Raw genomic sequence first — 72089 nt, forward strand, 5'->3', positions numbered from 1 at the left:
GATAGGTGACGTCACACAACCAAGATGGCGTCGGTAGGCGTGGTGAAAGTTGAATTGGTGGAGGGCAGACAGGAAATGGACATAAACGGGGGGAGGAGCGTTTTAATTGGACGTAAGATACGCGAAAGGGGTGTTATAATTAAGCGAGCGAAATGAGATAAGGGAAAGGTGCGTTTTAATTGGACGTAAGATAGGTGAAGGAGGCTGGACTAAGGGAAAGGGGGAGTGAGATGACTCGAACGGGGGGCGGGACGTAGACATTAGTGATGATAAAATATAAAAATAGGCGGGACGTAGACATTAGTGATGATAAAATATAAAAATAGCTGGAATAGATAACATTTGACCTTGTTGTTGTTACGACTATAATTTATGGTTTATTTTTTTTTTTTTAAATAAAAAATTAATTGGAATAGATAAGATTTGTTGCCTGTTCAAACTTGTTTGAAGCGTCGTCTTTGTTCTAATTTTACACATGCTTTGAGATTAGATAATAATTCTTGTTACGACTATAATTAAAGACATATTTTTTAATAAAAACTAATTAGAACGACTAGGAAGTCGGTTGGTATGAATATTCTTTGATCTTGTCTATTTTTTAGGAGAGGGGACACTATAAAAAGTGAAGTTCCCAACTACTGCAGTACTTCTTTTGGAATTAATCCCTTTGGGTTTAGCTAGTTTTTCTGAAGCATACATATTTTACATTGTATTATCACATCTATATATATTTATTATTCAGAACTTAGTATATAATTTTATTTTTAAAAAATTTATTTCATTTATTAGTGGACACCAGTATTGAACGTTTGGTAACGTATAATTTTATTTGAAATTTTTGTTTTAACGGTAAGTGTATACTTTATTTTTAAAAAAAATATCATTATTGTTTAATTAAATATAATTATTTCGAAAGATGGACGCTCACCAACAACAGGTTATGCAGATGGTAAATGCTGCACCCCCAGGTGGTAGCACGGTTATGACGAAGAAAGTGGAGAGAGCGTTGAGGCTCATCAAGACGGTAGAGGAAGCCGAGCGTTGGATAGCAATAAATAAACAAAATTTACGTTTGTTTAAGCGTTTGCTTGCTTTAAAGAAAGAGAATCCTCTACGTCTGGAAGCGAATATTGGACTATGTAAATCATACCAGCGGCAACTTCACCAACGGCGTTTGGATTTAATGAAACAAGGTGGTGGGGTGGTTAAACGTCATAATAGACATTTAATCTGGAAATTAATCGAAACTCACCACCAAGGCCGAGTGAAGACTGGTATGATTACCAATTTGGATTATAAAGATCCAAATATATTTTTCAACCGGGCATTTCCAATGTTTCGAAGACACGTTCGGCGTGAATTAGTGAAGCATCCACTCAAGGTAAATAAAATTTAGGATTTATAATTAAAATATAGTCTAATGAGATCGTAAATTTTATTTCAGGTGTATATTGTGTTCACAGGCAATTTTATAAAGCCCATCCCAAAAGAGGAGGATGTGAAAACATTTATAACGCCAGCGAAGGAAATGTATCTGACTACGGACATGCAGGAGTGGTACATTGATCATGTCAAAAACTACTTGATGAAAAAATTAGAAGAATTTCAGGAACGTGATAGCGGTTGGGCTCTTGACATGATCATAAATATTCGAGTCCACATGAATAAGTACTCTCCGATCACAGCTGGAACATTTTGTGAACTACCGCCTGCAGTTAGCTGTAGAAAAGCTGTGATTAATGTCCAGAATGATGACCAACATTGCTTTTTATGGTCGATAATGTCAGCTCTTCACCCGGTTGAAAAGGATCCACAACGCTTGAAGAAGTACCCGCATTATAGTCATTATTTGAAATATGATGGATTAAAGTTTCCTATGTCTCTGGATCAAGTTAATAAATTTGAAAAGATGAACCCGCATCTATCGATTAACGTGTACGGCTACAATATTACTTTTGTTCGTGGTTTAGAAATTTTTCCCGTACGCGTTAGTTCGAATACTGCGGGACAGAAAATTCACCTTCTAGCTGTGTAGAATGGGAACAGTCACCACTTTTGCTGGATAAAAAATTTGTCAAAGTTGGCTCGATCGTGTGTAAAGAGTGATGGACATAAAATATATTTATGCGATCGATGTCTGAACTATTTTTCAACGGACGATAAACTCCAACAGCATTCAGTAAATTGTGGTGAAAAAGAAGCGGTGCGGGTACGAATGCCTAAAACTGATGACGAGCGGTACGTTGAGTTCAAAAATTTCAATAGTAAGGAACGTGTTGAGTATATGGTGTACGCTGACTTTGAGGCGCTATTGGTACCACAAGACCATGAAAACATGGAAATGGATCATGGGTCTTACACACAAAATATTCAAAAACATATACCCTACAGTGTGGGGTATTATGTACATTGTACCCATGATCCGAATCAATCATTCTACAAGGCATACCGTGGTGCTGATTGTGTCAAGTGGTTTGTTCGTGAACTGGGACAAGTAGCGAACACATTAGAGGAAAAAATAAAACACGTTGAACCAATGCGTCCGCTCACCGTCGAACAAGAACTGGATTTTATATCAGCAGAGAAGTGTCACATTTGTGAAAAAGATTTCGTATCCAATTCCATACGTGTTCGCGACCATTCACATCGCACAGGTAATGCAAATTAATTATTATTTTTATAAAAAATTTCATCTAATTTTATATTAATCTATCTTAGGTATCTACCGAGGAGCAGCCCACCAACTTTGTAATCTACAATATCAAGATTCAAGGGTGATACCTGTTGTGATGCATAATTTAAGTGGATACGATTCACATTTTATAATTGAACCTCTGCGGACGGTAATCGACGGTCATGTTGATGTGTTGCCCATCAACAAGGAAAAGCACATCAGTTTCACCAAGCATGTCTCGGACATTCAATTAAGATTCATCGATTCCTTCCGATTTCTCGCAGACAAGTTAGAAAATCTGGCCTCATATTTAGATAATAACAAAAAATCTATTTTACATAAAGAGGTAAATGATAAAAAAAAAAAAATATTTTTTTAATACAGGGTTGTAATTTGTTTTTCTTTTATAGGTCGGTAATGATGAACAATTTCAATTGTTAACGAGAAAAGGTGTATTTCCATATGAATACATGAGTAGTTGGGAACGTCTCCAAGAGACACAATTACCACCAAAGGAGGCGTTCTACAGTGTGCTAACAGATGAACACATAACGGATGAGGATTATGACCATGCTATACAAGTATGGAACACATTCAATTTACATACACTTGGTGAATATTCAGACTTGTATATGAAAACTGATGTGTTACTACTTGCGGATATTTTTGAAAATTTCCGTGAGACTTGTATGCATAGTTATAGCATCGATCCCAGCCACTATTACACACTCCCTGGCTATACATGGAACGCCATGTTGAAATACACCAATATCAAATTGGAATTGTTTACGGATATCGATGACTTGCTGTTTATCGAGAAAGGAATCAGAGGCGGTGTAAGTCAATGCTCTAATCGCTATGCAAAGGCAAACAACAAGTACATGGAAGAGGGGTATGATAAGACTCAAGAAGATGTCTACCTTATGTATTATGATGTGGTGAACCTATATGGTGCAGCAATGTGTCAACCACTTCCTACCGGAAATTTTAAGTGGGTCGACACACCAAACATCAAGGATGTTGCAGATGATTCACCAGTCGGGTACATATTAGAGGTTGATCTTGAAATACCCCAGGATCTCCATGATTACTTCAGCGATTTACCGCCATGTCCGGAGACAACGAAACCACCAGGATCAAAACAAAAATATCTGCTGTCAACCCTGTACAACAAGACCAACTATGTCGTGCACTACAGGAATTTAAAACTGTATACACAACTCGGTGTGAGGGTAACAAAATACCACCGTGTGTTACAATTTGATCAATCTGCATGGTTGAAACCATATATTGAGTTCAATACCGAAATGCGCAAGAGAGCTTCAAATGATTTTGAAAAGTCTCTCTACAAACTCATGATTAATGCCATCTTCGGTAAGACCATGGAGAATTTGAGGAAACATCGGGTTGTGTACGTACGAAAAAATTGGGATGGAAAACATGGTGTGAAGAAATTAATTGCCAAACCCAATTTTCACAGTATGATGGTGCTCGACAATGATGTCAGTATTGTGGAGATGAAAAAGAGCTGTATATATTATAAAATACCGATTTACGTAGGGTTCGTTATTTTGGACGATTCGAAAAGAAAACCAATCCAATTCCATTACAGCTATATGTACCCTCGGTATGGTATAGAAAATGTACAGCTTTTATATACCGACACCGACAGTCTGCTATATAAAATACGCAATATTGATGTCTATGAGGTCATGAAGCAGGATATTGATCGTTTTGATACGGCTGACTATGCACCCGACAACGTCTATGGTATGCCGCTACGTAATAAGAAAGTCAAGGGCTTAATGTCCGATGAAAATAATGGTGATGTTATGTTGGAATTTATCGGGTTACGTAGCAAAATGTATGCCATTCGGGTGCAAAATAAAAAAGAGACTAAACGATCCAAGGGTCTCAAGAAGTCAGCTATCCGAAAACTTACTTTTGAGGACTATAAACGGTGTTTGCTTGAGAACCGTAACTTTTACTATGTTCAGCAAAGCATTCAGTCTAAGCGACACCGGTTGACTACCATCAAACAGCAGAAAGTGGGCTTATCACCATTTGATCAGAAACGATACATTACTCACAATTCATATGAAACAAAACCATGGGGTCACTACAGCATTAATTGTTGAGTGTGTAAGTATTTTTTATATTTTTATGTTTTTAATATTTATCTAATTTTTTGCTGTTGTTTCAGAAATGTGTCCTGCTGTTGTCCTCAAAGTAATAAAAGTGGTAATCAAAAACAAAAAAAGTAGTGCGCAAGAACAATTTACAGACAAAATAAAATGGGTGGGGTTAAAACAATTCATAGTGTAGATTATTATAGAAAAACAATTTAGTGTGCAAAACAAAATGCAAGACTTTGGTAGTCATAATAGTGAAAACAACAACTGTATTGTTAATATGATTAAAGAAAATTGTAGTTTAAGTACTATAAACAATGTGTTAACAAAGTATTTTAAAACATTGGTTAATATGGCAATTAAATGTGGTCGACCGGAAACTTTAAACTTCCTTATTGATAAGGTAGAACAAATGGGCTTAGAAGTGAAATTTTCACCATCGTCAGACGATGAAGACAAACAAATTTGGAACTGGATTTTAAAAAATATCCACTCTGGACAAACAGATGGAATTATAGGACTATCAATTTTTGAACAATCTTACTACAGTGTATTTACATTCGACGAGTTGTCAGACTATGTTCAAGTGAAAGAAATCATTGAAAATTATCTTATGAAGAAAGATGATGATGATGATGATGATGATGATGATGATGACAATGGACATTTTTCAGAATAATAATAATAATAATAATAATAATAATGTATTTTTTTATTAATTTATTTAAATATTATAATACAACTCTGTTTTTTTTTTTTTTTTTTAATATGTTATAGATAAAATTTCAAACAATAAATAGTTTTACATTCTTATCTAATTTATTTTTTATCTTATTAAAAATACATTTCCTTTTTTAAAACACACTAATATGTTCACAAAAGCGGTCCACTATAACAAAAATTTTTTTTTGTTACAAGTATGTTCACAAAAACGTTCCACTATAAAAGAAGAATTTTTTCATCAATATATGAATCGTGGGAAGAGTCGAACCCCAACCACCGGACTTTAACTTTGGATCCACGTTTAGCTAAGACCTTTTCCACTAAATAAATGTTTGGATCGTGAACTTTTTGTAGTTCTTCGGCATAGAAACCACCCTTTATATCGTCGTTGTTGTAGTCCTTCAGTAAATACGTTCTTGGATTTGTAAGTTTCACCTCGCGAATGGTGAATATTTCTGGTGTCCATGATGGATGGAAACCACGCGCAAACGTTGTTCTAAATTTACTTATCCTTACATGATCACCAACTGTAAATAGAGATGGACCCACCATCTTAATATGATTGTATGAATCATTTAAAACGCGCTTTTCGTTTTGTTTATTGACTTGTGATGGCTTCATCCTTATCGTTCGATGGTATGAATTATTATACTGTTTAATCAGTTCCGGTAAAACTTTAATCCATTTATAATTACCATACAAACTAAAATGTTTGTACATCATCGATTTCAGCGTCCGTATAAATCTTTCCACAATACACGCCTTTTTAGTTGAGTATACAGAATAATGGTTTATGTTGTACTCTTTCATCAATCTCTTAAATTTTTCATTATAAAATTCCGTACCATTATCAGTTTGAAGGTTTTCCGGTTTTCGGTCTCTTATAATCTGTTCCATAGCATTAGTGACATCCACCGCACTCTTGGACTTTAGTGGAATAGCCCAGCTATATTTGGAAAAGCAATCGATGACCACCAAAATATACTTAAAGTTAGCATTTTGTCTTGCATAGGGAATCATTTCTACCAAGTCACCTTGAAATAAGTCATTGAGTCCCTTTATGATTACACGCCTTCTTTGATAATTACGTCGAGCTGGTTTATGTAACTCATTCACAACAATTCGTCTTTTATCCATCTATTAATTTATATTTTATACCAATGTCAACATGTAGTAACATAGAGTTATGTGCAGACATGAGACTTTTAGGTACACCAAATGTTAAATAATCGTTTGATCTTAATGTATTAAGTTTATTTTTATCAATAATTGTATCGTTTTTGAAGACTTCACAGTATTTCGGTTTAATATTTAAATAATGTATCACTCCAGAGATCGGAAATCTAAATAAGTAAACCCTCATATCATTTTCTAATATATACCATGCAAAATCAGTGGTTGGGTCTTGATTGAATTGTGTTGGTATTGTATTTCGTATTGATATTTGAAAATAACCATTTAATTTTTTCAGACTCTCGTTAAATATTTCAGCAGTTTTATTGATTTCACCACTAACATGATTTATAAGGGTGTATAAGTCCACAGCATCAGTTGAAAATTCTGGACTTGCTACATTACTTATTTTTTTATTTTTTGCGTCAAAATATGATTCTTCATCATCATCATCATCATTTAATGACAAACATTTTTCTGTAAGACTTTCCAAGTTCACAACATCTTGCTTATTTATAGGTTTCCCGACATTCACAATTCGTCTCTGTTTCGCATCAAAGCAATTATTTCCACCTTTACATCGAAGTATTGATTCATTATGTGATGTATATAAATCTTGATAATTTTTAAAGAGAGGACGTCCAAATTTATCAATACCGTTCATAGTGAGTTCTCAATAGGTAATGATGTAATTTTAATAATTACATATAATAAATTTAAATACTAAACAGGTCTGTTTAATACTGGTTTGACATGTTTTAATACTATTCTGCAACAGGTCTGTATTTAAACAGGTCTGTTTAATACTGGTTTTGACCTGTTTTAATACAGGTCTGTTTAATACTGGTTTTGACCTGTTTTAATACAGATCTGTTTAGAAACAGGTCTGTTTAATACGGGTTTTGATCGGTTTAAAACTGGTCTGTTTAGAAGCAGGTCTGTTTAATACTGGTTTTGACCGGTTTAATACAGGTCTGGTTTTCAGTATATTATATTTTCTTCTTTTAACTCTTGTATCAGACTATTGATCTCGTTTTGATGGCTGAAATTTCCCGCATCACGTGATGCGCATAACAGACGTAATCTGTCACAAAGTTCCTCGATTGTATTCCAGTACACATAATCTATGGGGTTATTAGTTACTCGTGATAATGTTAGACCGCTACCATAAGCCGATGGGTATAGATGTTTCCTAATGATATTTTTATACTTAAAACTTCTAGTTCCTTGAATTTGACCCTGAGAGTCATAGTTCCGTCTATTAGCGTTTGTTGATGTTACAATTTCTAAATAGTTATCCATGTCTTGCTCTGAATAATTTTTTGGTATCTGTTTTACTAAAAGTTCGTATAAACCTGATGTCCCGTCATACCATTTTTCGTTGACTTGTATATCGTTATGCTTAATGTAAACAACTGAATTGCCTACATATAATCTATCAGCCACATTATCATAACGTAATCCGTAAATATTATCGATAAGCTTATCATCTTTATTCGATAATATAAAATAAATGTATTTACCGGCCACATCTCCATAAGTCTTTGTAAAATGTTGGAGTGCATGATGATCATTCTCTGGTGATTTTATAATCTCCCTAAATACAACATCGGGAGTGTGTAATGCCTCATCCTCATAGGTGTCTGTTTTTGTTTTTGTCACTACTGGAGTATCTTCAAATAATTTTCGAGCCTTCATTGGTGTATAATTTAATAGTTTATCTTTATTGTCTTCTAAGGTATCATCTTCCATCTTGCGTTTTACATTAATTCGAGTAAAATCATTTTTGTTCTCTTGTTTTTCTACTAGCTTATTCAACGGATCAGTGATGGGCTTAAATGTTTTTTCTAATGAAATGGCCGTTGTTTGTTCACCAGCTTTGAGCGCGTTATACTTTTTCTGTATAATGTCACTCAACTTAGCTAGCTGTTTCGTTGTCTGAAGCATGTTATCGCATGAATGCTTGCAAATTAAATGACCTATACAGTTGATAAACAGCGCTTAATAACCTAACAAGCATCATCAATCAACCCATATAATATGCTCTTTATAAGGAATAATAAATCAACTTCTACTACAGATTAGATAAAAAAATTTTTTATTTATAAAAAATTACAATTTTAGATTAAAGCAAAATACAAATAATATGAATAAAGACAATCATTTTATTTAAATATTATTTATTGTTAATAATAATAATAATCAAGAAGCACCTCCGTACAGAGATCTATTAAAAAAATAATGTAATAAATACATAATAATATTTGTCGTACAATGTTTATGTTGATAGATACACAGGGCTTTTGATACACTGTCATTCTTATGGAGTGGTTTTCCACCATCTAAATTTTCAATGTGGACTGCCTTTGTCGAATTTCGAATTAATTTTTTTATCCAAATTTTCTTTTCTTCCCCTTTGCAGTATATAACATTATGATTAGCAATGTGTGTTAAAATGGCTGATAACTCACAATAATCGGTAGCTCCTTGATTCCAGTATAAACCATGGTAATTTTTTGAGAGCCAAATTGCTTGTTTCTTATCCGAATCACTTAATGTGTTAAATGGAAATGGTGGTTTGAATACATAATGTCCAAAGTGATTACCATTTGTATCCACAAAACTAAGTTCTTTAACGATGAATTCATTGTTTACTTTGAATCCCTGTACGTCCACTATGTACGACATTTTAAACTACTCTATTCACAATATTTGTAAGTGGATTGTATTTAAATAATCGATCATGGAACACTATACAATACGCACGCGTTTTCGCTGGGAAATTAGCACTAGCTTCAAACTCGACGCGCAAGTCCACTGTTGTAGATTTAAGTGACTCTGGGTGCTTAGAACAGTCAATGACAAATAGAGGTGATTTATTTATAAACGTTTCTTTATCTAGCAATGGTTCTGTTATAGAGCGTCTATAGTACGATTTTTGAAAATTACAATACATCTCATACAGTAATGCTGTTTGCTTGTTCGTGTAATTTAGATTCAAATTCACATATGGGTATGCTTCACCATTTAAATAGACTTTCAAATTTGCGATGTTACAATGGTCAAACTGACTGGAATCTTTTAAAATGTTGCGGTCACGATTTGTTTGGAAACAGATAACAGCATAGTTAGGACATTCTACACTAGTTTTAACACTCCACACATGCCTATCAGTTAATGGTAGTTCTGGTATAAGTAGACATTCCATTGATCGAAACCATAACCTCAAATCATCATTTTGATTGACTAAGTTGTATAATTTGACTCGCATTTTATCAGACACTTTAACGTATGGAACACACCATTCTAATTTGTTGATTTTAATTTTAGGTTTGCTTGTTGCGACAGTTGAGGTAAAACAATTAATATCATCATTTGCACGAACAATAACGATTTCTTGTTTCATGTTTACAAGAATTTTAGGATAATCTTCAAAAAAACCCATATACATTTTCAATGGAATACGAACATTGAAGTAACCAGTGGCATCCCTTTTAAAATTCTCACCAAAACCAGCATTCTCTAAAGCTTTACTTTGATTTTCGTTTAGGGATAGATAGTTTTTTATAGTGCTAACGATGCCTACGTTATTAATCACATCAATTACCTTGCCACCAATTTCATAACGAATTTCATGAAACATAAATGATATAGCATTCGATATGAACCTGACTGCATTTGTAACAGCATCATCAGTAGTACTATCATCAGTCACTTGACCTTCGATATTTAAAACACTTTCACTTGGTAATGTGTACAAGTCTTGTGATTGGATGCAAATTCTACTCTCATCGCTTGACTCAAATTTCGATGAATTATAAGCTTGATGGTTGTGATACTCTAGTCCTGTAATAACATTATCGTACTCCGGTACATTGGTCACTTCTAATATTTCTGCCATTCTTCTTGTTATTCCTTTTTTTTTTTTTTTCTTCTTAATACAATTGAATTTTATTCCTATAATTGATTTCTTTATTTTAAGCCAACAACTAAATTTTACCCAACAATTGGCCGTTTTAGTTTTAAACCAATTGATTGAAGAAATTTTCTATTTTCGTATGATAACTGTTTGTTATTTTTTATTCTATTGTTACTCGATTGAGGTTGTTTTATCGGACGGTTTGTAGAAACACTGCCTCCTACATAACGTGTAGGATGATTAAATACAAAACCCATTATATCTTTTTTAAGTGTAATCCGATTGTAATGTTTTCACCTCGAAAGTTAACTAATTTACCAGTTTGGTCCACTAACATGAGCGTAATGTTGCTTATAGTTTGACAGTTGATTGGTAAATAAATAACATTCATAGGATGTATCACAATTTTATAGCCAGGTGGCAGATTTGGTGAAAAATGAAACAATGTGTGACTGATTTCGTTGTTATGATACGATCCATTTGTAATATTACATTGAACATAAATTGTTTCTACAGGTAAAATATTAACTGTATTGTCGCTTTCATGTCTTTTATTTGCATCTAGTTTTCGTTTATTAAATCCCAACATGCGACAAACAGAATCTGATGGTTCACAGTTTATTATCACAGTACACTTTATTTCACATTTTAATGTATTTGTATTAGCATTTATTTGTAGTGTCACCTCATCACCTACAGCTTCTTTTAAATAACGTTCAATATCTTCAACTTCATAAGATCCTGGCGGTATTTCTATGACTTTATCATCGTAATAAAACATATTATTTTGGCCGTGAATATTAGGGATGGAATTGTACGCTTGTAAATCTACTACACCCATTTCATAATTCTCATTTTTATCCAATTCAATTGGTGGAGAAAAGTCTGTTGTTAAAAAAGAGCTATCCCCCGTAAAAGTAAGCATGTATGACATCTTGATGAATGATGTGAATACAAGACTTGCTGGTTTATTTATTTAATAAAAATTGTAAACATAGATGTCCACATATCGGAGTATTAAATTGTTGTTGTCTATCAAAATTATATTGAATGTCACATCCGTTAAAATATTGAATGACTTCCGCTGGCGGTCTTAAATTTCCAAAGCTATCAAAATAGATTACATTTCTATTATACTTTTTATATGCCGTCCAGTGTGTGCCACTATTTTTAGATAAATCATGGTTGATAATTCCTGTTTCATATTTATATGGTCTTTTGGGTAGGGTGTCACGCATAAAAACACCACGAAAATACGGAATTTTAAATTGTTTAGCATACGCACGTAGCTCCGTATCGTAAAGTGCTCTACGTGGTAGCGTTTCAATTAGTTTTTTGCTAAATATAATCCCATGCCTTTGTTGTATGGTCTTAAATACAAGCCTTTACCCATTGCTATAGCTTCCATTGTTTTGTTGTGTCTTTGACTCTCATTAAGTTGATTACGAGCACTTTTATAATTTGTAACGGCTTTAGCAATACCCGACGCTCCGCCAGCCAAAGCACCTAAAGCAGAGAGTCCTGCGAATATGGGAATTAATGGAAGTACACCACCAGACTTTGGAACCGGTATTACACGTGTGGGTGCTTTAATACGTTGACCTCGCACGGCTGCTTTTGCAATTTTTACCGCTGCTTTTAAGTCCGTTGGTTGTGATTTTTTCAATGCATTTCGTGCCTTTCGCACTGATGCTGTAAAGTTTATAGTTTTCTTTGACTTTTTCGCCTTTTTCTTTTTTTTTAATCCCATACCAAGTGAAGTTTTTGCCTTCATGGCGCTTGTAACGAATAAAGCGGATGCTTTTTCTCCAATTGTTGAATCAGATGCTTTGGTACGTTTCCAAGCGGCTTCAGCTAATTGTTTATCTGCTATATGGCGCTCCTTTAAGTCTTTACTTTTTGAATATGCTATATCATGCACCATACAAGCCTGATCCAATGCGTTTTTTGGTTTATCACCACGCGCTAATCGCTCCTTCAGCTTAGTTCCAGGTCCACAATATCGATAAGTTGGTATGTGTAATTCGAACGGTAATTTATTTATAAGTGTGTTAACAATACCGCTTCCTTTGTGTTGTTGCTTCTGACATGACATACTTCGAAATGCTTTAAACAATTAGGCTCACATATATTTAAATGTTTATAAAATGGTTTGTTTTGAAATTTTAGTCTTAGTTACATTAAAAATGCGTTTCCATAAACAACAGCCCGCTCTGAGTGTTGAAAATTTAATACCAGAAAATAGAGAGACACAAACATATCATGGTCCTCTATTTTCAGATTCACTACGAACAATAATATGTGGTGCTAGTGGATGTGGGAAAACCAATCTTATGTTGAATTTAATTTACGATGAAAACGGTTTACGTTTTGAAAACATTTACGTTTATAGTAAATCCCTTTATCAACCGAAATATAAATTGCTAGAAGAAACTTTAAAACTGGTGGAGGGGGTCGGCTATTTTCCATTTAGTGATACCAGTGAAATTCTTAGTCCGAATGAAGCTAATGAAAAAAGTCTTTTTATTTTTGACGATGTGAGCTGCCATTCACAACAGCGAATCAGGGAATATTTTAGCATGTCACGCCACAGAAAAATTGATTGCTTTTACTTATGTCAGAGCTATGCACGTATTCCAAAACATAACATTAGAGATAACGTCAATTGCTTGGTCCTATTCAAAATGGACGATTTGAATCTGAAACACACATTCTACGATCATGTAGGTTCTGATATGAATTTTCAAAAATTTCAAGATTTATGTCGACATTGTTGGATGTCTCCGAATGGATTTGTTGTAATAATGAAAAATTTCCCTATGAATGCTGGCCGGTATAGGAATGGATTCGACGAATTTATTGAATTATAGTTTTCTCTATACTCTGTGATGTGATAGCTAGTTTTTTAATTATGTAAGTCGCTTTCTTTTGATTTAAACTAATTACTAATGTGATAAATAGTTTTTTGAATTATGTGAGTCGCTTCGTTGATTTAAAAAATAATTACTTTGGGTATAAATTTAAAAAAAGCTTTAAACTTATTAGTACTCAAAAAAAAAAATGATGCTTCACTTATATTTATATTTACACTATTTGTTGCATACGAGTAAGTTTAAAAATTTTGTGTGTTAATATGTTAACTAATGAATAATAATAATAATTAAAATAATTATTAATTGTATAATTTTTTGTTTTAAGTGCAAATAGAAGTAGCCAAAGATGTGGCAAAAGATTTAATAGAAGATTATGATAGACATGAATGTAAACTATATGAAATAGTTTACCTCATAACCTACAGTAAGTCTCAATTTTTTTATTTTTCTTTAGAATAATTTATTGAAGGTGTTTTTTTTATTATTTTTAGAACCGAGTCGTTTCTATTGTCGAGCGATGATTATCGCTCAACAATTAGTTGAAAACGAACTAAAAGTTGTAAATGAAGGTGAGTTAATTGTATGGTTTTTCTTCTTTTTGTAAAATTTCTAATGTTTTTTTCTTTTTTCAGATTAATATTTTAAAATTATTATTTTTGTATATATTTTTACTATTATTATAATTTTTAAAAATTATTAAACATTTTACAATTAAAAAAATTTTTTTATTAAAATAAATCCTTCTTACATTACATTACATATAAAATATTTGATTATCATCGACAATATTGGCGAATTTTTTTCGTAATTTGTCGAAGCTTTTGTTGAATATTTCTTAAATATAGGCAGGAAAAAGAATCCATATTCTGCATCTGTTGCATACATAATTCCAAAAAATTGTCGTCTGTTGAATTAGAATTATCCCATGGGATTAATTCGCTTGGTTGATCAGGCTCTATTTGTTCAACGTTGGGTTGCCATGGAAATTTTTCTGGTTCTTGCTGTTCCACATTTGGATATTCGTGAGGTACATTCTGCGGTCTTGCTGCTTTATTATAATAAAATTTTAACGTGTCTTCGATCACGTTTGGTTTCGAAGTTATATTATGTACACGAAATCCACGTTGATTCATATAAAAATTATTGTAAGTTTTCTTCAAATAACCATTATTGCTTACAGCTTGAAAATCAGAATTTTCAATGTGATTGTGGACTGGATTAATGTGATCATGAAATTTTATTGAAGCACTTTTCACTAACACAAAACAATATAAAAATATTGTTGTAATAGAAACACATTTTTGATGCATGTTTATTACTCAAAATTACCTGCTAGTGTGAATAAAATTGTCACAAACAAGTTGTATTTATAACCTGAAAATAAGGTGGGGTCATTTCATAGATAAAAAAAACAAAAACAATTATTAATTAAATTATAGGTGTTTTATTTTTATTTTTTATTGTGAATACAAACACATTTTTAAAAACTTATCAAAGACAATCATATTCATGTTTTATTTCTATATACAATCGTGATCATTACTATTTCTTTCACAATCACATTTGTCTATTTCATTACAATTTGTAACACATATCCATAGCTCAAACCATTTCGGTATATTTCCACCATCCATTTGTTGGTATAGCATTCTACAGAGATTTTTAGGATCTATTTGTTCATACCATAAAAACATTCTCTCATCATGTCTACCACTATCACCAATCCATTGTTTTCGACGGATATCGTATGTACCCCAATTTTTTCTTAAGTTACTCCCATGGGTGAAATCATCGCAACATTCATTTAGTAATATTTCAAACTGATTGAAATTTCTTTTAAAGTAGTTGAACTTTTTCGCATAATTTACAAATAGGATTGGATCCAAACAATTTCTTACTATAAATGCAGCAATATGAAAACAATCATCAACTTCTAAATAAGAATACCGTAATGCGTCTATTAACTTTGTAGGTATACTCCAACGACATGCGTCCATAAGTTGATAAAATTCCATCTATAAAAATATTTGGTTACAATTTTCTAAAAAACTGATCTTATCAAACAATACTCACATTAAAATATTCAGGATAAATCATCTCCGAATTTTGAAACAGATCAATATGATTTTGTAGTGACATTGTACCCCATAATTGTAATGAATTGAAATAAACACCATTTTTTTCAAAAATATCCATAATATATTTATTTTTGTTTTAACAATATCAAAACATAAACTTTTACAATTTTTTTTGTTTATAACAATTTACAATAAAATATATATATATATATCTTACATTTACAAAATTCAACAAAAGAATGATTTTAAAATAACGCTTGACTTTCTTCGATGTCATCGTCTTCGAATAGGCGCAGCGTTAATTGGTGACTTCTTCCAATTTTCTCCTCCACCCTCAAATACCCCGGTTTGGTGTTAAATAACCTGATCATATTGTCCGTCAACACCGCATACCTAGATGGCAGAAAAACTCCCTCGTTTTCCGTACCATCCATGCTTATATCCAATATAACTTTCATTGATGGCCCATGTATCGTTTGAATTCGCTCCATTTTTAGTATGGTTATTTTCGTTTTCAGCGGCAAGTCGTCGATTTTTATACACGGTCGCACTGCACAACCACTTAATAATTTTAATTCAGCTTGATTCATTTTGATTATTATTATTATGAATATTTAATGAAAACTGATATTATCGTAATGTCGAACACCTTTTTTATATGATTACCACCACTCCAAAAAATCCCCCCAGAAATTATTATCTAATCTCATAACACGTGTAAAATTATTTTAAGAACAAAAAGACGATTGAAACAAGTTTGAACAGGCTGATGACATCTCAGTAAAATGTTATCTATTCCAACTATTTTTTCCTCCCAATTAAAATTTCCGAAAACAAGATCAAAGAATATTATCCGACTGACATCCGCCACAGTCGTAACAACAAATCTTATCTATTCCAATTAGTTTTTATTAAAAAATATGTCTTTAATTATAGTCGTAACAAGAATTATTATCTAATCTCATAGCACGTGTAAAATTAGAACAAAGACGACGATTCAAACAAGTTTGAACAGGCAACAAATCTTATCTATTCCAATTAATTTTTTATTAAAAAAAAAAAATAAACCATAAATTATAGTCGTAACAACAACAAGGTCAAATGTTATCTATTCCAGCTATTTTTATATTTTATCTAATTTTTTATTTAAAAAAAAAATAAAAAAATAAACCATAAATTATAGTCGTAACAACAACAAGGTCAAATGTTATCTATTCCAGCTATTTTTATATTTTATCATCACTAATGTCTACGTCCCGCCCCCCGTTCGAGTCATCTCACTCCCCCTTTCCCTTAGTCCAGCCTCCTTCACCTATCTTACGTCCAATTAAAACGCACCTTTCCCTTATCTCATTTCGCTCGCTTAATTATAACACCCCTTTCGCGTATCTTACGTCCAATTAAAACGCTCCTCCCCCCGTTTATGTCCATTTCCTGTCTGCCCTCCACCAATTCAACTTTCACCACGCCTACCGACGCCATCTTGGTTGTGTGACGTCACCTATCCTCAACTGACGGTTCCCATTTTGACTAGGTTTGCCCTTTTTGTAAAAGTGTACCATTCTTTTGCGCCAGGAGTGGGCTGACTATACTACTTATCATGTATATTTAAAGTGTCAAATTACAATATTTTTCAAGGTCAAATCTATTTCAACATATTCTTGAAAATTGCTGACTAATGTCAACGTCCCGCCCCCCGTTCACTCTCCGCCACTATTGGTTAAAGCCAATGACGTCATCAATGCTTAGGCAGCCATTATTCTCCTCCACCACCACACCTCCCAACGCCATCTTGATTTACTATTGGTCAATGACGTCATCCAACTTCCGAGGTTTCCAACATTCACCTAGGTTTGCCCTTTTTGGAAAAGTGTACCATCCAACTGGGCTGAAAGTGGGCTCGATTATCTCATCTAAAGTCCAATTCCCGCCCCCTTTAACCCCCACTTCCAAGAAACACACTCCTGTCAACCACGCCCACCACTATTGGTCAAGCCCCGTTTATGTCATCCCTCACCCCCACCACACCTCCCAACGCCATCTTGATTTACTATTGGTCAATGACGTCATCTATCCCCTCCAACTTCGCATTCAACCGAGGTTTCCAACATTCACCTAGGTTTGCCCTTTTTGGAAAAGTGTACCATCCAACTGGGCCAAAACGTACATGATGTCAACGTCCCGCCCCCCGTTCACTCCCCACCACTATTGGTCAAGCCCCGTTTATGTCATCCCTCACCCCCACCACACCTTCCAACGCCATCTTGATTTACTATTGGTCAATGACGTCATCTATCCCCTCCAACTGCGCTGAAATCCCTGTGACTATACTACTAATACAATAATATTAATACTAAATTATAAATAGATAATTAATTTATAAGATAACAATTCTATTGCTAAAAGAAAACTCTAATTAATTTGTTTAATTATATGTAAATAATTTAATATATAAGTTTCTGCAAGTCCTATGACAAATTTTAAAACATATGATTTTTTTTTTTATAAATGAGCATATATTCAATTTCTTTTAGAGGTTATAAAAATTAATTTTACGTTACACACACAATCACACCTCAATGAGATGACATTTTAAAAATCAACAAAAAAAAAACATTTTAACATAATATTAAATAGGTAATAATTAATTAATTAATTAAAGTTTACACTGATTTTTTAATAATATTGAGATTATTGAGATAACTTATGAATTCAAGAATTTCACTATAAATGATATTAGCATCGATCTCTTCAATGAATAAGTGATATTGTCATGCTCACGAATTAACTATACATTTTTTCTTTTTGATGCAAGGTTCATCTATATATTCAGCTTTTCGTTTATAGGTTGTAGTATTCAAAGAATAGTGACCCCAGGGTAGTGTATCATAGGAACCAGGTATAATATATCGCTTATCATCATAAGGGCTTAGAGCAATTTTTGTCTGAGTTTGGGTGTAAAGCTTAAGTTTATCAGATTTTATGAGGTTTTGATCAACTGATATCTCTTTAAATTCCTCCAAACATTCAACATAATCTTCAAATGTTATTTTCGTACTAAGAACTGACCTTTTAACTCCCTTAGCTTTTTTTGTTAACCCAAGATTATTTGATTCTTGTTTAATATTCCCATGATTAAATATAGAATCATCAAGCGATTTTGTTTGTTTTTCTAGAGGGGTTGCCATTTTTAATGTATATAATTTTGATCGTAATCCTACAAAATGAGTCATAGGAGTTCCATTGTTTTCATCCTTCATCATACCAAGCACTTTCTTATTAACGCAAGGTATATTATAAACATTAGAAGGATGGTAATCACTGGTATCAAAATACTTGTGACAATCTCTTTTTATCATTTCATAAGGATCATGGTTTTTAATTTCGTAAATAACCGAGTCAGTATCTGTATAGATAGCGGTAGAATCTTCACCCAGCTGTGGAATCATATAGCCATAATGAAAATCATAAATTGTAGTTTTAGCTAAATCTAAGATTGCCATACCAATATACAAAGGCTTATTGAAGAATATATCCATCTTTTTCAACTCAATGGCCACCAAGTTTGAATTGAAAATTGTACAAGAATGAAATTGGGGTTTAGATATATAAGCTTCTGCCCCATATCGACCCTCCCATTTTGTAACAAGCTTTACATTAGAATGTTTCCTAATATTTTCCATTGTTTTTCCAAAGACGGCATTGTTCATTAATTTATACAAATTTTTCTCAAAATCATTATTAGCATTCTTTCGTAGTTTGGTATTTAAATCAATATAATTATGATTGAAGCCAAGGCGACTGTTTAAATTTTAAAACTTTATGAATTTTTTCTAATTTTAGCCCATTGTTTAATGCCTGCTTCAATGTTCTATAATGAATTACATATCGCTCTTTATCATGAAGAGTACCCATCAATTTACTCTGTTTAGAATTAGGTGCTGATCTATGTTCAGGGCAAAAAGGTAAATCCTTATGTTTATCATGAAGTTTTTCAGGATATTTGAGATCAACTTCTAAGAAATATCCATTATCGGCATCATCCGAAATTATTGAAACATCAATATTTGTATCACACCACTCAAAACCACTGTAAGGAAGACACTGACTCATCGCCCATCCATATTGATTGTTAATGTCTAAATAAAGTAAATGCACTTCAGGCTTGGATGAATCAAATCCTGAAACGTATTTATTATTCGCTGTAGAACGTCGTTTCATACATTGACTCAAACCACCGCGAATTCCTCGTTCAACAAACATCATCATATCTATATCAGTCAACAATTCGAACTCAATATTTGTATACTTCAACATACATTCCCACGTATATCCCGCTAATGTATAGTAATTTCTCGGGTCAAGGTTGTATGTAGACAGGCAGGTTGCTCTAAACGTTTCGAAAATATCCGTAAGTAGCATTATATCCGTTTCCATATAGAGATCTACATAATCACCTAAATTTGAACAATTAAATGCTGACCAAACGTTTTGCGCATGATGATACATTTGTCTAGAACACTGTTTCTCCTCCAATCGATTATAGAATGCTTCTATGTTCGATAGTTGAGTGTAATTAAATTTATCAAACGAATCAACAAAATCATATGGCATTACACCTTTCTTTGTCAACAATTGAAACTGATTTTCCGAAATTTTAGAAAAATGCTTCCTCATGTTGGGAAATTCCAACAAGTATGATGCTAGCTTATCGAGGGAAGACGCTAAAAATCTATACGAATCTATGAAACGGAATTTAATAGATGAATCATCAATGTTTTTGGTAAAAGAAATATATTTTTCTTTAGTAACAGGTAGTAGTTCAACGCGTCCACCAATCTTTGTTGCAACATCCTCCACAATCAATATACCATCATAATTCGACATATTACGGAAAACTACAGGAACCACATGACTGTCTTGATAGTTAATATTACATGTGCGGGACCTCTATAATTAGTTCCATCTCTATATCCACCACTTTTCGACATAAGATGAAAATGGTCTCGAACTTTTTTCTCTCCATCAACAAACGGCTTATTGCATATATGACAACATGATGATTTTAGAAAATCTTCCTCTTCAATGATAGTTAATGGATCCATCTCATATGAACATAAAAATATTGTTTCTACTTCTTCAGATATTCGCATCAATTCCTTTGTAAACCAATCCATACAATCCATTCCCCGATATGAACGATAATATGATAGGGAATCATCATAAGCACATTTAAAATAATACCCCACAACAGCAGGTATATGTTTTTGATATCGAATTTTATCATCCATTGGTTCCAATACACTTTCAATGTCTGCGTAGATAATAAAAGGTGTTTTCTCTTTATTTTTAAAATTTTTAAACTTTAAAATATTTTCTCCAACTTTCGGCATTCTTATCGCACATTCATTTATTTTCTTACAATTCTCATAATGGGTGTTCAATTTTTCTTCCGTGTAGAAATAATGTAAGCATCGCTCACAGAAAAACTTTTTGTGACCTTGTTTATTCAGTTGAGTTGAAACCAAACGGGATAGATTTTTAATCCAAACGTAATGATAACGAGTAGGTAATAAATTATCATTACAATCATCCCCAATATCATCATAATGATTCTGAATCATCAATAAGTTTATATGTTTAGTCATTTTATTTTTGCTCAGATAGCATGGTACAACATTAAAGTTTTTTCGATGTTTCTTCAGTACATAAACATTTATCGATACTTCATTTTGATTTTCAAAATTTGGAATCTGCTTCAAGGTCATAGGGAATTGGATACTTTTCAATTTCAATACCTTTGAATAATGTGAGTATCTTAATACTCGATCATGATTCTTCTCAACAGGATACAATGCTGACGTCACAGCCCACGCAAAGCATGCATTATCATCATTCTTTACGTTTATACAAGCTTCCAGTCGTTTGATTTGGGTAGGTAGTTCAATATATGACGATCCAAGTAATGGTGTATATTTATTTATATTAACACCAAGGTTAATAATGTTTACTAGAGTCCAACCACTGTTGCGTTCCTCGAATTCTTCCAAATCACGTGTTATCGGACCGACAACATTCTTCCCAAACCATTCATTCACATCAGTATTCTGATATATTGGATTATTTGAAGTAGTGAAGTATTTGTGTTCAGTTATCATTTTGTTTGCAGATACAATTTGAAATTCTCCACAGAAAATAACGTTAACTTTTATAGCTTCATGAATTTTCAGAACGTTACTTATTCTTCGTCGAAAAAGTGCTTCACAATCCTTCAAAAATGCTTTAGGATCTTTATGTTTCAGATTACTAATAATACCAGTTCTAAGCCGACTCTCAAATGCAGATAGGGAATCATCCCATCGTACTCTCTTTACAGCCGTCTCTTTTCGACTTTGAACACCTGCTCCGTGCTTTAACATACACTTAAGATTGCAACGATAACTTTTTACAAGAGCCAAGTTTGCTAACAAATTTTGCTTTTTACCAACAGATTTTGCAGCTTTCAATTTTTTACATATCCGTCGAACAGCAATATTGCAATTTTTCAAGCCATCTCTAATAATCAATTTATTAGCAGTCATGGTGTCGATAGATTTTATTTTCTCCAACAAAGTAGACATTGAGTACATCATTTTCACTGTATGAAACCTAGAAATGATATAAGAAAAAATAGGTTTTAATCCTATAATATATAAACAATAATTATAATTCAAATACATGAAGATAAACGAACTTTTACAAATATTACTGATATTATCACATAGAAAAAATTAAATTTTATATATATGTGTACAGTAATGCTGAACCTAAAACATAATTTTGTAATAGTTTAGATTTTCATATAAACCAAACATTCTCAATATCTATGTTTTATATACCTAAATCATATAGATAACTGCCCGTTTTGTAAGCGGGTCTTACAGATATCATGATTTGATACAATCACCCATATAGAGCTACTTCATTAATACACAGATAGAAAACGTTGATTTTAATAGTATACAATCTAATCGAAACAATAAAACTATTTCATTTTTCACTTTACTTCAAACCCTTTACGACTCTAAGATCCTATAAGTAGCTCAATTTTCATATAAACCAAACATTCTCAATATCTATGTTTTATATACCTAAATCATATAGATAACTGCCCGTTTTGTAAGCGGGTCTTACAGATATCATGATTTGATACAATCACCCATATAGAGCTACTTCATTAATACACAGATAGAAAACGTTGATTTTAATAGTATACAATCTAATCCAAACAAAAATATATTCTAGTTTTCACTTCGCTTTATCATTACAAAGTAATAGATAGATGACGTGTTCGTGTTATGAAACTTACCTTACAACAACAATAATCAACAGTTATATATTTTTTAAGACACACAAACTTTACAACAATGTTCACGATATATAACACACTTTTATTATAATAATTTTTAAGGCACTTTTATTATGATTATTAATAACTTGTTCACTTTCACTGTAAATATTCAACTGAGTCAGGTCAAGGAAATAACTCTGCTTATATACGTTTTTCAAAATTGAAATATTTGAACATGTTTTGACATGTAAAAAATTGTTCTAGAACATTATTTTATAGTTTAACAATTTGAAAAATAGATTATATATAATAGACAAGAAAGTTTTTATAAATAATAGTTGTTACATTTCCATTTTTAATGTTTTTTTTTTGTTTTTTTTGTTTTTTTTTTTTTTTAAAGTAAGCAATATGACACTTGAAATTTACATAATAAAAATACATGTTCAAACTTGTTTGAATCGACTTTGATCTTAAAATAATTTTACACGTGTACTTTAGTCAGCAATTTTCAAGAATATGTTGAAATAGATTTGACATTGAAAAATATGATATCATCAACCTGTTACAAGTTCAAACTTGTTTGAATCGACTTAAAATAATTTTACATGTGTCAAGACACGTGACCGGATGTTAATATTTTTTTATTGAATCAGCAAATATTTTTTTTTTTTTTTTAATGAAATAAGATGAATCAGCAGTGTAATTTTATAAATCACAAGTATGTTCACAAAAGCGGTCCACTATGACAAATTTTTATTGTTACAAGTATGTTCATAAAAACGGTCCACTATGAAATAAGACCTTTTTTATCAATATATGAATCGTGTAAAGAGTCGAACCCTAACCACCGGACTTTAAATTTGGAGCTAAGACCTTTTCCACTAAATAAATGTTTGGATCGTGAACTTTTTGTAATTCTTCGGCATAGAAACCACCCTATATATCTTCGTTGCTGTAATCCTTCAATAAATATGCAGGTCTGTTTCTAAACAGGTCTGTTTCTAAACAGGTCTCTTTCTAAACAGGTCTGTTTCTAAACAGGTCTGTTTCTAAACAGGTCTCTTTCTAAACAGGTCTGTTTCTAAACAGGTCTGTTTCTAAACAGGTCTGTTTCTAAACAGGTCTGTATCTAAACAGGTCTCTTTCTAAACAGGTCTCTTTCTAAACAGGTCTGTTTCTAAACAGGTCTGTATCTAAACAGGTCTCTTTCTAAACAGGTCTCTTTCTAAACAGGTCTGTTTCTAAACAGGTCTGTTTCTAAACAGGTCTCTTTCTAAACAGGTCTCTTTCTAAACAGGTCTGTTTCTAAACAGGTCTGTTTCTAAACAGGTCTGTTTCTAAACAGGTCTGTTTCTAAACAGGTCTGTTTCTAAACAGGTCTGTATCTAAACAGGTTTCTTTCTAAACAGGTCTGTTTCTAAACAGGTCTGTTTCTAATCAGGTCTGTTTCTAAACAGGTCTGTTTCTAAACAGGTCTGTTTCTAATCAGGTCTGTTTCTAAACAGGTCTGTTTCTAAACAGGTCTCTTTCTAAACAGGTCTGTTTCTAAACAGGTCTGTTTCTAAACAGGTCTCTTTCTAAACAGGTCTGTTTCTAAACAGGTCTCTTTCTAAACAGGTCTCTTTCTAAACAGGTCTGTTTCTAAACAGGTCTGTTTCTAAACAGGTATGTTTAGAAAGAGACCTGTTTAGAAACAGACCTGTTTAGAAACAGACCTGTTTAGAAACAGACCTGTTTAGAAACTGACCTGTTTAGAAACAGACCTGTTTAGAAACAGACCTGTTTAGAAAGAGACCTGTTTAGAAAGAGACCTGTTTAGAAACAGACCTGTTTAGAAACAGACCTGTTTAGAAACAGACCTGTTTAGAAAGAGACCTGTTTAGATACACACCTGTTTAGAAACAGACCTGTTTAGAAACAGACCTGTTTAGAAACAGACCTGTTTAGAAACAGACCTGTTTAGAAAGAGACCTGTTTAGAAACAGACCTGTTTAGAAACAGACCTGTTTAGAAAGAGGCCTGTTTAGAAAGAGACCTGTTTAGATACAGACCTGTTTAGAAACAGACCTGTTTAGAAATAGACCTGTTTAGAAAGAGACCTGTTTAGATACAGACCTGTTTAGAAACAGACCTGTTTAGAAACAGACCTGTTTAGAAACAGACCTGTTTAGAAAGAGACCTGTTTAGAAAGAGACCTGTTTAGAAACAGACCCGTTTAGAAAGAGACCTGTTTAGAAACAGACCTGTTTAGAAACAGACCTGGTTAGAAAGAGACCTGTTTAGAAACAGACCTGTTTAGAAACAGACCTGTTTAGAAAGAGACCTGTTTAGAAAGAGACCTGTTTAGAAACAGACCTGTTTAGAAACAGACCTGTTTAGAAACAGACCTGTTTAGAAAGAGACCTGTTTAGATACAGACCTGTTTAGAAACAGACCTGTTTAGAAACAGACCTGTTTAGAAACAGACCTGTTTAGAAACAGACCTGTTTAGAAAGAGACCTGTTTAGAAACAGACCTGTTTAGAAACAGACCTGTTTAGATACAGACCTGTTTAGAAAGAGACCTGTTTAGATACAGACCTGTTTAGAAACAGACCTGTTTAGAAAGAGACCTGTGTAGAAAGAGACCTGTTTAGATACAGACCTGTTTAGAAACAGACCTGTTTAGAAACAGACCTGTTTAGAAACAGACCTGTTTAGAAAGAGACCTGTTTAGAAACAGACCTGTTTAGAAACAGACCTGTTTAGAAAGAGACCTGTTTAGAAACAGACCTGTTTAGAAACAGACCTGCATATTTATTGAAGGATTACAGCAACGAAGATATATAGGGTGGTTTCTATGCCGAAGAATTACAAAAAGTTCACGATCCAAACATTTATTTAGTGGAAAAGGTCTTAGCTCCAAATTTAAAGTCCGGTGGTTAGGGTTCGACTCTTTACACGATTCATATATTGATAAAAAAGGTCTTATTTCATAGTGGACCGTTTTTATGAACATACTTGTAACAATAAAAATTTGTCATAGTGGACCGCTTTTGTGAACATACTTGTGATTTATAAAATTACACTGCTGATTCATCTTATTTCATTAAAAAAAAAAAAAAATATTTGCTGATTCAATAAAAAAATATTAACATCCGGTCACGTGTCTTGACACATGTAAAATTATTTTAAGTCGATTCAAACAAGTTTGAACTTGTAACAGGTTGATGATATCATATTTTTCAAGGTCAAATCTATTTCAACATATTCTTGAAAATTGCTGACTAAAGTACACGTGTAAAATTATTTTAAGATCAAAGTCGATTCAAACAAGTTTGAACATGTATTTTTATTATGTAAATTTCAAGTGTCATATTGCTTACTTTGAAAAAAAAAAAAAACAAAAAAAACAAAAAAAAAACATTAAAAATGGAAATGTAACAACTATTATTTATAAAAACTTTCTTGTCTATTATATATAATCTATTTTTCAAATTGTTAAACTATAAAATAATGTTCTAGAACAATTTTTTACATGTCAAAACATGTTCAAATATTTCAATTTTGAAAAACGTATATAAGCAGAGTTATTTCCTTGACCTGACTCAGTTGAATATTTACAGTGAAAGTGAACAAGTTATTAATAATCATAATAAAAGTGCCTTAAAAATTATTATAATAAAAGTGTGTTATATATCGTGAACATTGTTGTAAAGTTTGTGTGTCTTAAAAAATATATAACTGTTGATTATTGTTGTTGTAAGGTAAGTTTCATAACACGAACACGTCATCTATCTATTACTTTGTAATGATAAAGCGAAGTGAAAACTAGAATATATTTTTGTTTGGATTAGATTGTATACTATTAAAATCAACGTTTTCTATCTGTGTATTAATGAAGTAGCTCTATATGGGTGATTGTATCAAATCATGAAATCTGTAAGACCCGCTTACAAAACGGGCAGTTATCTATATGATTTAGGTATATAAAACATAGATATTGAGAATGTTTGGTTTATATGAAAATTGAGCTACTTATAGGATCTTAGAGTCGTAAAGGGTTTGAAGTAAAGTGAAAAATGAAATAGTTTTATTGTTTCGATTAGATTGTATACTATTAAAATCAACGTTTTCTATCTGTGTATTAATGAAGTAGCTCTATATGGGTGATTGTATCAAATCATGATATCTGTAAGACCCGCTTACAAAACGGGCAGTTATCTATATGATTTAGGTATATAAAACATAGATATTGAGAATGTTTGGTTTATATGAAAATCTAAACTATTACAAAATTATGTTTTAGGTTCAGCATTACTGTACACATATATATAAAATTTTATTTTTTCTATGTGATAATATCAGTAATATTTGTAAAAGTTCGTTTATCTTCATGTATTTGAATTATAATTATTGTTTATATATTATAGGATTAAAACCTATTTTTTCTTATATCATTTCTAGGTTTCATACAGTGAAAATGATGTACTCAATGTCTACTTTGTTGGAGAAAATAAAATCTATCGACACCATGACTGCTAATAAATTGAATATTGGAGATGGATTGAAAAATTGCAATATTGCTGTTCGACGGATATGTAAAAAATTGAAAGCTGCAAAATCTGTTGGTAAAAAGCAAAATTTGTTAGCAAACTTGGCTCTTGTAAAAAGTTATCGTTGCAATCTTAAGTGTATGTTAAAGCACGAGGCAGGTGTTCAAAGTCGAAAAGAGACGGCTGTAAAGAGAGTACGATGGGATGATTCCCTATCTGCATTTGAGAGTCGGCTTAGAACTGGTATTATTAGTAATCTGAAACATAAAGATCCTAAAGCATTTTTGAAGGATTGTGAAGCACTTTTTCGACGAAGAATAAGTAACGTTCTGAAAATTCATGAAGCTATAAAAGTTAACGTTATTTTCTGTGGAGAATTTCAAATTGTATCTGCAAACAAAATGATAACTGAACACAAATACTTCACTACTTCAAATAATCCAATATATCAGAATACTGATGTGAATGAATGGTTTGGGAAGAATGTTGTCGGTCCGATAACACGTGATTTGGAAGAATTCGAGGAACGCAACAGTGGTTGGACTCTAGTAAACATTATTAACCTTGGTGTTAATATAAATAAATATACACCATTACTTGGATCGTCATATATTGAACTACCTACCCAAATCAAACGACTAGAAGCTTGTATAAACGTAAAGAATGATGATAATGCATGCTTTGCGTGGGCTGTGACGTCAGCATTGTATCCTGTTGAGAAGAATCATGATCGAGTATTAAGATACTCACATTATTCAAAGGTATTGAAATTGAAAAGTATCCAATTCCCTATGACCTTGAAGCAGATTCCAAATTTTGAAAATCAAAATGAAGTATCGATAAATGTTTATGTACTGAAGAAACATCGAAAAAACTTTAATGTTGTACCATGCTATCTGAGCAAAAATAAAATGACTAAACATATAAACTTATTGATGATTCAGAATCATTATGATGATATTGGGGATGATTGTAATGATAATTTATTACCTACTCGTTATCATTACGTTTGGATTAAAAATCTATCCCGTTTGGTTTCAACTCAACTGAATAAACAAGGTCACAAAAAGTTTTTCTGTGAGCGATGCTTACATTATTTCTACACGGAAGAAAAATTGAACACCCATTATGAGAATTGTAAGAAAATAAATGAATGTGCGATAAGAATGCCGAAAGTTGGAGAAAATATTTTAAAGTTTAAAAATTTTAAAAATAAAGAGAAAACACCTTTTATTATCTACGCAGACATTGAAAGTGTATTGGAACCAATGGATGATAAAATTCGATATCAAAAACATATACCTGCTGTTGTGGGGTATTATTTTAAATGTGCTTATGATGATTCCCTATCATATTATCGTTCATATCGGGGAATGGATTGTATGGATTGGTTTACAAAGGAATTGATGCGAATATCTGAAGAAGTAGAAACAATATTTTTATGTTCATATGAGATGGATCCATTAACTATCATTGAAGAGGAAGATTTTCTAAAATCATCATGTTGTCATATATGCAATAAGCCGTTTGTTGATGGAGAGAAAAAAGTTCGAGACCATTTTCATCTTATGTCGAAAAGTGGTGGATATAGAGATGGAACTAATTATAGAGGTCCCGCACATGTAATATTAACTATCAAGACAGTCATGTGGTTCCTGTAGTTTTCCGTAATATGTCGAATTATGATGGTATATTGATTGTGGAGGATGTTGCAACAAAGATTGGTGGACGCGTTGAACTACTACCTGTTACTAAAGAAAAATATATTTCTTTTACCAAAAACATTGATGATTCATCTATTAAATTCCGTTTCATAGATTCGTATAGATTTTTAGCGTCTTCCCTCGATAAGCTAGCATCATACTTGTTGGAATTTCCCAACATGAGGAAGCATTTTTCTAAAATTTCGGAAAATCAGTTTCAATTGTTGACAAAGAAAGGTGTAATGCCATATGATTTTGTTGATTCGTTTGATAAATTTAATTACACTCAACTATCGAACATAGAAGCATTCTATAATCGATTGGAGGAGAAACAGTGTTCTAGACAAATGTATCATCATGCGCAAAACGTTTGGTCAGCATTTAATTGTTCAAATTTAGGTGATTATGTAGATCTCTATATGGAAACGGATATAATGCTACTTACGGATATTTTCGAAACGTTTAGAGCAACCTGCCTGTCTACATACAACCTTGACCCGGGAAATTACTATACATTAGCGGGATATACGTGGGAATGTATGTTGAAGTATACAAATATTGAGCTCGAATTGTTGACTGATATAGATATGATGATGTTTGTTGAACGAGGAATTCGCTGTGGTTTGAGTCAATGTATGAAACGACGTTCTACAGCGAATAATAAATACGTTTCAGGATTTGATTCATCCAAGCCTGAAGTGCATTTACTTTATTTAGACATTAACAATCAATATGGATGGGCGATGAGTCAGTGTCTTCCTTACAGTGGTTTTGAGTGGTGTGATACAAATATTGATGTTTCAATGATTTCGGATGATGCCGATAATGGATATTTCTTAGAAGTTGATCTCAAATATCCTGAAAAACTTCATGATAAACATAAGGATTTACCTTTTTGCCCTGAACATAGATCAGCACCTAATTCTAAACAGAGTAAATTGATGGGTACTCTTCATGATAAAGAGCGATATGTAATTCATTATAGAACATTGAAGCAGGCATTAAACAATGGGCTAAAATTAGAAAAAATTCATAAAGTTTTAAAATTTAAACAGTCGCCTTGGCTTCAATCATATATTGATTTAAATACCAAACTACGAAAGAATGCTAATAATGATTTTGAGAAAAATTTGTATAAATTAATGAACAATGCCGTCTTTGGAAAAACAATGGAAAATATTAGGAAACATTCTAATGTAAAGCTTGTTACAAAATGGGAGGGTCGATATGGGGCAGAAGCTTATATATCTAAACCCCAATTTCATTCTTGTACAATTTTCAATTCAAACTTGGTGGCCATTGAGTTGAAAAAGATGGATATATTCTTCAATAAGCCTTTGTATATTGGTATGGCAATCTTAGATTTAGCTAAAACTACAATTTATGATTTTCATTATGGCTATATGATTCCACAGCTGGGTGATGATTCTACCGCTACCTATACAGATACTGACTCGGTTATTTACGAAATTAAAAACCATGATCCTTATGAAATGATAAAAAGAGATTGTCGCAAGTATTTTGATACCAGTGATTACCATCCTTCTAATGTTTATAATATACCTTGCGTTAATAAGAAAGTGCTTGGTATGATGAAGGATGAAAACAATGGAACTCCTATGACTCATTTTGTAGGATTACGATCAAAATTATATACATTAAAAATGGCAACCCCTCTAGAAAAACAAACAAAATCGCTTGATGATTCTATATTTAATCATGGGAATATTAAACAAGAATCAAATAATCTTGGGTTAACAAAAAAAGCTAAGGGAGTTAAAAGGTCAGTTCTTAGTACGAAAATAACATTTGAAGATTATGTTGAATGTTTGGAGGAATTTAAAGAGATATCAGTTGATCAAAACCTCATAAAATCTGATAAACTTAAGCTTTACACCCAAACTCAGACAAAAATTGCTCTAAGCCCTTATGATGATAAGCGATATATTATACCTGGTTCCTATGATACACTACCCTGGGGTCACTATTCTTTGAATACTACAACCTATAAACGAAAAGCTGAATATATAGATGAACCTTGCATCAAAAAGAAAAAATGTATAGTTAATTCGTGAGCATGACAATATCACTTATTCATTGAAGAGGTCGATGCTAATATCATTTGTAGTGAAATTCTTGAATTCATAAGTTATCTCAATAATCTCAATATTATTAAAAAATCAGTGTAAACTTTAATTAATTAATTAATTATTACCTATTTAATATTATGTTAAAATGTTTTTTTTTTGTTGATTTTTAAAATGTCATCTCATTGAGGTGTGATTGTGTGTGTAACGTAAAATTAATTTTTATAACCTCTAAAAGAAATTGAATATATGCTCATTTATAAAAAAAAAAATCGTATATTTTAAAATTTGTCATAGGACTTGCAGAAACTTATATATTAAATTATTTACATATAATTAAACAAATTAATTAGAGTTTTCTTTTAGCAATAGAATTGTTATCTTATAAATTAATTATCTATTTATAATTTAGTATTAATATTATTGTATTGTATATCAATTGTTTACCAATAAATTAAAAAATGTATTAGTTTCCTTTAACCATTGAATTATTATTACCTTGTAAATTATCTATCTATTTATAATTTAGTATATATTAATATTATTATACTGTATATCAATATTTTTTACTAATAAAATAAAAATCTAAATAATGTAATTGAGTTTCTTTTTACAAAACACTTTAAATAATATTCCCTTGATACAAATTTGTATCTAAACATTATTACAGATGAGCTTCTAATTTTTTATGTAGATGTTATTGCAGGTAAGTTTCTGGAGAAAAAATGCTTTTAATTACATTTGGTAATGATCTTCATGATGTTTTTATAATACACAATTAGTTTTATAAATTAATTATGTTCAGATGGTCTCGCTTGTAAAATGCTGCATAATTAGTAGGTGAGGTACCTTTGAATTAGCCTAAATAAGTTGCATTTATAGTTGTGAATGTTAAATAATAATAATTCATAAGTTTTATTATTGGAAAAATTAATCATATTCCTTTAAATAAAAAATATATAATACATACATACATTTGGATGTGAGAAAAAGTTAAGAAATGGGAATCAAATTAATGATTTCTACTAAAATGTTTAAATATATACGTAACAAACAATTAAATATCAAATTACATTCAAAAAGATTTTATTGAAAACTATGTATAAATAATATACTTGAATATTAATTAATAACAGTTGTTGACCTTCATGAATATAATATTTTAAATTTTTTTTGTAAAAACGTTTTTAAGTTATTAACTTTTTTTGTGTATGTTGTAACAAGGTCTTGTGGGGGAGTGGTTAGCATAGTAGACTTCCACTTATGAGGGCCCGTGTTCAAATCTTATAGTAGTAAGTAAAATTTTTTTAAGCAATCCATATAATATTAATAATATTCGCTGTTAATACATGAAGAAGTTATGTTGACAATTATATCAACGTACACTACATATGCTAAATTACAAATAATGGTAAGTAAAGAGTATGATGTAAGTGTGTTAACAAGTGTGATTCAGATGAGTTGTAATTGAATACAATATACATACATTAATAATAAGTATGCGTTAAGGTTAGGCAACCAGCATTACATAAAAAGGAACAAAAAAGTGCAAAATGAACCTTAGAATTTCCCATAAGAAATAACATGTAAAAATGACCCAAAGTGAGCCCGGATCGGCATAGCTTATCTACTCTTATTCATGTGGCCTCGAATATTTATGATCATGTCAAGAGCCCAACCGCTGTCGCGTTCCTGGAATTCTTCCAATTTTTTCAGCAAATAGTTTTTGACATGATCAGTGTACCACTCCTGCATGTCCGTTGTCAGATACATTTCCTTGGCCGACGTTATAAAAGTTTTCAAATCCTCCTCTTTGGTGCTAGGCTTAATGAAATTGCCCGTGAACATAATGTACACCTGAAATAAAATTCAAGATCTCATTAGACTATTTAAATTATAAATCTTAAATTTTACTTACCTTGAGGGGATGCTTCACTAGCTCACGCCGAACGTGTCTTCTAAACATTGGAAATGCCCGTTTGAAAAATATATTTGGATCTTTATAATCCAAATTTGTAATCATACCAGTCTTCACCCTGCCCTGGTGGTGGGCTTCAATTGTCTCCCAGATTAGATGTCGATTTTGTTTTTTGGTGACTCCACCACCTTGCTTAACTAAATCTAATCGCAGTCGGTGAAGTTGCCGCTGGTATGATTTACAAAGTCCAATATTAGCTTCAAGACGCAGAGGATTTTCTTTCTTCAACATCAACATCTTTTTCAATAAGCGGATGTTCTGCTTATTAAGTACCATCCATCGCTCGGCTTCCGCCGTCTTGATGAGCCTCAACGCTCTCTCCACTTTCTTCATCATATCCGTGCTACCACCTTGAGGTACCGCGTTTAGCGTCTGCATAACATTTTGTTCGTAGGTGTCCATCTTTCAAAAAAATTATATTTAAGTTTCACAATAATATTTAAAAAATTTTTACACTTACCGTTATATTTTCAAATACTAAGCAAAATATACGTTACCGAACGTTCAACACTAAAGTTAACTTACAACTGAGTAATATTTGTTTTTTGTATAAAATATATAGACTAAGTTTAGAATAATAAATATATCAAAATAATAATAATAATAATAATAATAATAATAATAATAAAGTTTTGATTCCCAAGAAAGGAGACCTTTCAGTTCCGAGCAATTATCGCCCGATTACATGTCTCAATACCGTGTACAAAGCGTTCACCTCCATTCTTAATGAACGCATACTCACAACCATAGAACCGGTTTGGCAGATGATATACGAGCAACGCGGCTCCAAACGAGGTATATCAGGTTGCAAAGATAATCTTCTTGTTGACAGATGTATCTGTCAAGACGCTCGTCAATATCAACGCGACCTGAGTATGGCCTGGGTGGATTATAGGAAAGCATTTGACACTACCTCTCACCAACTCATATTGGTGCTGCTCAAATGTTTGAAAATTCACCCCGATATCATCAGATGCATCGAAGAGCTGTTACCTTTGTGGAAGACCAAGTTTACCATTAGATGTGGTAAACGTACTGTCTCAACAGATCTGGTAACGTATAAGCGTGGTGTCTATCAAGGCGACAGCCTTAGCCCGCTTTTATTCTGCATCTCCCTTATGCCCCTTTCCTTGCGCTTGCGAGAAGAAACTGGTTACCGTTGTGGCCCCCCGGCAGATAGGAAGCATCAGGTAACTCATCTATTCTATATGGATGACCTGAAACTTTATGCTTCTTCTGAGAGCAGTCTATCTCAAGCTCTCAAAGCTGTCCATCAGTACACGAAGGCTATTGGCATGGAATTTGGACTCGATAAATGTGCCGTCATTCATTGTAAGAGGGGTCGTGTCCCTGATTACGATGCAGACGTGCAGCTCACAGATGGAAGCATCGTGAAACATCTCGATGAAGAAGAGCTCTACACATATTTGGGTGTCGGTGAAAACCACATTCAAAGTGTGTCTACTGTCAAGGAAGCTCTTCGCGGCAGGTATAGGCACCGTCTTCGACAAATCTGGCAATCAGAATTGTCTGGGATCCATAAGATCCGTGCTACTAATATGCTTGCAATACCCATCCTTCTCTATTCTTTTGGTTCCATCAAATGGACAATAGAGGAGCTTAAGGAACTTGACAGAGGCACTCGCAAACTCATGAACGTCAATCGTAGTTTGCACCCACGTGCTTCTGTACCGCGTAATTACCTCCCACGCCAGCAAGGAGGTAGAGGTCTCCTATCCGTTGAATGTCTACATGATAGGGTAGTTTTAGGAATAGCTTGTCAGGTCATAAACAGTTCAGACCCTCTTATGGAACTCGTGCGCGATCATGAGTTACAGGGTAGAGGAGCATTCTTGTTCTCTGCAGCACAACATGCAGCGTCTAAATTGGGCCTTGTTTTTGATCCGTCTAATCGTGATCTTGATGATAACGTGATCCTTCTCTCCAAATCTCGACTTCGTTCAGCTGTGAAACGAGCTGAAATACGCTCCCTCTTCGAAGATCATCGGAATCGCGACCATCAGGGAATGTTCTACCGTCATCTTGACACCTGTAGTCTTTCCGTTGATCTTACGTTCTCTTTCCTCCGATCAGCTGGACTCAAGTCCGAAACAGAAGGCTTTATCATCGCTGCCCAAGATGGTGTGATAGCGACGCTAACTCACCAAAAGTATGTATGTAAAGAAGCAGTCTCCACCACTATGTGCAGAGCGTGCAAATCTCAGCCGGAGACGCTGATGCACCTTATCTCGGCATGTCCTTCTTATGCCACGAACACCTACATACATCGCCATAACGCTGCCCTCCGCGTGCTGTACTACTTCTTGAGACACAAGTATGAAGTGGACCCTACGCCAGTTCTACCATATGCTCCAGGCGAGATCGAGTCCGTCGTCAAGAACGAGAAATGCATTATCTTCTGGAATTTCTCGTTCCCAACTACCAGGCAGCTCTCTGCTACTAAGCCTGATATAGTGCTCCAGGATATCTTATCTAAGACTATGTACGTCATCGAGTTCTCTGCGCCTGCAGAAACGAACATAGTCACGAAGGAGGAGCAAAAACGGACTAAATATCTTGATCTCTTACAAGAACTACGACAACTACACCCTGGCTACTCAGTCAAAATGGTTGTCCTCATTATCGGTTGCCTAGGCGGAATTCGTCCCACTCTCGAGACGAATCTATCTCAAATTCCGGTCTGCAGGTCTCATCTTCGTCACCTTATCTCTTCTATGCAGAAGGCTGTCATTATAGGCACCCTTCGTACATTGAGATCGCATCAGACTGTCTTCAAGTAACAGCCCTTGAAGTTTCTTTTTCTCTATTTTTTTTTCTTTATTTTAGTAGGTTCCACATCGCTGCGGTGCAGGGACGGAGCCTGCTTGACCAGGACATTAGACAGACTTACGTACCACCGACTCGGAAAACAGACGGACCAACAGACGTCGCGTGGACTGACGGACGTACAGACTACACGGCCACAAGTCAGTGAACTTTCTTCAAAAGACGTAGCTGCCTTGTGAAGATTTATGTCTCTCAAGGAGATGGGAGGCTCTGGGGTGTAAATCCTGTATCCTCTCTCCCTCCTTGGCAGGCATGAATTCGTTAATTTCAAATTTTATAATAATAATAATAATAATAATAATAATAATAATAAACCCCCACGGGGACAACTGGTAGCCCTAGTTGTCCGGGAATTGGCGCTCCCGGGGCCCGAGCCAACCCACTTATGATGGTGAATAAAAGGATTAAAAGCCTCGGAAAACAGCCGCTGCCTGGGGGTTATCGCCAGGGCACATCTGGAGCCACCGCTGGATGTGACAGTATGCGACCCGGTGGTGGTGGGTTGATGATCAGGCGGCCACCCATCACCAAAGAAGCTACAGCCGACGACGGACGAGACACCCGTGATGATTTGCCTGTGGATGTTCCATTACCGCAAACGGAAACGGCCACCGCAGACAATTCTTCCAGGAGACGCATGAAGTGGACAGACGAAATGAATCAGTTCATACTGCGAACCTACCTGGAAGTGACCCGACTTGAACAGGATAAAACCGGATACAGACAAAAACTATACCAACAATTCACACAAAAATACACAAAGCTTACACACATCACAGAACAGCGACTCGCCGATCAACGCCGGACAATTATCACACATACACTCATTCCCCTTACAATACAAAATCAAATTAGACAACAAGTTCACCACCAAATACACACCATACACAACACAGGCATAATACACATGGACACACAGACAACACAAACAGCTGAAAATAACAATAGTAACAATAGCAACGATAACACATCCATCACACATATCCAAAACTCACTTAACACTGCATTGGCGGAATTCACAAATTTAGACCCCACACAGAAACACAAACTACCAAAACTACACCATTCACGCAATCTCACCAACATAGTCAACACGCTTAACAATTACATTTTACCAGAATACTTATCACAGGACACAACATTTACAGATTTACACAACATCATTTACTGCGGAGCTGTTGCAGCAGTTAGGTGTAATGGTCTCAAGGTAACATCACCCTTAAACATACGAAACACACGCACTTCACAAACACGCGTACCGGCTTGGGAAAAGCGTTTAAATTCTCGTATTGCGAGTATAAGGCGGGACCTAGGCCGGATCACACAATACATACAAGGAACGCGTACACAAAAACTCACCAAACACATACAAAACATCAAAACAACATACAGAATACACTCCAAATACGATGTACAAAACACCGCTCAAGAGGAATTTAGGGATACCCTACACCAAAAACTCACTGTATACTCTACACGACTCAAACGATACAAAGATGCACACAAACGAAAAATACACAACACTCAATTCCAATACAACCAAAAGTTTTTCTACCGATCACTCACACACAACAACACACCACAGCACGATACACAACCACCCACAAAACACTCACTTTTTACATATTGGTCTGGTCTTTGGTCCGAGGAAGTTCAGCACAATGTTGAAACCTGTTGGATCGGAGACGAAATCCACAAAACAAACAACATTACACTCATGACAAAAACAACAATTACTACAAAAGACATACACAACGCTACACAACACTTACACAATTGGAAGAGCCCTGGCGTGGATCAAATACACAACTATTGGCTGAAACACTTTACATGCACACACGAACACCTCGCAAGACATTTTACAAAATTCATACAACACCCTCACACAACACCTCCTTTTCTAATGAAGGGCATCACTTATATGATACCGAAGGATAACGATGCAATAAATCCAACAAAATACAGACCCATCACAAGTCTATCTACACTATACAAGTTAATCACTTCATGCATCACACAAAAAATTTACACACACATTACAGACAACAACATTCTCGCAGAGGAGCAAAAGGGCTGTCGGAAACTATCAAGAGGTTGTAAGGAGCAACTCATTATAGACTCGGTGGTGATCGAACAGGCCAAACACAACAACAGAAGCATGTACACAGCTTACATAGATTACAAAAAAGCATTTGATTCCGTGCCGCATTCCTGGCTTCAGAGAGTATTGAATTTATACAAAATTGACGAACACATTATACAATTTTTAACACACGCCATGTCGTTATGGACAACCACTCTAAATTTAACACACAATAGCACGACCATTACCACAGATACCATACACATTAGACGAGGTATCTTCCAGGGAGACTCATTGAGCCCCCTTTGGTTCTGTCTCGCTCTTAATCCACTATCACATATACTCACAGATTCGGGATGCGGTTTCAAGGTAAAGTTCGACAAAGAATTCCATAAAATATCTCACCTTTTTACATGGATGACTTGAAACTGTATGCCTCCACCCAAACACAATTACCACATTTAATGCGACTGACTGAAATATTCTCTGCTGACATCCGGATGGAATTCGGTACTGACAAATGCAAAACACAACACATACATGCTGACCCAGGAACGCCTGTTTTATTTGACCTGCAAAATGGTGGTGTCATTAGCCCCATGGAGGAGGGACAATTTTACAGCTATCTTGGTGTGCTGCAATCACAAGGCATCCCACACACAGATATAAAACAAACACTTACACAACACTACATACAAAGAATTCAAAACATACTCAAAAGTGGTCTTGATGGTAGAAATACCGTTAGAGCCATCAACACATACGCTACACCATTTCTCACATATTCCTTCGGAATCATAAAGTGGACAAACACAGACATTAAAAACATACAAATTAAAACACGAACAATCATGACAAAACACAGAATACACCACATACACTCATCATCAGCCAGGTTGGTTTTACCACGGTCTTTAGGAGGACGTGGTCTCACAGATATCCAACTATTACACGATCGCCAGCTCCATAGCCTACGCGAGTACTTCCTGTCTAAAACACACACATCACACTTACACAATGCCATAACATCCGCAGACAAGTCATACACGCCACTTAACATGCACACAACACAAAACTCTCTTCCACCAACCAAAACACAACACACATCCACAAACATGCAGACATGGAAAACGAAGGTTTTACATGGAAGGTATTTTCATGAGCTTAGTCACGACTGTATTGACCGAGAGGCTTCGCAAGCCTGGTTGACCAAGTGTAATATCTTTCCGGAAACCGAGGGCTTCATGTTTGCAATACAGGATCAAATCATACATACACTGAATTACAAAAAACACATACTCAAAGACAACGCACAACAAACAGACCTATGTCGGCAATGTCGACAAAAACCAGAAACAATACAACACATTACATCAGCATGCTCACGTCTTACCCAAACAGATTACAAACACAGACACGATCAGGTAGCAAAAATAATACACCAAAAACTCGCCATAAAACACAAACTCACAACAGACAACTCACCATACTACAAATACACTCCATCTTCAATTCTCGAAAACAACACGCACAAATTATATTGGGATAGAACAATTATCACAGACAAGGCGGTACACTACAACAGGCCAGACATTACACTTATACACAAACACACAAAAACCACATTCCTCATAGACATTGCAGTACCCAACACACACAACCTTCAGTCTACACACACTGAAAAACTAACAAAATACACCGATCTAGCTGTCGATCTGAGGAATCAATGGAAAATGACATCAGTTGTTGTCGTTCCGGTGATACTAAGCTCAATAGGCGTCATACCAACAACACTTCACAACAGTCTGCATACACTTGAACTACACAAAAACACATACATACAATTACAAAAGGCAGTTATAATTAATACTTGCCGTATAGTGAGAAAGTTTCTCTCTATGGGACACAGCACTCTCCAAACACAAACATTAACCACTGCTCAACAAACAACAACAAACACAACATACTCTCCGACCAATGCAAACACACTCATGCCAAACACGGAAACTTCACACCAGCACCCACACAACACACAGTTACACACACAAAACATAACGCAAGAAATATACCCGACACAACACAGCACATCTACAACAACACTCACACACGCAACATCAGCACATTCTCCAAACCAAACACAAAACAATACACAAGAAACAAACTCATCACAACACAACATCATTACTTACACTACAACAGCACTCATACACGCACCACCCCCACTTTATCGAAACGAAACACATAACACACCACCCATTGCTCGGTTAACAAGCCTCACACAAGATCAAATATCAAGACCATCAGATGTCTCAAACAAAACACAAAACACTTCACAAGAAACACAACATAGTATAACTTTATTAACCACAACACCCATACACGTACCACCACCAATAAATCAAAACCTCACACAAAACACTTCACCCATTGTAAGACTCACAAGACTCACACATGGCCAAATTGCACACTATTCAAAACCGACGGAGAACGTCCCAATCGCTCATCGAACGCGAAAGCGAGCACAACACAATACAACACCACACACATCACCCAAAAGGCGAGGTCGCTGAACACAATAAACATACATACATTTATACACACTACAAGAACAAAAATACCCTCACAAATATACACGCACACTCACACACATTCTCCGGTTCACATGACAGACCAGAACAAGGAAAAAACAGTTTACCGTCACTTGACTGTGTCCGTGCGGTAAACTAAATCGGGCTCAGCCCTGCTATGAAATAGATGAGACAATAATAATAATAATAATAATAATAATAATAATAATAAACCCCCACGGGGACAACTGGTAGCCCTAGTTGTCCGGGAATTGGCGCTCCCGGGGCCCGAGCCAACCCACTTATGATGGTGAATAAAAGGATTAACAGCCTCGGAAAACAGCCGCTGCCTGGGGGTTATCGCCAGGGCACATCTGGAGCCACCGCTGGATGTGACAGTATGCGATCCGGTGGTGGTGGGTTGATGATCAGGCGGCCACCCATCACCAAAAAAGCTACAGCCGACGACGGACGAGACACCCGTGATGATTTGCCTGTGGATGTTCCATTACCGCAAACGGAAATGGCCACCGCAGACAATTCTTCCAGGAGACGCATGAAGTGGACAGACGAAATGAATCAGTTCATACTGCGAACCTACCTGGAAGTGACCCGACTTGAACAGGATAAAACCGGATACAGACAAAAACTATACCAACAATTCACACAAAAATACACAAAGCTTACACACATCACAGAACAGCGACTCGCCGATCAACGCCGGACAATTATCACACATACACTCACCCCTTACAATACAAAATCAAATTAGACAACAAGTTCACCACCAAATACACACCATACACAACACAGGCATAATACACATGGACACACAGACAACACAAACAGCTGAAAATAACAATAGTAACAATAGCAACGATAACACATCCATCACACATATCCAAAACTCACTTAACACTGCATTGGCGGAATTCACAAATTTAGACCCCACACAGAAACACAAACTACCAAAACTACACCATTCACGCAATCTCACCAACATAGTCAACACGCTTAACAATTACATTTTACCACAATACTTATCACAGGACACAACATTTACAGATTTACACAACATCATTTACTGCGGAGCTGTTGCAGCAGTTAGGTGTAATGGTCTCAAGGTAACATCACCCTTAAACATACGAAACACACGCACTTCACAAACACGCGTACCGGCTTGGGAAAAGCGTTTAAATTCTCGTATTACGAGTATAAGGCGGGACCTAGGCCGGATCACACAATACATACAAGGAACGCGTACACAAAAACTCACCAAACACATACAAAACATCAAAACAACATACAGAATACACTCCAAATACGATGTACATAACACCGCTCTAGAGGAATTTAGGGATACCCTACACCAAAAACTCACTGTATACTCTACACGACTCAAACGATACAAAGATGCACACAAACGAAAAATACACAACACTCAATTCCAATACAACCAAAAGTTTTTCTACCGATCACTCACACACAACAACACACCACAGCACGATACACAACCACCCACAGAACACTCACTTTTTACATATTGGTCTGGTCTTTGGTCCGAGGAAGTTCAGCATAATGTTGAAACCTGTTGGATCGGAGACGAAATCCACAAAACAAACAACATTACACTCATGACAAAAACAACAATTACTACAAAAGACATACACAACGCTACACAACACTTACACAATTGGAAGAGCCCTGGCGTGGATCAAATACACAACTATTGGCTGAAACACTTTACATGCACACACGAACACCTCGCAAGACATTTTACAAAATTCATACAACACCCTCACACAACACCTCCTTTTCTAATGAAGGGCATCACTTATATGATACCGAAGGATAACGATGCAATAAATCCAACAAAATACAGACCCATCACATGTCTATCTACACTATACAAGTTAATCACTTCATGCATCACACAAAAAATTTACACACACATTACAGACAACAACATTCTCGCAGAGGAGCAAAAGGGCTGTCGGAAACTATCAAGAGGTTGTAAGGAGCAACTCATTATAGACTCGGTGGTGACCGAACAGGCCAAACACGACAACAGAAGCATGTACACAGCTTACATAGATTACAAAAAAGCATTTGATTCCGTGCCGCATTCCTGGCTTCAGAGAGTATTGAATTTATACAAAATTTACGAACACATTATACAATTTTTAACACACGCCATGTCGTTATGGACAACCACTCTAAATTTAACACACAATAGCACGACCATTACCACAGATACCATACACATTAGACGAGGTATCTTCCAGGGAGACTCATTGAGCCCCCTTTGGTTCTGTCTCGCTCTTAATCCACTATCACATATACTCACAGATTCGGGATGCGGTTTCAAGGTAAAGTTCGACAAAGAATTCCATAAAATATCTCACCTTTTTACATGGATGACTTGAAACTGTATGCCTCCACCCAAACACAATTAACACATTTAATGCGACTGACTGAAATATTCTCTGCTGACATCCGGATGGAATTCGGTACTGACAAATGCAAAACACAACACATACATGCTGACCCAGGAACGCCTGTTTTATTTGACCTGCAAAATGGTGGTGTCATTAGCCCCATGGAGGAGGGACAATTTTACAGCTATCTTGGTGTGCTGCAATCACAAGGCATCCCACACACAGATATAAAACAAACACTTACACAACACTACATACAAAGAATTCAAAACATACTCAAAAGTGGTCTTGATGGTAGAAATACCGTTAGAGCCATCAACACATACGCTACACCATTTCTCACATATTCCTTCGGAATCATAAAGTGGACAAACACAGACATTAAAAACATACAAATTAAAACACGAACAATCATGACAAAACACAGAATACACCACATACACTCATCATCAGCCAGGTTGGTTTTACCACGGTCTTTAGGAGGACGTGGTCTCACAGATATCCAACTATTACACGATCGCCAGCTCCATAGCCTACGCGAGTACTTCCTGTCTAAAACACACACATCACACTTACACAATGCCATAACATCCGCAGACAAGTCATACACGCCACTTAACATGCACACAACACAAAACTCTCTTCCACCAACCAAAACACAACACACATCCACAAACATGCAGACATGGAAAACGAAGGTTTTACATGGAAGGTATTTTCATGAGCTTAGTCACGACTGTATTGACCGAGAGGCTTCGCAAGCCTGGTTGACCAAGTGTAATATCTTTCCGGAAACCGAGGGCTTCATGTTTGCAATACAGGATCAAATCATACATACACTGAATTACAAAAAACACATACTCAAAGACAACGCACAACAAACAGACCTATGTCGGCAATGTCGACAAAAACCAGAAACAATACAACACATTACATCAGCATGCTCACGTCTTACCCAAACAGATTACAAACACAGACACGATCAGGTAGCAAAAATAATACACCAAAAACTCGCCATAAAACACAAACTCACAACAGACAACTCACCATACTACAAATACACTCCATCTTCAATTCTCGAAAACAACACGCACAAATTATATTGGGATAGAACAATTATCACAGACAAGGCGGTACACTACAACAGGCCAGACATTACACTTATACACAAACACACAAAAACCACATTCCTCATAGACATTGCAGTACCCAACACACACAACCTTCAGTCTACACACACTGAAAAACTAACAAAATACACCGATCTAGCTGTCGATCTGAGGAATCAATGGAAAATGACATCAGTTGTTGTCGTTCCGGTGATACTAAGCTCAATAGGCGTCATACCAACAACACTTCACAACAGTCTGCATACACTTGAACTACACAAAAACACATACATACAATTACAAAAGGCAGTTATAATTAATACTTGCCGTATAGTGAGAAAGTTTCTCTCTATGGGACACAGCACTCTCCAAACACAAACATTAACCACTGCTCAACAAACAACAACAAACACAACATACTCTCCGACCAATGCAAACACACTCATGCCAAACACGGAAACTTCACACCAGCACCCACACAACACACAGTTACACACACAAAACATAACGCAAGAAATATACCCGACACAACACAGCACATCTACAACAACACTCACACACGCAACATCAGCACATTCTCCAAACCAAACACAAAACAATACACAAGAAACAAACTCATCACAACACAACATCATTACTTACACTACAACAGCACTCATACACGCACCACCCCCACTTTATCGAAACGAAACACATAACACACCACCCATTGCTCGGTTAACAAGCCTCACACAAGATCAAATATCAAGACCATCAGATGTCTCAAACAAAACACAAAACACTTCACAAGAAACACAACATAGTATAACTTTATTAACCACAACACCCATACACGTACCACCACCAATAAATCAAAACCTCACACAAAACACTTCACCCATTGTAAGACTCACAAGACTCACACATGGCCAAATTGCACACTATTCAAAACCGACGGAGAACGTCCCAATCGCTCATCGAACGCGAAAGCGAGCACAACACAATACAACACCACACACATCACCCAAAAGGCGAGGTCGCTGAACACAATAAACATACATACATTTATACACACTACAAGAACAAAAATACCCTCACAAATATACACGCACACTCACACACATTCTCCGGTTCACATGACAGACCAGAACAAGGAAAAAACAGTTTACCGTCACTTGACTGTGTCCGTGCGGTAAACTAAATCGGGCTCAGCCCTGCTATGAAATAGATGAGACAATAATAATAATAATAATAATAATAAGGGCAGGCAATCCCTAACCTCACGTCCGAGCCTAACACTAGGACACGTGCCATACCCGGAAACCATCAATTCCGCTCAAAGTGATGGGCTAACGAGGTGGGTCCGTGCTGACTCAGCGGAGCTAAATGAGTCAAATCCAAAAATGTCAAATTTGAGAAGCAGATTTTTCGGTTCTCAGGCGGGTAGTAGTCGACCCAGTCCTACAAAACCCCGCCCCCCTGCAGGTGACGCTTCTACCTTACCTATAGGGGGTAGCTCTCACGGATATGAGGGAGAGCAATCAAATTTGGCTTTGGATCCCAGGCTAGTCCCAGAGACTAGACGGGCCGCTGACGACGAAGAGCCATCTCAAGGCACTTCTCAAGAAAGTCGATCGAGCACACAAAACAGTCGTCTTCAGCGCTTTCAATGTACGAAGGCACTTAAGGCTGATCTGCTCACTTGTTACGAAGCAAGTGAACCATCTAGACGTGGCTATATGGGCAGGATGCACACCCTCTGGTGCGAAAAGCATTCCGAACTTTCCCATATGAAATCGCAACATCTACGCGATCAAGTATCTCGTCTCAAAAAAACCGGATTTGACAAACCCCGAGCAGGACAAGAAAAACGATGCAGGACTACGCAAGCGGAAGTGAATCGAGGTGATGAGATAGAGCCGGCTGCTATTGGTGTAGTTCATTCTACACGTGAGACATTAGTCGCTGAGACGCAGTACGGAATATCTCAGGATGAGCCAGTATTAGAGAGTGAGAGGTCTGATACTGAGACACAGGATCGGGTATGTCAAAATACCCCACCTTCACCTGTGTTAGAGGCTTCACCACCTACGCCTCCGATACCCGGAGATATCCCAGCACTACCTCACTACCTGTGTTAACGGCGGAAACAGCCACGCCACTCACTTCGACCACGGAAGCGAACGTAGAGGAAACTCCGATCCTTCCTGCTGAGCCACCAAACACTCGTTTGGAAGAGCTTAAAGAACGGTTTCAAAATATCCTGTTCAAAACCGATAATGACCTTTCCAAACGCAAACGTCCCAAGTACCGCAAAACGTTTGCCAAAGCACAAGACCTTGCTTTGATCAACCAGATCGTCGACGATCATCTACATCACACAAGTAGCCTACTCGAAATCGATAGCTCAGTCTATGCTGCAATGTGTGCTCTTTCTCCTGCCCCCAAGTCTATTGAGACAGCCGAGGAGAAAACACGCAAGCGTATAGAGCAACTTAACTCCAAGTTAACCCCTCTTCGACAGACGTATTACGTATCGAGTGTGTGTTAGAGTACCAGAAAGCAGGTAAACCCTTCACCCCAAAGGTGCGAGCCTTCGCGCTTGAACTCAGGCACCAACACCACACACTAAAGAAGGGTATCCTGCTCACTATCAAGCAGCGAAACATTGAGAAGATACGTGCACTAGCTCTCGCACGGAAAAAGCTAGTTAAACACGAAAAGTGTATTTGAGAGAACAAGATCTTTGTATCGAATCCTTCCCGTTTATTTGCTAAACCCCCTTCTCTCGTCGATAATCCACCTTCGATAGAGCAAATCGATGACTACTGGCGTGATTTATATGAAATGTCGACTAGTGTAGATAAAAATATATGACCAATCAAACTGTTCGAAAGGTTCTGCAACGCGCGCCTAGCAGAACAAGCTGTCCTAACATCTGTTACCGCTGATGAAGTATCCCTTGCCTTCAAAGGCAAGAAGAATCATTCGGCGCCTGGCATGGATGCTGTGTCCAACTTCTGGTGGAAACGTTTAACTTCCACACACGCACATCTTGCTTGGCACTTTACTTCATATATCCTTGGGTACGGGACCTTTCCAACGTGGTTCGCGGAAGGACGAACAGTTTTGATTCCCAAGAAAGGAGACCTTTCAGTTCCGAGCAATTACCGCCCGATTACATGTCTCAATACCGTGTAGAAAGAGTTCACCTCCATTCTTAATGAACGCATACTCACAACCATAGATCCGGTTTGGCAGATGCTATACGAGCAACGCGGCTCCAAACGAGGTATATCAGGTTGCAAAGATAATCTTCTTGTTGATACATGTATCTGTCAAGACGCTCGTCAGTATCAACGCGACCTGAGTATGGCCTGGGTGGATTATAGGAAAGCATTTGACACTACCTCTCACCAACTCATATTGGTGCTGCTCAAATGCTTGCAAATTCACCCCGATATCATCAGATGCATCGAAGAGCTGTTACCTTTGTGGAAGACCAAGTTTACCATTAGATGTGGTAAACGTACTGTCTCAACAGATCTGGTAACGTATAAACGTGGTGTCTATCAAGGCGACAACCTTAGCCTGCTTTTATTCTGCATCTCCCTTATGCCCCTTTCCTTGCGCTTGCGAGAAGAAACTGGTTACCGTTGTGGCCCCCCGACAGATAGGAAGCATCAGGTAACCCATATATTCTATATGGATGACCTGAAACTTTATGCTTCTTCTGAGAGCAATCTATCTCAAGCTCTCAAAGCTGTCCATCAGTACACTTAGGCTATTGGCATGGAATTTGGTCTCGATAAATGTGCCGTCATTCATCGTAAGCGAGGTCGTGTCCCTGATTACGATGCAGACGTGCAGCTCACGGATGGAAGCATCGTGAAACATCTCGATGAAGAAGAGCTCTACACACATTTGGGTGTCGGTGAAAACCACATTCAGAGTGTGTCTACTGCCAAGGAAGCGCTTCGCGGCAGGTATAGGCACCGTCTTCGACAAATCTGGCAATGAGAATTGTCTGGGATCCATAAGGTCCGTGCTACTAACATACTTGCAATACCCATCCTTCTCTATTCTTTTGGTTCCAGCAAATGGACATTAGAGGAGCTCAAGGAACTTGATAGAGGCACACGCAAACTCATGAACGTCTATCGTAGTTTGCACGCACATGCTTCTGTGCCCCGTAGTTACCTCCCACGCCAGCAAGGAGGTAGAGGTCTCCTATCCGTCTAATGTCTACATGCATTTTGTTAAAATATATCCCCTTCAGGACTCACAGTAAAAATATTTAGCTAGATTATAAAATAATTATTAATTAGCTAGACCGGTTTCGATTGCTTTGGCAATCCTCTTCAGTAGCATTAAACCTCTTAAAATTAAAAAATCTTAAAATTAAAAAATAAATAAATTACAAAATCCGAAAAAGACCGCAACACCCTGAAACAAAAAAAAATAAAATATTACCCTTAAAAGTAAAATAAAATTATTTACCAGATTAAAATAATAAATATTTATGTTACACCCTCTACAACAATATATCTGCCTGCTTTCGCCTAAAACACAATAAAATATTCAGTTTAAATCCTAAGGTAGGATTATCGTTATGAATATATCAAACAAACTAAGGGATTTAGCCTGGGAATAAAAGAATAATAAGAAAAGTTGTGAATATTAAATAAAAAAGCCAGAAATCAACAAATTAAGAGAAAAATAGATTCCCAACAAATTAAAAATTTTTATCCTCCGTATACCTAAAACAGAATAAATAATTAGAATTTAAAAATTCTGTAACAAAACATAAATCAAATTAAATGAAAATAAGCAAATTAAAAATAAAACAAAAAAATTAAAAATAGAATTAATTAAAGAACAATAGAATAAGTATTTCCAAATGAAGTAAAACAATGTACCTAAAACAGAAGAAATTATTGATTAGTGTACCTATAGACCAACTGAATTGAATTTTTTTAAGGAAAAAATTAGATGCAGGATCGGACCCATTTTTTTGTGTAGGACTAAATGTGTATAACTGAGGAAAAATATTTAAAACAGTTGAATTTGGCCGGAAAGGGGTGCGCCGGGGGTGGAAATAGGGAGCAAGTGGTTTTTAGCGATTTGTGGCTAAAGTATTAATTATACTGAAAAAAAGTTAAATAGAAAAGTTCTTGGCAATAAAAAAATACATAACTTTTGTGCTTACCATTTTTTCACATAACCTCAAATTTAACGAGTAAAATGTAAAAAACTAATTTTTTTGTTTTTAGCGTTTCTTCTTTAGAAGAAAAATCGGAAAAACTGGATATGTTGAGGAAACGTTCTGTGTTTTATTACCAACAAATTGTTTTTTGATTTAAAAAAAAAAATTAAATAGTTTTTGAGATATTCAATTTTTTGGCAAAAACCACCCCTTTTTTCAGCTGGATGAACAATCTATTTTTTTTCATCGTACAGTGTTGACCATGGTCTCATTTTCTTTGTTAAGATGTATATTTTCATTTAAAAAAGTAAAAACATATCATTGCAATGAAAAAACATTGTTGAAATCGCCAAAAATTAAAAATTCAATTTTTTCATTTACACATTTTTTCAATGTCTATGATAATTATACAATTAAAAATTAAAAACTTTATAATTAATATTTTTGCTATCTGACATTTTATATATAAATATTTAAAAAATTTTCATTATCATTGCTGGGAATATTAGCTTTTTAAAAATAATTGAAAGAAAAAAAGTAAAAATTTTAGAATTTGGAACAGTTTTATATTTTTAATATTATACAAACTTAAACTTAAACTCCTCAGATTATTTTCTCGCCGTCAATTTTCTTCGTTCTCTTCGGGTTCTTCTTCTTTTTCTTTCCCTTCCTGGTCGATTATTGACGCAGGTTCTATAGCAATTCCTTGTTCTTCATCTTGATCAGAATCGTCATTACGGTCATAAAATACCACCTTAGCATTAGTGCAGTTTTCTAAATCGTGACTGTTAGTACATAAATTAGTACATTTTAAGGCATGTTTTCTGCAACCGCATTTGGAGGTTGTACACCCTTTTTCACACTTGCAAGAAATTCTGTCCAATAGATTTTCCAATTTTTGAAATAACATGCATAGTCAGTGTTGATTTCATTATATATAACACACACATACCTGATATTCAAGTATAGAACATACTATAAAATTTTCGCCTAATTTGCGCCCTCACGGGTAAACAGTGATGTTTACGAAAAAATGTTTCAACTAAAAGTTGTTTATTTTTTTATAAGGAACATTTTTATATTTAAACTTTTGTTCTATCTCTAACGGTTTACAAGATGGATCCTACGGACCGAAGACCCAATTGGCCTAAGATGCTCATTTACAAACTCGACCTCACTGTTGACGTCCTGAGTACCCTGTAAAAATTTCAGCTCGATATCTTTTTTCGTTTTTGAGTTATCGTGTCCACAGATGGACGGACGGGCGGAAATGGACTAATTAGGTCATTCTATGAACACCTATACCAAAATTTTGTGGGTAGCATCAATATTTTTAAGCGTTACAAACTTGGGACTAAACTTAGTATACCTTGCATATTACATATATGCATGGTATTAAAATCGAAAACATTAATTATGAACGCGGTTTTAATTTTTTATTGTATAATTATCATAGACATTGAAAAAATGTATAGATGAAAAAATTGAATTTTTAGTTTTTGGCGATTTCAACAATGCTTTTTCATTGCAATGATATGTTTTTACTTTTTTAAATGAAAATATACATCTTAACAAAGAAAATGAGACCATGGTCAACACTGTACGATGGAAAAAAATAGATTGTTCATCCAGCAGAAAAAAGGGGTGGTTTTTGCCAAAAAATTGAATATCTCAAAAACTATTTAATTTTTTTTTTTAAATCAAAAAACATTTTGTTGGTAATAAAACACAGAACGTTTCCTCAACATATCCAGTTTTTCCGATTTTTTTTCTAAAAAAGAAACGCTAAAAACAAAAAAATTAGTTTTTTACATTTTACTCTTTAAATTGGAGGTTATGTGAAAAAATGGTAAGCACAAAAGCTATGTATTTTTTTATTGCCAAGAACTTCTCTATTTATTTTTTTTCTGTATAATTAATACTTTAGCCACAAATCGCTAAAATCCACTTGCTCCCTATTTCCACCCCCGGCGCACCCCTTTCCGGCCAAATTCAGCTGTTTTAAATATTTTTCCTCAGTTATACACGTTTAGTCCTACACAAAAAAATGGGTCCGATGCTGCAACTAATTTTTTCCAAAAATTATTAATATCAGATGTATTTAGCCTGGATTACTATAACAGAAGAAATTATTAATTAGTGTACCTAAAACAGAAGAAATTATTGATTAGTGCACCTAAAACGTAAGAAATTATTAGTTGGTGTACCTAAAAAAGAAGAAATTATTGATTAGTGTACCTAAAGCAGAAGATATTATTAGATAGTGTAACTAAAACAGAAGAAATTATTAGTTAGCGTACCAAAAAAAGAATAAAAATATAAAATAAATAATAAAATGAAATTGACGTAAGCAAAATTATAAAGAAAAATATAAAACAAATTAAAATACAAGAACGTAAAATGAAAAATAAAAATTTACCAAATGACTATCTGAAACAAACAAAAATCAAATTAAGTAAAAATCATAAGCAAAAACAAAAAATAAAATAAAAATCAAAAAATAATAATAGGAAAGAGAAATAAACTAAACTAAAGTCAACACGGCCCAAATTGTGTTGTTTTTCGATCACCATTCAATCCCTTCAAATAAAACAGGTTAAAAGTGTACATCACAAGGAGTAAACTTAATCGTCACATGTACTCTAGTTAACTAAGCCTACCTAATTAATAATAAAGATACTTTTTTAATTGTTGTTTGAGCTTTGCGTTGTACTTTTCTCGCTGTATAATTGTTGCTAAGTTTTGAAATATTTTATATCCAGCATATAAAGGTCTACGATCATTGAACGTTATGCGATGAAATAAGTCATATTTGTCCTCGGTTCGCGTATTATATTGACCCGTTGTTGCTTTATTTGTTTCCAGTAAATTTTTCGAATGTTTGTCTATCAAGAGCTCATAGGCATAGATTGCGTAAATGGTAAATAGTTTATTTTTAAGAAAACTTCTCACGCATGTATCTCTGTATTTCATGTTCAGCAATAATCGAACGATGCGCTTTTGAGCTATTAATTCCCGGCCAATTTCAGTACATTTACCGCAGATAGTGATACCATATTTTAAAGCAGAATAAACGTGAGCATAGTAGAAGATAATCAAATCTTCATAATTCAGGTAGCTCTTTAATATGCGTAATTGATTATACGTTTAGTTGAGCGTTTTACAGGCATGATCTATTGCTCTATAAATCTTAAGTTGCTGTCGATAAAAATAAATAATAACTTTGTTTGGGTAGTGTTTATAAGGCTGTGCTCCTGATATGTGATGATGATTTCTTGTTTATTTGAATGAAGTGTAAAATGAATTAAACTTCTTTTCGGTATGTTAACAATCAGTTGATTTTTGTAACACCATGTTTGAAATTGTTCAAGTGTATTTCAGCTTCTTCTATTGGTTCAGTTAGTATGGACTTTGATATGAACACTGATATATCATCAGCATACATCAAGAGCTTCCCAGTTCTTAGATGTTGTGGTAGATAATTTATATAGCAATTGAAAAGTATAGGCCGTAAATTGCTTCCCTGGGGTACCAATCTTTTTATTGGTCGTTGGTTCACATTCATCGTATGCTACTCTAGCGGGCTTAACGTAATCGAATTTGTGTAATAAAAAATTGAACTGTCTATACTCATATAACTTTACGATTACGATTTTATTGTTAAGCTTTTTTTACTGCATACAAATATAATACAATTCACAACACTTTTATTTTAATTTTATGCTGATAGATGAATTCTTCACTTCACTCGTTCTGTGGTTATCCTGAAGAGTATGTATTTTAGTCTCACCGTATTGTAATCTCTCGTATTGTAATCTGACTTATTGTAATATGAACTGTTGTAATTTATTTATTCATTTATACGGATAAATACCCAGTTACCAATTTTTTATAAATTAATCAGATAATAGTAACTAAAATTATAAGCAATATAATGGCTTTAAAATTTACAGCGTAAAATAATAAACTAATACAAATGAAGGTATTTAATTTAGAAAAAATATAAATAATAGTTTTAATAATCGTAATAATAATAAGAGCAATAATAATGAAAATAAAAATTATTTTTAAAACTTGAAATAAAAACAAGAATAAACTTTATTAAACAGATTAAATGCTATTAAGGTAACTTTTAATTTGTGACAGTGAGTTATGAAATATATCTATGTGATGAGGAAGCAAGTTTGCATTGGTTACTGATCTAGGCAGACTTGAGAATTTGTGGCAATCAGTTTGTAATAATTTATTGGAAAACGATATCTTTTGTCTTGTTTGAATCTGTGGAATGTGGAAGGATATAAAGGAAAGAAGGGAAGGACATTCAATAGAATTGTGAAGCAGTTTGTGAATAAAGATGATGTCTGTTGAAACTCTTCTGGAGGATAGTGTTTTTAGACCGGTGAGTTCAAGGAGAGAATCATAGGCAGTATCATTAAATAAACCCGTTTCACGGTACCAAAACATACGTAAAAAGCACCCTTGCACATTTTCAACAGCATCAATAAGTGCTTTGTGATATGGGCTCCTGACAATAGCTCCATATCCCAGTAAAGGGCGGACCATGATTTGTATAGAAAGATGAAGGGATATGTAGAAGAAAAGCGAAGAGTGTTTCTGTTTATAAAACCTAGGGTTTGGTTAGCTATTTTAACTACGGATGAGACATGTGTTTTAAAGGATAAATCATGGTTGAAAATTTTTCCTAAATCTTTTATTGATTGCTCTCTGTCTAAGGGTATATCCTGTAATTTGTATTCATAATATAATGGAGCATTAATTTTATAAAATGATATGACTACTTTTTTATATTGAGAGACATATTATGGAGATGGCACCACTTTTCAATCACACTGAGAGCATTCTGAAGATTAAAGCAGTCATTGGTATTTTCTATTTTAGTATATATTTTAAAGGTCGCCAGCAAAAAAGCGAAGCACTTACTGATGGAAGAAAAGAGATAATGTGATTTTAGAAGATTTTAAATATAAATGGACCGAGAAGAGACCCCTATGGTACTCCACAAGGAACCAAATATTTGTTTGAGATTGCTGAAGATAATTTGACTGATTGAGATCTGCCACTTAAGTAAGATAAAAACCAGTTTAAATTGGAACCATGTATACCTATACAAGCAAGTTTGTTTGTAAGAATATGATGATCTTCTAGATCAAACGCTTTTGGGAAGTCTAGGTAAATGGTGTCAGCTTGTTTTTGAGAAGCAAAAGTCTCTACTTCATATTAGTGAAATATTAATATATTTGTACGTGCTGAGCGACCTGAGTGAAAACCGTGTAGCTCAAAAATAATCTCAGCGTCAATAATTGGCTGAATTTTGCTTAACGCCAATGCCTCAAGTATTTTTGCGATAGTGGGCTGAATACATATAGGTCTATAGTTGGTAACATAAGATTTATCGCCCGATTTAAAAATAATTTTCACAAAACTATATTTAAGAATGGTAGGAAAGACACCAAGAGTTAGAGAGTTATTCATTATTATTAAACAGGACGGTCAGGATATAAGCAACAGACGAGGCACCAGACTTCGACAAAACTGGAGGAAAATATCAGGACCAGGACTTTCTTTACATTTGACAGAAATCAATTGTTTTTGGATACCTTCTATTTAAAATTTTAAATGTGGTAAGTTAGTTAAACAGATTAACAATGCCATGGTTATCATTTGAAAATTCACCATTCAAACGAACAAGACAAGGATTATCATCAGATTTTCTTAAAGTATTAACATAATTCCAAAAATTATATATTGACTCAGAACTGCACAAAGAAGATTCGATATGACTTATGTATGAAGCATAACATTTTTTTGTTAACTCCTTACACTGACTACTAACACTTTGAATTGGCAATAATCACTAAAAAGATGAGGCTCTTTGTACACTTTTTGGGTGATCTTTTTCTTTTTTACCATAGTGATTAGTTCTTTTGAAAACCAACGTGGGAACGAAAAATTGAAGATTTGTTTAAATAGCGTGTGTAGATATAAATAGTTTTAACACATTGTAAAACTCATCGAAAGCAGTGTCCACACTAGATATACCAAATAAACTTATCCAGTAATATTCGGAAATATCTTTGGATAGAGATGTATAATCACAGTTATTGAAGTCGTAGACTAGATTAGAGTGGTTTACAGAAGAAGTATCATAGTCGAAAAAAAGTCTCCGACCTTAGCCACATTCCAATCATCCGTGGGTAAAGTTGTTAGAGTCTGCATATCGTTGCAAAAAAAGTTGTTAGAGTCTGCATATCGTTGCGTTGTCGCATAAAAAGATTTATCTTTGCCTTTTCTTTTTCCTCGGTTATACTTTTCGCCCATTCCTTCAAGACCCTTGCTTGTTTAGAAAAGCTTTCATCCGAAATGGACTTGGAGGCGATCGAGAAGTCGATAGGCTGCCCTACAGATGCAGAAAATAAATATGCATTGTACCAGTGCCCCATAGTACGTTAAGTTCTGCAGCTCGCAATGGTGCTGCCCGAGGTGAACAGATACCGTACAGGCTTCGTTAAAATACAGCTGGCGTACGCTCTGACTGCAACCAATCCAATAAGCACGAGTGGCATGTAACTCCATAGATTAAAGTATTCGTGAATCTTGGCCTGACTCCCATAGACTCCCACAAGGGAGTTGACTTTATGTCTTTTAAGATTTGTATGTTGAAATATTAATTACAGAATATCAATGAGAGGTAGAAAAGTAATAAAGTATTATTTCGAAAGTTCGTCATTACCAAATTTTCCAAATTTTCTGGTGGATGATATTCAATTGAAGTTAACTTAAGTGTCACTCACAATTGGAAATATAAACGATGAACTTACGAACACTATATATCTCTTGCTTAACTCTAATAGTACAACCTTCTGTAGAAAATAATTAATTATAGATATTGAAATTCTAGCTTTGTTAATGATTTGTGTCCACTAAAATGCAAATTAGGTTCTAAAATAGTAATTGATTCAAGAATTTTGCGACAAAAATAACTTTGTTATTTCTATTAAATCGAAAATGTGAGTTCACGTAAGTACATTATTGATTATGTATGTATGATTTCTGTAGTGACGCTCGACTTTTTTAAATCGTTTAAACGGAGAAAATTAAAAATTTTCACTGTAACCGACAATACTAAATTTAAAACTTTCGGTACGTCTAAATTGCAATCGAATTCTCTAAAGATTTAGAGTTTGGACTAAATTTTCTCAAAAAATGCAATTTAAAAATAGACTTCAATAACCGAACGTTATTGATTCGTGCGAATTCATTACTTGGAACGACTCCATTTAAAAATGAATACATCTCAAAATTCTTGTTTTTACTCTAAATATACTTTTCGGAACGGTTTTTATACATTGCACAAAATTGATGAACCTCTTGGATTTGGGAATTTGTAGGCAACCATGTTCAATGACGTACTGGACAAATAACCAACTTCAAATAGTTTTTCTGATTTATTACTCCAATCAGTAGGTGGAAAAAGTGGGGCTAAGTGGAAATAAATCAAAAGTTAATGAATATTTGGGATGTTGCCCAAAGATTGTTCCTAAAAATTTTCTCGAGTTTTCGACCTCGAGAAAATTTTTACCATTACCATTTTCATTTTTACAATTACTTTTTTCCTTACGCCTAACGGCAAAAGCATGGCGTAACTTTTTTGAAAAGCTTTAAATTTCTTACAATCTTGTTCATTCAAATATGTGTGTATCTCCATTCGATACCGAGACATGGCGCTTCGATACAAAGATCAATTATCAAAGTTCGCTAAAAAAATGTTAAACTATTCACAATTCCACCTTATTTCTGCTGTTTTACCCGAATCATGATGAAGCATTTTTTAATTATGGTTTTTGGTTGCAATCGCCAGTTTTAGAAACCGAATCTAGCCATGAAAAATGTGAAAATTCAAAATGACGGCTGGGAAATATAATTTTTAGCTAAAAGCTCCGTTTTGACCCCCAATAATATAAAAAACACGATTACAACAAATATATTAAGAAATTAATATTGTCAGTCGAAAGTCCAAACTAGCAGCCGTAAAACTTAATTTTCCCCAAAAAATCCTCTTTTGACTAACTAAACAAAAATTAAGTCAGATCTCTTTTCTTTATTATTTAAATTTTATTTTTAACCAGTTGCGTGAAGAAAGTGGTGTTGGGGTGGAGCTTTGATTGAGTTTGTGAATTTTGAAGAAATGAAGTTAAAATCGGAAAAGGTTGTGACACTCGCTTCCGTTTCTTACGCTGTGATAACTGCTGCTAAAAAATTTACTGCCGATCTTCTCACTCTCTTCAGCCATGTCTACATTACCAAAAATTTAAAAAAGGTCTGATAGAAGTCTTTAAGTTTGAAATTGCACTCTCACCTATGCTACTTCGCAGTCAACACACGTCGGCCAAAGTAGGCAGACGTATTTATTGTTAAAAATAATTGCTTAATTATAACTTAATTATTGTAATTATAAAAATCAATTGACAACGTAATCAAAAAATTAAATCAATAAACACGTGTGACATAATTAACTGAGGCATTTATGAAAGAGTGTAATTTTTAAAAAATGTACGCTTAAATCATTGTGCTTTGATCAGCATTTCTTCAATGTAGGTCAGTTAATTTTATTTTGAAATTTTTATAATGGAATAAACAAATAATATGCCGTATGATTATTCTTCAAATTTAAATGTAACGCCACCGATAATACACTCTCAAAAAACGTCAAACTCACTACTCGATGATCTTCTAGAAGTAGGCATTAGTCATCAAAAAACGCAACCATTTTGAAAATTAAAGACTATCGCCACAGCATATAGAAGCAGCACAGAAAGTTTCATTCGTGCAAACGTATCAAGAAGATTGAGCTTATCATCTCACGAAAATCACCCAGTGAACACTATGGCAGACCCCACCAACTATTCAACTCAACCTCCATCATGGAAGAAAGATGACTGCATTACTGGCTCTAGAAAATCGAAACGTAGCTCTGAAGTAAACGATCGATGAATTCGGCAGCAACAAGATGCTAACTCGTCTAATATCATAACATAAAATCGGTTTGAACCACTGTTATCGGAGTCTGTAAGCGATAACTTAAGGGATGAACTTCAAAAGCCCAAAATCCAATTTTTGTTACCAATATGATACTAAGCTCTGAAACATTATCAAATTGAAAAATACATTACCGACCAAATTCAAGTGTTGTCGTTGAAGATTGGATGGGCCCAATCACATTTTTGGATGTGTACTACCCTACAAGACATTCAATTAGCCAAGAAATGTTTGACAACTTTTTCGATACCCTTGGTAACAGATTTATCTCTGGCGGCGACTACAACGCCAAGCACACATTTTGGGCGTTCAGACTCATCAATCCGAAAGGCAAAAACTTATTGAAGACAATAAGAGAAAATCATCTTGAGCAATTCTCCACTGGAGAACCAACTTACTGGCTTTCAGATTTAAGCAAGATTCCTCATCCTGAAGATTTATTTGTCATTAAAAGAATGTCTAAGCAGTACATGCTAATTAAATCATATCATGATCTATCGTCCGACCATTCTCCGGTTTTACTATCGATATGTACCCAATTCATTCATAAGAAATGTACTCTCTACTTTACCAATAGACACACAGATTGGAGCTACTTTCTATGGCAACTTGATTGTACCCTTAATCTAAGAATTTCTTTAAAATCAGAACAAGACATTGATTTAGCTGTACAAAACTTCACAGAAGGTATCCAAAAAGCAGCCCAAGAATCAACTCCTGGTGTCAAAAGATTTAAGCCCAAAGCTTCACTTCCACAAAACATCAGATATCTAATACAAGGAAAGCATAGGTTAAGAAGAATCTGGTAACAAACTAAATTTCCAAGGGATAAAAATAAATTAAATAGATCGTCTCAAAACTTGAAACCTTTGCTGGAAAATTTTAAACAAAATTATATTCAAGATTATATTGAAAACTTATCTCCCACCGAAGCTTCGAATTATTAATTATGGAAAGCTACAAAACGTTGCAAGCAACCAAAACAACAAGTGCCACCTCTACGCAAACCAGATGGATCCTGGGCAAGAAGTTGTGAAGAAAAGGCTGATTTATTTGCACAGGACTTGAAAGAAGTTTTTTCCAATTCACGAGAGGCACCAGACGAAGAAATTTTGGAATTTTTGAGCGCCCCTCTCCAGTTATCTCCACCCATCGAATCTTGATTCTCAAAGAAAATAAGTACGGGAATTGAAACACTTAATCGTAAAAAAACGCCGGGATTCGATCTTATGACAACAAAAATTTTAAACGAGCTTCCAAAAAACGAAAGAATGGTCTTCATTTAGTATATTTTCAATGCTATCTTAAGATTGGGCTATTTTTCGTGTCTTTGGAAGATATCACAAATTATACTTATTCCTAAACCTGGTTAACCGGTCAACGAAGTGAAATCATATCGACCTATAAGTGTCTTGCCAACATTGTGTAAGCTCTTCGAAAAATTATTTTTAAGTAAACTAAAAGTAATATTGAAAGAGTCTCGAATCATACCTGACCTTTTTTTTGGGTTCTGTGAGAAACATTCCACCATAAAAAAAGTGTACCGTATAGTAAATACGATTACGAAAAGTTTTCAAGAAAAAAAATATTTTACAGCAACATTCCTCGACGTCAGCAAAGCCTTTGGTAAAGTATGGCATCCAGGCCTGTCGTGCAAATTAAAACATCAAATTCCAAGTTCTTATGTCTGTGTTTTAAAACCATACTTAGAAGACAGACACTTCCAAGTCAAAATTCAACAATAACTTTCTGATCTGTTTCCTATCCAATCTGGTGTACCTCAGGGCAGTGTTCTGAGCCCAACTACTTATTTAATTTTTACTGCGGATCTACCGGTCGATGACACAAAAATAAAAGCTACATTTGCAGATGATACTGCCATTCTATCCATTGATGTGGATCCAAATTCAGCTTCTCAAAAACTGCAGACAAGTATCGATAAAATACAGCATTGGTTGAATGGCGTATTCAAGTTAACGAAATGAAATCCGTTCAAGTAGCGTTCACTTTGAGAAAAGAAACGTGTCCAGCTGTTATAATGAACGGTGTAAATTTGTGACAGGCAAATGAAGTCAAATATCTGGGTATACATCTTGATAGAAGACTTACTTGGCATAAACACATCTGGTTGAAAAGAAAACAGCTAAACTTGAAATTTTCTAATTTATATTATCTCTTGGGTCAAAATTCCAAGCTCTCCTTGAACAATAAAGTGTTAGTTTATAAAACAATACTTAAACCTGTGTGGGCCTGTGGCATTCAGATATGGGGAACTGCTAGCAATAGCAATATCGAAATCCTGCAATGATTTAAATCAAGAGTGTTGCAAACAATTAGCGATTCTGCGTGGTGTGCCCGTAATGACGATATTCACCGAAGTCTCGAAGTGACCACAGTGCGTGAGGAAATTGCGCGTTTCAGTGTTAGATACCTGGAACGCATTGCGCAGCATCCAAACTCTGAAATAAACAAACTCTTGGACAAGTGTGATAGTGTGAACAGACTAAACAGACAAAACGTGCTAGATTTAAGATTAAGATTTATTAAACAGTCATCGTGAACAGACTAAACAGAGAAAACGTTTTAGATTTAAGATTTAGTTTTTAACAGTCATTTTGAACAGACTAAATAGACAAAATGTGCTAGATTTAAAATTTTGCTTTATTTAACATAATCATTAGATTAAGGCAATTTATGCACTTACTTAACCATATTAAGGTGCTCACCAGTGGGTAGATCGCTCAAGTTAACCTTTTAGTCACTAGATCTATTTATAGTTCTTTTAAGAACTGATAATAGAAAATAGGAATCAAAACAAACAAAAACTTAAGCTACTCATCAAATGCTGCCAAAAAAAGTGTGTCCACACCTTTAGTAATAATGATGAAGCTATCGTTGGCCTTGGATATAAACAGCACAATGTCATGTTATTCTCATTTGTCATAGCGCTTGGCCACTATGACAAATGAGAATAACACGACTTTGTTTGTTTCTTGTAATGCAGAACAGCGACCTCGTTCTGCATTTTGGTGCTTGAATAACCCGTGTTAGTGGGGTATCGATAAAATTCAACATCACAATGCTGTCAAAGTGTCTCTGCACGTAGTTTATATATACTTGTGGATAAAAAAATGCGGCAATTTGCTTTCATCAGATATATTTGGGGGCATTAAAACACATATTAATTAATGCGTATTTTTCAACCACCAAATATATCTGATGTACAGGAAAGTGTTTTTTGTCGCAAGTATACGTCGAACATAGTATCTCAAATATGTTTGAGAGTTTTGTTCCACACCACTTTAGGTAACAGGTATCTTCCATCAATCACGTTACATTTCCTGTTGCCAAGGTTGACTTCCTCTATGAGAATGAAGGTTAACTTCATTGCAAACTTTGTTCTCTTTCGCATTCCCTCTTCACCGAGTTACAGGATCGACAGTGAATTTCTTACCCGGAATTTTTAAGAAGCAAGAACCGGAAGCGACTTCACTTTCTTTACGCAACAGTTTAAAAAAGAAATATTAAGAATAAAGAAAAGAGATCTGGCATTATTTTTGTTTTATTGGTCAAACTAGGATTTTTTTGCACAAAAATAAATTTGTAAGTTCAGATTTGGATTCACCAACCTCGAAAACTAGATATCATTTTCTGAATATATTTGTTGTAATCGCGTTTTTTTATTATCCGGAGTTGAAACGGGTCTTAAAGCTAGAAATTGAAATATGTGGACGCTTTTTGAAATTTGGTGATATTAACCAGAAACCATACAGTACAACAATGTTTCATCATAGTTCGGGTATACCAGAAGAAATAAGGTGGAATTCTACATATTTTGGCATCTTTTTAGTGAATTTTGAAAATTGACCTTTATTTTAGGCAACATATCTCGGTAACGAATGGAGATACACCCATATTTGAATGGACAAAATTGCAGGAAATTTTACTTTTTTCAAAAAAAGTTACGGAATGTTTTTGCCGTAGGACATAAGAAAAAAAGTTATTGAGGATAAACCGGAGACTATGAAATTGTAGGAAATTAAACGTTCTACAAAAATGTTAATTAACCATATCTGAACAACATCTCGAAGATTCGTTAACTTTCGATTTATTTCAACCTGAAACTAACGGTCCACTGGCCTATACAAGCTAAATTCGAAGGTAACCTCCGACACAGTAAAAGTTAAAGAAGTTTTTTTTCTTCAAATGCACGACAACCTTCAGCTTTTGCCTTGATGAAACAAAAGTTATTGAAAGCACCGAAATTAGGACTTGTATTTCGAACACTGAAACTATTTTAGCAACAAATTCCTCACATACTCGAACATTGAATGTATCTAAGTATCTTGAACGTTACTTTACAAAATGACTGATACTGAACACAGTTTTCCAATGCAATATATATATATAATATTTACAATAAAAAGATTTATTAAATGTCATAGTCAAATACAATGAATATTCGTTGTAACGAAGATAGCGAAAACTTCCGCTTAATCGTTTACCGAAAATTAATTCAATTTCATTATCATCAAAAGATGATTCAAATTCGATCGTTAAATTTAATTCAAATGACGAAATGAACTTCTCTCTTAACAGTATACTTGTTAAGTTTAAGCCTAATTTGGTTTTTCAATGTATTTTAATATTGTGGAAAGTCTGGACTTTTTGGAAATAATATTTAAATTAGTTTGTTTTTAAAATTATTTTTAATATTGAATTAATATTAAATTTTTCTTAAATACAAACTAATTATATTATTCTTTCAATTTTCAAGTAATGTGCATTTCTGTGAACCACTTACAGTAGTTTGTTTTGGGGTTTTACTCTCACAATATTGAATATGTATTTATTTTGATGTTATATTGTGAGTTTTTGTATTGCAGGAGATAGTAATGTACCGACCTGGCGATCTTATTTCATATATTTCTTTGGTTACGCTTATAACCAATTACCTTCATAAGCTAGGCTTCAAGACATGAATCAAGTTGTGTTTATTTCCTCTCCATGATTCATCATTCATATGTAAGAACAATCTCTTACAAGTCCCTGTCGGTAACACTGGCTTAGTCCCCAAAGCCAAAGTCATTACAATACACAGAACTTGTCGTACCGGCCAAGGCAACCCCCAGATGGTCAAATTTTTACTTGTAATAGTAATTAACTTTGTAGAATCGGATTCTTCTGCCACAATATGAGCATAAAATTAATTCCTTGTTTAACTAATTCTGCATAATAGTACGAGAGCCGACCGATTAAATATCCTATGGATCAGATACATGGGAAGTTTTTGTTGAGTGAGTAGAGCTTTAGTAGACCTAACAGACGACACTCGCCAAAAAAACAATTTTGCCCGCATGCAGAAATAGGGAACAACTTCCGGCAATAAATATGCACCTTATGTCAATGTATAAGATACAGGGATCAGACTTAGGTTGAAACGTAGATTTTAATATGTAGAATAAGAAAATCTAGGGTCGACGAGTTCAATCTGTCCGCTTCCTCGAGTCGATCTTTTGAAAGTTTTTTATTTCAACGAATTACTAATGTTGGAAACGAGGCATTTGACTCATACAGGAATCAGATTTAGGTTGAAACGTAGATTTTAATATGTAGAATTAGAAAATCTAAGGTCGACAAGCTCAATCTGCCCACTACCTCGAGTCGACCTTTTTAAAGTTTTTTATACCAACGAATTACTGATGTAGGAAACAAGGCATTTGACTCAGGAAAAACTCCGCGACAACTTATTTTTATGAAAACAAGTGGAAATTGTTTTTCTGAGTGTCTTCAACAAAATCATATTAATGAGAACTTATGCATTTTCGTTTTACGCCCATGGGTGGGTAGAAGTTCCCTACTTTTGGGCACCATCTTCACTTTATTTACATTTAAAAAATAACTGGATTTTATATTTTGGATAATATTCAACAGTTCTTCATCCCTAACTTTTTTTATCTCACCTCGTTTTCGAGATATTAGCCTTTGAAAATAAATGCGGAAATTTCGTTGAAAACTCGTTATTGACGAAACTAAAGATTATTTTGTAGTTCTGGTACAAAATGTGCTGTGAAAACAATATGACTGTATATTTAAGACAATTCTACACACTTTTTAACTCGTGGCATTTTTTACCTTGCCTAGGCGTTTTCGATATCGAAACGTTTGAAAAAAAGGGGGGTTTCTTAGCCGACTTCGATATCTGAGATATTTGATATTGTCGGATATCTTTCGAGATATTTTAATTTTAGAGATCTTTTAATCACTTGACAGCGGCTTACAAAATCGATCATATCTTTACTACAAACATTGTACAGTTATGAAACGCGTATCAATTTGGAGAGGAACCATGGAGATTCTTAAGAAGTATAAGAGTTTTCAATTACAAACAGTCTTGCCATGAGATTTCCGAATGTCATGAGAATACTTCGAGTCAAAGGGTATACTGGAACGTATAGCCGATCTTATCTTACCAACATTTTATCCTAAAATGGGCTCTTAGATGTTGTAATTAGAATTATATCTCAATTTTTTTACTTAAATTTGTTTTTAAATTATAGAGATAGTAAAACAGATGATATTATGTCGAACAAAAAACTCCCAGTATTTTAAGTATTTATTATCAATATAAAAAATTATGTATCTGTATGTTGAACTACATTTGTTACTCCGATTACATACTTTGAACTCAAATTACACAAACCATAAATGGTAAAATTTATTACTTATATTATTCAAACGCTCCGAAACAATTTAACTTTCTTGAAATAGTTTTTCTATGAAAATTAATACCTCGCAAACTGAGCAGGTAGGTCTTCTTTTTATATTTAAATCAGTCAAATTTTAAAACTTTTCTATTGGTTCAACTACCAGTAGACAAGTTAAATTGAATTAGAACACTAAGAATATTTCCAATTTTATTTAATTTTTTTAAATCCCTTGTAATGATTTAATGTATATTTGCTGATTTTATGATTTGGTAAATACTTCTTTCAAATAATCTTGAACTCGTTAAAATAAATTGTTGTTAGTTTCAAGTTATTACTTGAAAGCCATCTCTTGACAAAATATTCAACGATAGATATACATATTAGTACGTCGACTATATTTCGTTATTATCAACACCAAATAATGGATGTATTTCAGTCTTTCTCCAAAACGATGCGCAGATAAATACCTTTTCATAGACTTTTTTTCTACTATGTTTCTCTATAAAATAGATTTTATACAGGCTTACTTTATATGCAGTCAAAAGTATACAATATTTTACATCCCGGTGCAATTTTAATTATTAATTATCCTAAGTATAAATTAAAAATATTTTCACGAGTTTGCAAACACATTACTTTAAATTTATTAAGTTTAAATATAAATTTGTCACTTATTTTAATATATATTTATTTATTTCATAATAAACACTCTTAATATAAAACAATTTTTTTAGTTTTTTTAGCAAAATAACACTATATTAAATATCTAGAAAGATAATTACCATTGGAGTGAATTTAGGTTGAAAATTTTTTAGCAAATTTTACACAAAAGAGTTGGTGTGTATTAAGCTAAATTCAATTTTATACCTGAAAACCACCATGGCTTTATCTCGGGACGTTCGATAAATTTGACTATTTTCAAAGTAATAAATCAAAGTTTTAACTCTTGGAATGAAGGCCATCTTAACACTGTTCGACCTATCAAAAGCGTTCGATTGTGTGGATCACGACCTTCTATGTGAGAAACTTTACCACTTTGGCTTTCGCGGAATGACATAAAAGTAATTCAATTCTTATTTATTTAGTCGCTCACAGTCTGTGAACTGAGACATTTCGATAAAAAATCACCTTAAAGTGATCCTTTCTGATAGAGAAATCATAAGAAAAGGTGTCCCACAAGGGTCAATTCTCGGGCCTTTGCTTTTTATAATATATATTAATGATTTTACAATTTTGTTCGCTGATGACACCACTGTTGCTTTCGATCAGTTGAGTGAGGAGAGTTTGAAGGCCTCTATATCTGAATCCTTAACATCTCTATCTCAATGGTGCATCGAAAATAACTTGAAGCTGAACATAGAAGAAACTCAATATATAAATTTCGGCGAGTATGGCCCTCTTAAAACTAGTTCCAGCTTTAAAAATTCCAGCTTTTGATAATTTTTCTCTCTGTGATCAGGTAAAATTTTTGGGCATCCATCTTAAAAATTAGTAAGTACACTAACCTTTTGCGTACGATCAGAGAAACTGTTCCAAAATCAATTTGATTTAGCATATAGTACGCTTATATTCAAAGAAATATGCGATATGGAATTGTGTTCTGGGGAAATTTTCCTCGTGTAAAAAATTTATTTATAGCACAAAAAAGATGTTTAAACTTTATATGATTTGCATGTGTATGAATGTTCAGTATTCATAAAAAATATTCCTATCTTTCCGTGAGTAACTATATGGATCATCAACACGAATCTCGTAATAAAAATAAATTAAAAATAAATTCTTGTACTTTAACAAATAATTCGAATTTTTGACAACATACCACATAATATCAAACATCTACCACTTCGACTCTTTAAGGGCAATTGAAACAGTTTCTTTATACCTTGAATCTTATTCTTCAAATGAATCTTAAACTCAACATAAATCTGAACATGTATTTTTTTTCTATGACGTTTTGTGTACCTGTTATTGATCAAACGCAAATAAATATTATTATTATTATTATTAAATTTGAAATATTAACGAATTCATGCCTGTCAAAGAGGGAGAGCGGGTACAGGATTTACACCCCAGGGCCACCCATCTTCTTGAGAGACATAAATCTTCACAAGGCAGCTACGTCTTTTGAAGAAAGTTCACTGACTTTCGTCCGCGACGTCCGTTGGTCCGTCTGTCTTCCGAGTCGGTGGTACGTAAGTCTGTCTAATGTCCTGGTCAAGCAGGCTCCGTCCCTGCACCGCAGCAATGTGGAACCTACTAAAAGAGAAAAAAAATAGAATAAAAGAAACTTCAAGGGCTGTTACTTGAAGACAGTCTGATGCGATCTCAATGTGCGAAGGGTACCTATGATGACAACCTTCTGCATAGAAGAGATAAGGTGACGAAGATGAGACCTGCAGACCGGAATTTGAGATAGATTCGTCTCGAGAGTGGGGCGAATTCCGCCTAGGCAACCGATAATGAGGACAACCATTTTGACTGAGTAGCCAGGGTGTAGTTGTCGTAGTTCTTGTAAGAGATCAAGGTATTTAGTCCGTTTTTGCTCCTCCTTCGTGACTATGTTCGTTTCTATAGGCGCAGAGAACTCGATGACGTACATAGTCTTAGATGAGATATCCTGGAGCACTATATCAAGCTTAGTAGCAGAGAGCTGCCTGGTAGTTGGGAACGAGAAATTCCAGAAGATAATGCATTTCTCGTTCTTGGCGACAGACTCGATCTCGCCAGGAGCATATGGTCGGACTGGCGTAGGGTTCACTTCATTCTCGTGTCTCGAGAAGTAGTTCAGCACGCGAAGGGCAGCGTTTTGGCGATGTATGTAGGTGTTCGTGGCATAAGAAGGATTTGCACGCTCTGCACATAGTGGTGGAGACTGCTTCCTTACATACATACTTTTGGTGAGTTAGCGTCGCTATCAAACCACCTGGGGTAACGATGATAAAGCCTTCTGTTTCGGACTTGAGTTTAGCCGATCGGAGAAAAGAGAACGTAAGATCAACGGAAAGACTACAGATGCCTAGATGACGGTAGAATATTCCCTGATGGTCACGAATCCGCTGATCTTCGAAGAGGGAGCGTATTTCAGCTCGTTTCACAGCTGAACGAAGTCGAGATTTGGAGAGAAGGACCACGTTATCGTCAAGATCACGATTAGACGGATCAAAAGCCAGGCCCAATTTAGACGCTGCATGTTGTGCTGCAGAGAACAAGAATGCTCCTTTACCCTGTTACTCGTGATAGCGCACGAGTTCCACAAGAGGGTCAGAACTATTTATGACCTGACAAGCTATTCCTACAACTACCCTATCATGTAGACATTCAACGGATAGGAGACCTCTATCTCCTTGCTGGCATGGGAGGTAATTACGGGGTACAGAAGCACGTGGGTGCAAACTTCGATTGACGTTCATGAGTTTGCGAGTGCCCCTATCAAGTTCCTTAAGCTCCTCTTTTGTCCATTTGATGGAAGCAAAAGAATAGAGAAGGATGGGTAATGCAAGCATATTAGTAGCACAAATTTTATGGATCCCAGACAATTCTGATTGCCAGATTTGTCGAACACAGTGCCTATACCTGCCGCGAAGAACTTCCATGACCGTAGACACACTTTAAATGTGGTTTTCACCGACACCCAAATGTGTAGACCGACACCCAATATGTGTAGAGCTCTTCTTAATCGAGATGTTTCACGATGCTTCCATCTGTGAGCTGCACATCTGCATCGTAATCAGGGACACGACCCCGCTTACAATGAATGACGGCACATTTATCGAGTCCGAATTCCATGCCAATAGCCTTCGTGTACTGATGGACAGCTTTGAGAGCTCGAGATAGACTGCTCTCAAAAGAAGCATAAAGTTTCAGGTCATCCATATAGAAAAGATGAGTTACCTGATGCTTCCTATCTGTCGGGGGACCACAACGGTAACCAGTTTCTTCTTGTAAGCACAAGGAAAGGGCATCAGGGAGATGCAGAATAAAAGCGGGCTAAGGCTGTCGCCTTGATAGACACCACGCTTATACGTTACCAGATCTGTTGAGACAATACATTTACCACTTCTATTGGTAAACTTGGTCTTCCACAAAGGTAACAGCTCTTCGATGCATCTGATGATATCGGGGTGAATTTTCAAGCATTTGAGCAGCACCAATATGAGTTGGGGAGAGGCAGTGTCAAATGCTTTCCTATAATCCACCCAGGCCATACTCAGGTCGCGTTGATACTGACGAGCGTCTTGACAGATACATCTGTCAACAAGAAGATTATCTTTGCAACCTGATATACCTCGTTTGGAGCCGCGTTGCTCGTATATCATCTGCCAAACCGGTTCTATGGTTGTGTCTTATATATATATATATATCGTTATGTTGTGTCCCAAATATACTTCGATGATTTCTTTCATGATTATACTTTCGATCACTTTTGCCTGATTTATAATACTCGAGAACAACTTCGTAATCTTAATAAAAGATGATGCGGAGCGCCACTAAGGTTTTTCGAGAAACGTAAAAAACGCAGCTTTAATTTAATCCTAAGTATTATAAATCAGGCAAAAGTGATCGAAAGTATAATCATGAAAGAAATCATCGAAGTATATTTGGGACACAACATAACGATATATATATATATATATATATATATATATATATATATATATATATATATACACACGTGTATATATATATATATACACGATATATACGATATATATATATATATATATACACGATATATACGATATATATATATATATATATATATATATATATATATATATATATATATATATCGTTATGTTGTGTCCCAAATATACTTCGATGATTTCTTTCATGATTATACTTTCGATCACTTTTGCCTGATTTATAATACTTAGGATTAAATTAAAGCTGCGTTTTTTACGTTTCTCGAAAAACCTTAGTGGCGCTCCGCATCATCTTTTATTAAGATTACGAAGTTGTTCTCGAGTATTATAAATCAGGCAAAAGTGATCGAAAGTATAATCATGAAAGAAATCATCGAAGTATATTTGGGACACAACATAACGATATATATATATATATATATATATATATATATATATATATATATATATATATATATATATATATATATATATATATATATATACACGATATATACGATATATATATATATATATATATATATATATATATATATATATATATATATATATATATATCGTTATGTTGTGTCCCAAAGATACTTCGATGATTTCTTTCATGATTATACTTTCGATCACTTTTGCCTGATTTATAATACTCGATAACAACTTCGTAATCTTAATAAAAGATGATGCGGAGCGCCACTAAGGTTTTTCGAGAAACGTAAAAAACGCAGCTTTAATTTAATCCTAAGTTCCTCTTGCGTTACATTACTATTTTTACCGCCGATAATTTATTTTTGGTGTCCTCAATTCTGCGCATCGATTTATTAATAATTATTCAATCTAAACACGTCTGAAGGTTATGTTTAAATAATGAATAGTTATTTTACACAATATTAAATCCTTGCATTATAAAAACAAAACTCAACCGATTATAAAAATCTTACAATAAAAATACAATGACATAATTTGAACTTGACTATTACTTGACTTGCAGTAGTGTCTGCATTGCCGCCTTTTTTATATGGAATGAGACAATTAAATAAGTTTGATAATTTAATGATTCCATATTTGTAGATGTAGTGAAGTACTAGTGCTGATAATAAACCAATTACATTATAATAACACGCCCATTGATATATCGTACTTTCATATCTTATCAAAAATGGCTTATTTAATTGCGATTGTAAGTTTTGATCCATTTGTTCCAGTTAATGATGAGTATATTTAGATCCAGATAGGTTATTTTTAATGGTTCGAGATATTCTAGAGATAAAGGTTAGGTTCGATTTTGGTACTTGCAGCAATCGTGTCAGAAGGTATCTACTTCAGGAATTTTAATGTAAGAGGAAATATTTTAAATTGATATTTCAGGTTGTAGGAGAATATTGGTTGTATAATTTGACAGTTGTTTGTGATTTTCACTAATTTAATACCATTGATTTTTTTTTTTTTTTTTTTTTTTTTACATTTTCCTGTAATAGGAGTTAGTAAGTTGACGCTTTGAAAGACAGACGTGTTATTGGTGCTGTGGAATATCTAACTTCAAAATGTACTTTAAATAGGAATTTATATAAATTTTAATGTGAAAACGTTCATATAGATTCTACTGTATAAAATCAAAATTTTTCGAGTAAAAAAAAAAAGTGACACTAATCTAAAAAAGAAAAAAAAAAGAAATCTTTAACATAACCAAAGTGTTTACGCAACCATAGTGAAAAACGTACCAAACAAGAATTTAAGTGCTATAACATTGTAAAAGTGAGCTAGTTATGAAAATAAACATCTAAATGCTGATAGAAAATAGATTCAACTGAAATTGAAAATTAAAGAAAGTAAAAAAAAAAAAAAATTTATTTTTATTTTTTATACTCTAAACTAGAGATAGGCAAGCACTGTCTGCTTGTCATATTAATAAACTTTAATGTATTTGCTATCGCAAACGTGGTGCAGTGGGTATAGTGTGCGCTTTATAATATAGTAAATGCTGAAACCTGAGTTCGATCCCCGTTGCTGGCGACTTTAATACCGTGCACTTTTTGTTTTGCATTTTTTTTATTTTTTCTGCTTCTAATCACATTTGTGTATAAACTGCAGATTTTAAAATTTGTGTATTTTAAACCAATTATTTTATAACCCATTTTACATAAAACGATAGTGAGAACTTCTGATAGCTCTGTGGAAATAATTTTTTTTTGCTGTGCTGTAAGTGTTCTAAACATATAAAAGGAAATAAAATAAAAATAAATCTATTATAAAGCTTG

General features: G+C 34.4%; 4 protein-coding genes across 4 annotated transcripts; 3 read left to right on the plus strand and 1 right to left on the minus strand.

Annotated features, from left to right (window-relative positions):
* Positions 1-9391: 9391 nt before the first annotated feature.
* On the minus strand, positions 9392-10603 carry LOC123302455. The gene has a single exon (XM_044885358.1). The coding sequence runs from the start codon at positions 10601-10603 to the stop codon at positions 9392-9394; it is 1212 nt and encodes a 403-aa protein (XP_044741293.1).
* An 18505-nt stretch (positions 10604-29108) lies between these two features.
* LOC123302458 lies at positions 29109-31214 on the plus strand. Its single transcript, XM_044885360.1, has one exon. The coding sequence runs from the start codon at positions 29109-29111 to the stop codon at positions 31212-31214; it is 2106 nt and encodes a 701-aa protein (XP_044741295.1).
* Positions 31215-40032: 8818 nt separating this feature from the next.
* Positions 40033-40704, plus strand: LOC123302468 (mucin-3B-like). Its single transcript, XM_044885389.1, has one exon. It carries the CDS (start codon positions 40033-40035, stop codon positions 40702-40704), a length of 672 nt encoding a protein of 223 aa, XP_044741324.1.
* A 3895-nt stretch (positions 40705-44599) lies between these two features.
* LOC123302485 (mucin-3B-like) lies at positions 44600-45271 on the plus strand. The gene has a single exon (XM_044885424.1). The coding sequence runs from the start codon at positions 44600-44602 to the stop codon at positions 45269-45271; it is 672 nt and encodes a 223-aa protein (XP_044741359.1).
* Positions 45272-72089: the final 26818 nt, after the last annotated feature.

This window comes from Chrysoperla carnea, chromosome X, assembly GCF_905475395.1.
Source record: "Chrysoperla carnea chromosome X, inChrCarn1.1, whole genome shotgun sequence".
Lineage (NCBI taxonomy): Eukaryota > Metazoa > Arthropoda > Insecta > Neuroptera > Chrysopidae > Chrysoperla > Chrysoperla carnea.

Excerpts from the sequence above, each read along its gene's own strand:
- LOC123302455 (XM_044885358.1), bottom strand. The coding sequence starts at position 10,603 with ATGGCAGAAATATTAGAAGTGACCAATGTACCGGAGTACGATAATGTT.
- LOC123302468 (XM_044885389.1), top strand. The coding sequence starts at position 40,033 with ATGGGACACAGCACTCTCCAAACACAAACATTAACCACTGCTCAACAA.
- LOC123302485 (XM_044885424.1), top strand. The coding sequence starts at position 44,600 with ATGGGACACAGCACTCTCCAAACACAAACATTAACCACTGCTCAACAA.
- LOC123302458 (XM_044885360.1), top strand. The coding sequence starts at position 29,109 with ATGTCGAATTATGATGGTATATTGATTGTGGAGGATGTTGCAACAAAG.